Here is a 72089-nt window from a genome sequence, read left to right as displayed (position 1 = left end):
CAATCCTTTTCATTAAAAGAAATCAAAATGATATATTAATTATACAAATATATGTTGATGATATTATTTTTGGGTCTACTAATGAATCTCTTTGTCAAGACTTTGCTAAGCTCATGCAGGGGGAGTTCGAGATGAGCATGATGGGAGAACTTACATTCTTCCTCGGACTTCAAATCAAACAAACAAAGGAAGGAATCTCCATCACCCAAAGCAAGTACATCAAGGAATTACTCAAAAGATTTAGAATGGAGAACTCCAAAGCAATTAGCATACCCATGAGCCCTTCATGTAAGCTTGACAAGGATGAAGAAGGTAAATGTGTAGACTTAAAATATTATAGAGGTATGATTGGCTCTCTATTATATTTGACTGCAAGTAGGCCTGATATCATGTTTAGTGTTTGTCTGTGTGCTAGATTTCAATCTAATCCTAAAGAGTCTCACTTGAATGCTGTTAAAAGAATCCTTAGATATTTAAATGGTACTCAAACTCTAGGATTATGGTACTCTAAGGACTCATTAATTGACTTAATAGGATATTCAGATGCTGATTTTGCTGGATGTAGATTAGATAGAAAAAGTACTAGTGAAATTTGCCAATTTCTTGGAGTTAACTTAATCTCCTGATTTAGCAAGAAACAAAATTCGGTAGCACTGTCTACGGCTGAGGCCGAATACATTGCAGCTGGAAGTTGTTGTGCTTAAATCTTGTGGATTAAGCAACAACTCGAAGGCTTTAGTATCAAACTTAATGAAACACCCATAAGATATGATAACACTAGTGTCATAAATCTTACTAAAAATCCAATTCAACATTCTAGGTCTAAACATATTGAAATCAGACATCATTTTATAAGAGAACATGTTCAAAACAAAGATATAATTCTTGACTATGTTTGCACTGAAAATCAATTAGCTGATATCTTTACAAAGGCTCTAAGTGAAGATAGATTCTGTGAAATTAGGAGAGATCTAGGAATTCTTGATCCATTTGCTTAAATATCTCTCTAATTCCAAGGAATCGATGTCAAAATTTCTTTGAGCTCAATTTTCATCATCTCTCTTGGACCTAAAAGCTCAAGATTATCCTTCTCACAACTTGTCATTGAGCAAAAACTCTTCTTCCAAAATTCTAAATTTTTTCAAAATTTATTCATAATTTTTCTGAAATTTTGTGAATCATGAGTCGACCCCTAGGGTCGACCCAATGGCATACTTGCAATTTTCGGCCAACATCCCACGGGTTCATCTCTTTTTAATTAAAAACCAGTTCATGAGCCGACCCTCTCCATCTTCATCTTCCTCCCTCCAAAACCCATAGTCCTCATCTTCTTTCTCTCCAAATCCAAGGTCTAAGCCCAAGATCCTTCTCCCATCACCTCTCCACCTCAAATCGCCCCTTGGAAAAGGAGCTATTCCTATTTTTCTCCCTTGATTGGAGCGGTTGGAGCGTGCCCTAGCTTCCACCATTCTCCTCCAAATCGGGGTTTCTCTCCTCCAAAAAAAATCCCTTTCCATCCCCTAATAACCCTCTTTCTCCTCACCCATTTGATCTTCCAAGTCTCCTTGCTTGCTCTTGTGGTGAGAATGGCTCCAAAAATGAAACTCTCTCAAAGAAAAAAATCAGTCCGTGAGTTGGAAGAGGGCGTGCGCAGGAAAAGACAAGCTTCTCAGACTTCTTCTGCTCCCATTCCTGCTTCAGCATCTGCTCCAGGTTCCTCTCAGTCTCCTCTCAGCCCTAGTAAAATTTCTCTCTCCGTCAGAAAAGTAGAAACCGGCAAAAATGTTGACTTCAAATTTTTTGAAAAAGAGGGGTTCTCCATTGGTGCAAAGATCAAAAACTAAGGTTGGAGATTTTACTGTTCTCTTAAAGAAGTTACATATGTAGATTTGGTTAGAGAGTTTTATCTGAATTTACGCTATGGCAATGGAACAGTAACATCTACTGTGAAGGGAATTGATATCTGCTTAGATCCTGTTATTTTGGGAGAGATTCTTCATTTGCCCTGTGAGGGATATTCAAACATGAAACTCCCAGTGAAGGAAGAAGGGATTAATGTGATCTTAGGAGAAACCTATTCGGAAAGTCTAAATAAATTAGAAGCCAAGATCCTGTCCATTGAAATGAGAATTCTACATCAATTGGTAACAAAGCTTTTCTTCTCAAGAAGTGGTAGACATGACCTCCTATCAGGCCGAGACATATGCATCATGTTTCATGTGATCACCCAAACCCCCCTAAACCTCCCAGCTTTAATGATTGAGGCCATGAGGGAAACCCTGAATAGATCCAAGGCACATCTGCCTTTTGGAATGGCCCTCACACTGGTATTCAGGAGGTTTGGAGTTAGTTTTGAAGGGGAGGCATCAGCTAGGCTCTCTCACTCTGACACCATCAACCAACACACTTTGCACCGCATGAGATTCACTAGGACTGATGGTGGTTGGATTAAGGGTGCAGAAGAGAGAGTTGAGGACAGAGCTGAGGACAGAGCTGAGGAAGAAGGTCCTTCATCATCCCTCCATGACATCAGGGCAGCATCTCCAGACATCCAGTTTGTTTCAGATCCAGAGGCTAGCCCTTCAGAGTCCACCAGGAGGCACACTCCAGTTCAGCAGCCAGACAGCAGAGCACCTCCCTTAGAGATCAGATTGGCTGATGATCAGATTGAGATGATTTCTCAGCATGTGGCTTCCTTGCTTTCTCGACAGTGGGGCACTTCAGCTTTTGCATCGGGATCCACATCATTAGATGCATCTGATCAGACTTTGATCCTCCATATCTCCACTGTATTTCAGATGATCTCAGATCAGTCAGTTCGGATTCAGCAGCTCGAGGGTTGCATTTTGAGACTGATTGGGAGGGTATTTGACTTGCAGGGGCAAGTGTTAGCTCTGGCACATCCACAGCCACAGGAGTGCACTACTAAGGTCTCAGACCTATCTATGGAGGCAGCCAGACTTAGAGGAGTATTGGAGAGTGGATTTGATTTCCTGAGGAGAGAGATCAGAGGCTCTAGTGAGCATGCATCCACACAGTTCACTGCACTGCTTCAGTCTATTTTGAGAGCTCTGAACCTTCTTGACACCATCAGGCTCTCTCTTGCAGTTCAGTCTGTTGCTTCTCAGCCTTCAGGATCATCTCGTCCACCTACTCATGCCAGCACCTTCACTCATGGCAGAGGCAGACGGGGTAGAGGACGAGTCCTTGATCGTGATCCATCATCTCCCCACCCCATCTCCGATACATCTGATTCTGATCCATCCAGTTATGAGCTCTACTAGATCCTTGTTGTTAGTCTTGATTTTTTTTCTAGGATCTATCTTCTGGGCCATGTAATGATATTAACTGATTGACTTTTATATTATGGAATATGTATTGGACCAACTATGGTATCAATCACTTTTTGATTATATATCTACTCTTTGACTTTTAATGTATGTCTTTTAAATTGAGTTCCTTTCAATTATGTGCGTGCCTAAAATACTATGAATTGCTATTTCATATCTATGATACTCAATGGTATATTTTTTGATTGCTGTATTCAGGGGGAGTAAACATTAATGTTAGTAAAATTAATGATTAGTACAAGAAGCTCAAGAAACAAAAAGAGAAAATGTATTCAAAAGAAAAGGGGAGTAAACAATGTTTGATGATGTCAAAAAGGGAGAGAAATTAAAGAATCAAAAGCAAGATTAATAAAAGACTTAAAAATAAAATGAGTAAATTGCTAAGCAAAAACAAATGAGCAAACTGTAAAATTAATTCTTAGACATACTCTAATACACCTTAAAATTAATTCTTAAACATGCTCTGATACACCTTAAAATTAATTCTTAGATATGCTCTGATAGACCTTAAAATTAATTCTTAGACATGCTTTGATATACTTAATTTTTAAACATGCTCTGATACCAAAATTAGATAATCAAATGAGAATGAGCAAATTTTCAAGATGCTAAGAAATCTGAAAAACAAGCAAATGAGATATTTTCAAATATGCAATTTTCAAATTCTTAGGCAAATTCTGCTTTGCTCTAATAGTAAAAATAAATTTTGCTCCGATACCAAAACCGCATAATCAAATGAGAAAATTTTTAAATCATTAAGCAATAGGCAAATTATTTATGCAAATGAGCAACACAAGCAAATGGGCACATGTATCACATGCCAAAAGAATCAATCTTCTTTTCAAGCAAATGCACTTGTAAGTAATTTTCAAGTTGGCAATAAATTTTTTATTTATCTTCAAACTACCTATAATGAAATTCATGCTCATTGATTTATATATATGCTTTCATTCATGTGTTTTGTCATCATCAAAAAGGGGGAGATTGTTGCTCCTTGGATTGATTTTGATGATTACAAAGCATTCGAAGGGGTACTAATGATTTTCGCTTTAAAAAGACTTATTGTTCTTCAGGAGCAAAATCGTAATTTTATCAAACCCTGATTTGAAAGCATCAAGTGATAGAACAAAAGATTTATGACCCATGGGTAAAAATTTTATTATTTTTGGACTTGTATTTTGAAAGATTTGCATGTTTGAAAAACATGAGTCGACCCATGAGTCGACTCATGGCATATGAGATGTTTGGCACGCTGAAATTCTTGACCGGCACAAACTTGGCACACCCTGTGAGTCGACCCCCAAGGCATGAGTCGACTCAAGAGTCGACCTCTGCGGGTTTTGAGCCAATTTTACAGAACCTTGCTTCCCGTTTGATTCTCTGATGTTCTTCCACAGAGGTCGACCCATGAGTCGACCTCCAGGCATGAGTCGACCCATGAGTCGACCCCTATGACGGAATTTTTCTGCAACGGCTAGTTTTTAACCCATTTTAAATATTTTTAATGCTCATTTAATGTGGTCTAATGGCTCTATTTCAGCCTAGAATATTTTTCACTATTTCTTGAAGCTATAAAAGGGACAAAAAGGTGGGAATCAAAGAAGAAAAAAAGAAGAGAGATTTTGAAAAAGGGATTTCAAGCAAATTTTTTAGTCCTAAGCAAGAGCTCACTCAAAGCATTCAAGAAGCCTTTAATCCAAGCTCACCAACTCCTCAAGTGCACATTCAAGTCTCCAACCACCTTGAGGAAATCAAAAAGAGTCTTCTTCCCTTTGAGTAAAGTGTATTTAAAGCATCATACACTCATTAAAGGAGCTTTCTTTGTACTTACTTGTGCTATTCATTGTTATACTTTGTTTGAGTTATTATTTTTATTTTGGAAGGGTTCCAAAATAAGGGAAGGTTGATCCGAACCTTGAATCGGAGTGTATTGGGTTGGCTTGTATTCGAAAAACAAGTGGACTGGCTTGGGATAGCTAGAGTCGGAGTTTCTGACGTTTGTATTCAGGTCGAATACAAGTTAGTAGATTGAAATTCTCAAGTAGGAGCTTGGGGAGTGGATGTAGGTGCAAGGTTGGCACAGAACCACTATAAATCCTTTTGTTTGTGGTGTGCCTAATTGCTCTTCTTTAACTCTTCATTATTCTCTTGTATTCTTGCTTTTAGCCATTAGCCTTGAATTAATTTTACTCTCCCTATTTATTTAGCTATTGTCAAACATTTTTCATAAGTCACAAGTTAAGCTTAAAATTTTTAGAAACCCAATTCACCCCCCCTCTTGGGTTGCATAGCTGGGCAACAGATACAATACTATTCTCGGAGCCATTCAACATTGGGCTTGGACAAAGAAGAGACTTCCATCTCCAAATTCGAAGGAGAATCGTCGGTCGAATTCTCTGATCGATTATCCCGAGAAGATGAAGCTTTTGTTTCCCTACTTGCTATTGAAAAAAAAAACTAGAAGAAGAAAAAGAACAAAAACCTAAGAGGGAGGAATGAAAACTCAACCTGAAACTAGGGATGACGTGAAGAATAAAGAAACTTGAAAAGCTCCTAACACTAAGGCAAAACCTTCTATTGCAGAGAAGAATGATGAATTTAAAAGCAAAAAATTCAAATGAAAGCGATTTTATATATATAGAACTCCTCAACAGTCCAGATAAAGTCATTCAAATCAGGATTTTCTCAGATGTTGATACGTGGCTACATCAAGACTGACCATCGATTGAATGGCTCGACGTACCTACCTCTAAATCATGCCACCTCACTATTATCCATTTGAACGGCATAAAGCCAATGACATCTGGACACATGGCCAAAATCTACTAATCAGAATCAAATCATCCAAATTCTCCAAACGTCAAATTATCCTCTCGAAACAACATCCCAATGATGATCTCACATTTATCGAAACAACAAAATGACTGGAGACCTTTCATATTTTAAAAAATTATTAATGCCTACAGCCGAATCGAGGCTCGAGACAATACGTGGCAACTCCTTTCATCCAACGTGACAGATCATGCGACAATACGCATGTCAGACTACCTTGGACTTGGGAGTGGAGGGGTAACTATTGGGATGATTTAGCCGACTCCCCGATTCTGACTTGTCATCGGTCTAATAAGCACGACTGTCAATCGGTTGGCCGACTGTTAGTCGGCTAATCTCAGCCATCAACAAACTTAACCATGATAACTCGACTGATCTCAGATCAATGACTATCGGTATATCAGAGTTACCAATCGATGTTCATTCGAATTTTCATGACTACCGACATACGATCGACGTACTAAGATTATCGACATATAGTCAGCTTATCTAAAACTACCAACGCAAAAAGTATATAATGGTCAGAACATGATCAGTGATGGGTATAACCAACCATCCCATGATCATATAATGCTAGAATAAGTGTGACCCATATGTTTAACCATTACAGACGGTTATCAACTACTCATTTATAAAAGGAGATAAATGAACAGCATTTGGCAATGACAATTCTGGGCTGATACTCTGCCATTCTAAATACTTATTTACTGTTCACCACTCTTCACTAATTTAAGCATCAGAGGATCTCTGTCAGATATAATTTCGGTTAGTGTGGACTTCATTTTGCAGGTGCTCTTCACCGACAACAGGAGCAACAAGAGATTGATCACAACAGTATTATATTAGTATAATATTCTTTTATAATAAGGTAGTATTATATTATCATAGTGTAACATTTCTTTATTATAGTATTACTTTACAACTATATATTGTTGCTTGATAATAGTGCAATATAACTTTATAATAATATAGTATTACTTTATAATAGTGTAGTGTTGCTTTTATTATAATGTAGTATTGTATTATAATAGTATAGTATTATTTTATAATAGTATAGTGTTGCTTTATAATTGTAAGGATAATTGGACTATTTTATCCTATCTGGGTAGCTATTTTTAAGTTATATTTCAAATGAAGAAAATTTTTTACTTGAAACATAAGTGAGTAGCTACTTTTAAGTTTAAACTCAATTAGATATTTTTTATTAATTATATATATATATATATTAAATTTATTATGGTACATAAAAATGCCCCTTGGCATGACATTCTGCATCATGCCAGTTATTAAATGCATGGCATGATTTTTTATTTTTTCATACTATTTTATAGGTTAACTATACATAAAGATTTTTCAAACATAAAAACTATTTACAAATATTTACTTTTTATAAATTTGCAGATCAAGATTTTTTATTACTTAAATTTTCCAAGAAAATAGTAAGCTAATTATCATTGGCCAAAAAAATAAATTTTTTCCCTATCTTTGTCATTCACTCTGAATCATCCTAGAAAATCAAGAAATAGATCTCTAAGGGTTGGCAATCCAAGTTTACTTATCCAAACTTATTCAAACAAAACTTGAGTAATTATCAACCCTAGATATTTGAGTGTGGGTATGCATGTGTGTATATATATACACATGTATATATACATGTATGTATGTATGCATGCATGAATATATATTCTTAATGGTTCTTATAACATTTTACACGCACCCTATGAGTGATAGCTTCTATGATTTAAACTCATTTGCTAGTAGACAAATGCAAACCATCAATCCACCTCACGGAAGCTGAGGCTTTTTCAGGGATACCCAAGCTCCACGTCCCATAAAATCATTCAACTTTTCCAACAGCGGCTGTGAAACCGCACAACTTTGCACAGAAAATGACAGCATTTTGGCCTTCAAATTGCCACGGTCGAGTTGGTCTGGTTGGGTGGTCAATTTAAACAGTGACATGGACGACATTTTCCTTGGGTTGGAATAGATTCGTTGAAGGGAATTGTTTGTCCATTTTCACCACCAACGTCCATGCGTCTCCCTCCGTCCCGTTCAATCAAGCCCTTTGTGAGCAAAGCTACATGCATCGGATGCGACAACTTCGCCAGGCCGGATGTCAGGTTTGCTGCAAATGAAGCAAGTTAGATTAAGTCTCAATCTAGCTTGAGTTTAATTTGATATTATTTGTGTCAATACCCTACCCGCTTGTACTCCGAGCGCTTGAAATGGCAATGGATTCGGTCCTGTGCCAAGGTAGGCTTACTTTTGAAGATTTTTATTTGTTAATCTAGTTTAAATGACTACCAAGAGTAACACACACACACACACGCACGCACGCACACATGTATGTCTGTATATACGCACGCGCGCATATATATATATATATATATATATATATATATATATATATATATATATATATATATGTGTGTGTGTGTGTGTGTGTGTGTGTGTGTGTATGTGTGTGTGTATACATACATACACATACATACATATATAAATATATATACATACATACATATATATATATACACACACACATACACATATATATTATAGATTTTTATTAAAATACATGTACATAGCTTTACCATCTTAACCAATAAAGCATTGTTATTATTTATTTTTATATTGATTGATAACATGTTTATAACCTTTAAACTCTTATATACAACTACCAACACAAAACCCTAGCAATTGTCTAAATGTCCCCATTCGGCTGCTCCAAGCCTCCCATGCAATTGTGATTGCTGAGAATAGAAAAGATAGAGGAAATACTGAGGGAAAAGATAGGAAAAATCAACGAAAACAAATGAAAGATGGAAAATTAAAAGGCAAAACCTTTTCCATTGTAGATTGATCTTCCTTTTTTTTTTTCTTTTTGCTTCCTTTTGTTTTTATTTTTGTTGGAATTTGGCTACTTATCTCCCGTAGTGCCGAGAATCCAAACCTAGCTTGTGATTACTGGTTTCCAATCAAAATGACGAATGCAGATCAATTAACTCGACACCCTAAATCCTTCCTTATGTTTTACAAAAAATTGAATGATTGAGAAAGAGGATTAAGGAGGGAGAGTCATGTTTCTATACATATTTTTTCTTCTCTTTTTATCAGTTTTTGACTTGGGAAGCTATATCCCATTTTTGAAAACCAAATGTGAGTAATTGCTAGGTGCAGTTATTCTCCACAATCTAACTTTTCCTCCCATGTTGGGTACTAGACCACCCATTATGGGTGTATCAGGATCTACAACCCAACATCTCCCACTCACACATAATGGGTTCTTTAATCTTATAATCATTCTAAGAGAATGTAGTCTCTTTTCTCTGTATAAGTTCATACAAGAAAATAGGTGGTGCGACCAGCATACTTTATCATTTTGAGAGCTTATTGCTATACAACTGTTAGGTATATATAGCAATTCAAACATTAAGTAGAGTAAGTATGTAGTACCCTAGATTTATTTAGTCACATTTCAAACTCTCTTAATCTCTTTTATAACAGTAGCTTTGTATTCACAATTATGCACAAAGCTTAATTGGTCGATCGATGAATATAATTAGATGTGACACCAAAATGATCTTCTCTTTTTCTAGAGTCTTTCCATTTCTAATCCAACTGTTCTCCAGATATGTCTCATTAGATCGAATCATTCACGATCATTGGTAACAATCCAAAATAACTAACATTAAATCAGAACTTCAAGAAATAGTCAAAAGTCAAGGGTACCAAGTTGAGATTCCTTGTAATCTCAAGGGTCTCATACAACTAAGAAGCAGAGCTGTTGTCTTCTGTTACCCTTTTTGGTCAAATAATGCATATGTGGTATGAAACACATGTTACGGTATTATTCTCTTTTTTCTATAGAGCATATGTTTATATTATAAAAGTAATACCGTACAGATGATAGTTTAGATATACTTAATATTTAACTTGAGTCCTCAACTCTACTTTTTTCTTTTAGGAATATTTCAACAGGGCTTCCATCTGGCATATAAAGACAGGTAAGGTAAATTATAGGTTTATTCACCTTAGTCACAAAAAAAAATTATATTATCATAGTGACCTCATCTTGACCCATCATCAGGCGATTTTGTTTTGAGTTTGAGCTCTCTAGATTTATAAAGGATACTCAAAACTAATCTTACCTCTATAATAACACTAAAATTATAGAGATGATTGCCTGTGTGAGAAGACAATCTTCTGTCCAACATACCATTTCAATATATGTACAAAACATAAAAAAAAAATATTAAACTTGTGAGTATGCTTTATCTGACAAAATTTTCTAATTGATATTAATTTGGGAAAGAAACATCATCCATTACTCATAAAACTAAGAAAAATCATTATAAATTTTTATAAAGCCAGTTTATGCAATTACATTAGCATCTACGCAATCCTAGAGACCTAACATGGCCATTATATACATCTCTAGGTATGGACTTTGTAAATAGATCTGCAACCATCTTGTGTGTAGAAATATATTGCATATTGACTACTTTATGTGCAACCATGTCTCTCACGAAGTTGTACTTGGTGTCAATGTGTTTGGTCTTTGTATGATATTTAGGATCCTTGGTGAATGTAATTGCTGCTTGACTATTGCAATTCACTAACACAGAGTTTGATTCATCTTCATTAAATCCCAGGTGAGTCAGGAATCTCTTAAGCCAAATCGCTTCTTGCACCACTGTGGAAAATACCATAAATTTTGCTTCTATTATGGACAAAGCTATACATGTCTGTTTTCTGCTACTCCATGAGATTGCTCCACTATTTAGCCAGAAAACATAACCAGAGATGGACTTTCTTTCGTCCAAATCACCTCCTCAATCTGTATTTGTATAACCCACAAAGCACAAATCATATCCTTGGTAACATAATAAATAATTCATAGTGCCTTTGACATACCTTAATATCCTCTTCACTGCCTTCTAGTGAGATTGTCCTGAATTTGATTGATACCTGCTTACTATGCCAACTGCAAAACAAATATCTGATTTTGTACACATCATTGCATATATTAGGATTCCTACAACACTAAAGTAAGGAACCTTTGCCATTTGTTCTTTTTTTTTTGTGGAGTCTTAGGATACATTTTTAGGCTTAGACCCTCATCTTTTGCGATAGGAGTATCAATAGGCTTGCAATCTTGCATATGAAATCATTCAAGAATTTTCTTAATATATTGCTCTTATAAAAGAGCTACCAATCTTTTAGAACGATCTCTAGATATCTTAACTCCTAGAATGTAAGCTACTTCACCCATATCCTTCATCTTAAAATTGGAGGATAACCATTCTTTTATGGTTATGATATACTTCTCATCATTTCCAACCAATAGTATGCCATCTACATAAAGTGAAAGAATCACAAATTTATCTTTAGATCTCTTGACATACACGCAATGGTCTTCATCGATCATGATAAAATCATATGAGATTATTGCTTGATAAAATTTAATATACCATTTCCTGAAAGATTGCTTAAAACTATAAATTGATCTTAAAAGTCTACGCACTTTGTGTTCTTGACCTTCACTTACGAAACCTACAAGTTGTTTCATGTAGATTTCTTCTTTCAGTTCTCTATTTAAAAAAGCAGTGGTTACATCCATTTGATATAACTCTAAGTCTAAACTTGCCACTATAGTCAGAATTAGACATATAGAGGTAAATCTCACAACAGAAGAGAAAGTCTCTTGATAGTCAATTTCTTCTTATTGAGTATACCCCTTTTCTACAAGACGAGCCTTATACCTTTCAATTGTTCCATCCGCCTTATGCTTGATTTTGAGAATCCATTTATTTTCAATTGCTTTATGTCCTTTAGGAAGATCAACCAATTTTCAAATATTATTTGATCTCATTGACTCCATTTTGTCTTCCATTGCTTTCAACCATTTATCTTTCGTAGGGCAAGAAAGAGCTTCATGAACTGTTTTAGCTCATCTTTATCTTATGGCATAACTATGAAGGCTTCACCTTCAATCTCAAAACATCATCGAGGAATGTTTCGATGATTACTACTCCTGATTTGTGATTTTGATGAACTAATTTTATTACCTTTAGTTTTGCTCCTATTTGGATGAGATACTATTGTTGGGATGTGCAAGGATTTCATGCATGTATTTCAAAAATTTTTCAGCAAAAGAACATTAGATTAAACTATTCAATCTATAAATACATATATAAGATCTAATCTTAAAACTCTTACAAATGGATCGATGATATGAATTTATATGCATAAAAAATCTAAATCTAAAATGACAAGCATGTGAACCAAAAATAGCATTTAATAATAGATCTAATCTACTACTTCTAAGATTTTGAACCCAGTACCTAAGCGTGGATAGTCAAACTTCACAATCAAAAATATAGATCTGGAAGTCTCTTTGGTCGCTCGCAACCGTACAAGCGTTCGACCTCTACGGATGGTTCACACGAAGTCTTCGGACTGATCAGCCATCTACGGGAGTGCTAGCTCATGCAGTAGACTTCTGATGGCAGATCTGATTTGATCTCTTTCTTCGATTGTCTCGAATATTTTCAATGTCGAAGATGGATCAGAGGGGATACTGGATAGTAGAGAAAAATATGATGAAGAGTCTCTTCTCTTTGGTTTTTCTCTTATCCAAAATCTTAGAACAGTTTTAGGTCGCTCATCCGAGAGAAGAACGGTCTCCTCTTTTGTTCACACCAAGGAAGAAGGAAATCCACCCAAACCTCACATCTCAAAGAAGAATTTGGCCCCTCTTTTTCTCTGGTATCTCACGGTAAAAGGCTCTCTATCTTTGGCACACAAAATTATGGTCCTTTTATGGTTGTCGCATAAACCAGGTAAGACGGGATAAGGGCTGAAGTTTGTTGCAATTCAAACTATTTCGAATTTCAATTTGACTCTAACTTTTTTTTACCATTATCTGACTTAAAGAGAGACTTACCAAAGAAAATTAGATATAAAAAACCATCAAAAAGACTTTCTTTTCTCACACACAATGGCACCTTCAAAAACTACCGACGTGTGGAAGGATATGGATAAGGTCATAAGTTGAAATTCAAACCAATTTGAATTCAAATCAAAACCAACTAATTTTTATCTATAATGAGCAACAAAAGAAAGATTATTTTCTAATTTTCTCATGCACAAACTGATTTTGTGCAGTGAGAAAAGGTATGAGACAATTTGGATGGTGCAAGGGAGAGAGTTTCACTCATTTGGGACTCTAAGGTTTAACCAATTAGATTTCTTTCAAATCCAATCCAAGTAGATCTAAATAAAATATGATGAACTTAATCTAATTAGACTCTTACAACTTTAATTAAATTTGAACAAATCAATAAATTAATTGAGCCATAGATCTGATCAAATCAAGATCATTTCTTCCTTATCGATTAGGTCATCTCATAACCTAATCAGACTTGACCTGATTGAATCCAATTCGATCAAATTTGATTCAGACTTTAATGCTCAATCAAATTGAGCTAGTTAGTGATCTAATCACTAATTAATCCTTTATTAATGATAGAGTTCAAGTCTAGTGGGACTCTTCTCTAGAGTCTCCATCCAGTGGGACTCTTCAGTAGAGTCTCCATTCTGTGGGACTCTGCCGTCCAGTGAGACTCTTTACTAGAGTCTCCATCCATTAGGACTCTTCAGATTAGCTATATGATCGGAAAGAAACTTCTAATGTGTGTGACCCCATAGGTTTGTACCTAAGCCGGTAGCATAGGAACTGATTCCTGCACCAATCAAAGTAACCATCTAGCAATGGTACCTGACATTCAGATAGGTTGAATATATGCAAAGCAATACTCAAGAACCTATTTGGATATAGTTACCGTATAATTCATCCTTTTGACTTTTGATACTAGGATGACTTAGAGTTTAAACTGTCAACTCTTAACAGTACATCCATTATGTGTCTTAACTTGATAAATCCTGTGACTCCTCACAAGGATTGTCCTGGCCAAAGTCTTACTAAATTGAAATATAAAGCATTCTCTCTAATCTCTTGCAATGATCAATTCCATTTTGACTTACGCACCGACTTCACAAGTACTTGACTACACCCAGAAATCTTTCGATCTTGAATTAGAAATTCAGGTAGTTTGACATCAAAATATTGTGAGTTGCTTATAAGTCACCGTGGTGATCTCAGATCAGAGGAACACTTATACCCATGTCCTTTCGGAGTGACTTTTGACAGCAGAGTACTCCGGAGTTGGTCACGTTTAGTGAAATATACTCTTACATTTCACCTGCATGACATATCAGCATCTTCACGCTCCTTGGTTAAAACAACCAACTTATATGGCACACAATGACCTATACTTGATATATCTATCGTTCTAGTAATAATATGTCATTTGGTCGTGAACTCATTTAAGGACTAGATGATAAATCTTCTTTTATCAATTTAAAATAGTCCTAAGGACTTTCATCATAACACAGAAGTTCGAAATAGAAGATGTATAAGCTTATGATGAAAATTATCAAATAAATATTTTATTAATTAATTTATGATATATAATTACATCAATTAGCACAATCGTCAACAGGCTGACAATTGACTTTGGGACATATTTCTTAACAACTATTGGCTAATTTTTATAGTCAATTCCCTCTTGTTGAGTATACCCCTTTACTACAAGATGAGCCTTATATCTTTCAATTGTTCCATCCATCTTATGCTTGATTTTGAGAACCCATTTGTTCCTAATTGCTTTACGTCCTTTAAAAAGATCAACCAATTTTCAAACATTGTTTAATCTCATTAACTCCATTTCATCTTTCATTGCTTTCAACCACTTATCTTTCGCAGGGCAAGAAAGAGCTTCACGAACTGTTTTAGACTCGTCTAAATCTTGTGGTGTAACTATGAAGGCTTCACCTTCAATCTCAAAATATCGTCGAAGAATGTTTCCATGATTACTATGCCTGATTTGTGATTTTAATGAACCAATTTCATCATTTTTAGTCTTGCTCCCATTTAGATGAGATATTGTTGGCTAATTTTCAAATATGTATATTAAGTGATTTGCAACAATCAAATCATCTTCGTCTTTAATCTTATAAAGAAACAGATCTAAATTTATCTCACCCTTATGTGAAAATTCATTTTCGAGAAAAGTGGCATCCCGAGATTCAAATTCAATTATACTCCCACTCTCTTGTTCACCAATGAACATCCACCCTTTTGAATGTTGGAAGTATCTTATAAATATACTCTTTTTACTTTCTGGATCCAATTTGTCATGTTGATGGCTGGCTCATGAACATAGGCAGCACAACCCCAAGGTTTGAGGTAATTAAGATCCAGTTTTCTTCCAGTCCATAATTCATAAAGGGTCGATACAACCGATTTGGAGGGTATTCGATTGAGTATGTATACAGCAATTAACAAGGCATCATCCCAAAAGGTGTTGGATAATTTAGCCTGAGCCATCATCGATCTAACCATCTCCAAAAGAGTCTTATTTCTTCTTTCAGCAACACCATTTTATTATGGAGTGCTTGGTATTGTTAACTATCTGTCTATTCCTTTTTCATAACATAATTTCTCAAATTTGTGAGACAAATACTTACATCTACGATCGGTCCTTAACACTTTAATTTTTTTGTCTGATTGATTTTTCACTAGGGTCATGTATTTTCTAAAGCATTCTAAAGCTTTAGACTTGTGGGACATCAAATAGACATAACTGAAATGTGTGTAATCACCTATGAATGTAATGAAATATACACCACCATGTCGAGCCCTAACATTCATTGGGCCACAAATATCGAAATGTATTAATTGCAATGGAGTATCTACTCTAGTTACTTTACCAAATGGCTTTCTTGCCATTTTTTCTGCTTGACAATTTTCACAAGTGGGTAGATTAACTTTTTCAATTGGACCTAATAATCCCTCTTTAGCTAATCTATTCATTCGGTATTGTCCTATATAGCCTAATCTAGCATGCCATACATCCATATCAATATCATTAGAAGATGTAATAAAAGAAGAACAAATACTATATATGTCTCTATGCGGAACGTAGTTAACATCCAACACAATCAAATTGTCCAACAAATAATCAGAACCATAATAACATGTATCCAAATATATATTTAAAATAGGATCATAGAAATTTAAGGCAAATCCAGACTTAAGAAGAACAATAACTAAAACAAGATTTCATCGGATGTCAGAAGCAGAAAGGACATCATGCAGGAGTAAAGTACATCTCGCATACATAATTGGCAGATGCCAATGCCCTTGACCTCAACACGAGCATTGTTTCCAACATAAAGCCATCTTGTTCCACGTTGAATCCGATGAAAGTCCACGAACACATCACGATCTTTTGTTACATGGTCGGTGGCCCCTGAGTCTACAGTCCACAAAGGATGAGATTCAATTAAATAAGTAGAATTAGCAACTAATGCTATACTTGCAATTATATATAAAATTGAAGCATTTCTATATTCTTCTAAAGTTTTCATACTAACAATCATATGAGAATATGAAACATATGTAAACTCATTTAAAGTTAATACCTTCTTTAGCTCGTTGCACTTACGAGTGTAATAGCCTTTCTTGTTGCAGTTGTAGTACTTAATCTTAATCTTGTTCTTCTTCTTGGGATGAACCATAGGACCTTTTTTCTTTCTCTGATATTTTTCAGGACCACCTTTTTGCTTCTTCGACTTTTTGCCTTTATAACCATACCCACCATATGACTTGCGCTTATGCCCAGAAGCTCCATATGAGCTTGAGCCAGTCATATACATGTTAGTATTAAGCCTTGATGCCTCAATAAAATCTTCCTCGAGCTCCAGATGACATGCAGCATCAACGAGAGTCTTTATACTCTCATTATGGGTAAGGTGCACCTTCATGTGCTCCCAGTTATGGGGCAAGGATCGAATAATAGCTTGAACTTGTTGCTATCGGTAAGCACGTGACCTGCATTCTTCAACTCACTAATCATATTGGACATCTCTCTTAGATGTTGTCTCGTGTTGTGATTTGGACGCTTCTTATAAGTATCAAATATAATAATGAGTTGTCTAAGTTTGATAACAGAGGTCCCACCAAACTTCACTTTCAAAGAATCCCAAATATCCTTAGCAGTATCAAACTTTCGGAATTCACGCATAACATTATCTTCCATACTGTTAAGTAAGGTAATGCGAGCTTTGGAATTCTTTTTCTTTCAGGCCTTATAAGCCTCTCAGTCCTTTCTATACTGGGTCATATTCTCTTCTTCAGGTTCATCCAGGACATAGATCAAAACATCAAGAGCCTCTTACTCTTTCAGGACATATTGGATTTTCATATGCGAAATTCATACTTTTCACCACTAAGTTTCATTCCACTATTCAATTCAGCAACTATATTCTTTATTGCAATAGCCATTTTCACAAATGATTCTACATAGAGAGACATATATGTATTAATTAATATCCAGCATAGCACACAATCATCTTTACATAATCCAATAAATTATCATAATTAATTATGTAACATGTAATCGAAAGATCACTAAGTTTCATAATCATCATTCATGTTTACATGTTTCATTACATTAATTTATTTTCTTATGCAAAGACTCCCACTTAAGTAACAAATACTTAAATTGAACATGGTTAAACATATTGATGCAATGGAAATAAATTAACATAACAGTAATAAAAAAATATATACATTAACCAGTTCACTAAAACAAGTAAAATAAGGAAAGCATAAAAGAAATAATAAACCAACAAATTATCCAACCACACAAAATTCAAATAAATATTTACAAAACACATAACTTTTTTGGAAAAACACCAAGGGACTCAGTCTAAGGAAACACCCTCCTAATAGGGATCGAGTCTAGGAACCTATCACGCAGGTCCATTGGAAGTGTGCAGTGCAAGTTCGATAGCCACGGGATTCCAAGGTAGGCACGCCTCCCACGATGAAGTGTCATCCCAGCAGATAGACAAACAGATCGTCAAGCTTCCCTCCTTAAATACTCGACTATGAACTTCTAAATCACAACTCGATAGCACTTATATCCTGGTTCGGTTTTTCAAATTTGGATGAGAAGGTCCTACAGACACGGGCTGCGCAAAGATCTATGCATTACCAGGTGCACTCCCAAGTTAGTTTTCATGCCACCTATCCATATGACATCCCGAATCCTGTGATGCAAGTAGATGATATGGTTCAGAAGTCGATCCATATCATCCTTACGGGTGTTGGGATTCAAGATAACATCCATCAGAGATGCAAGATTCATCTGAAGCCTTTATTTTTGTGCTTAAGTTCTAGCTACTATAGGTATTCTCATCAAGGTCATATTAATTTTTTTTCTATAACAAATACTGGAACTGTTAGTATACATAAAATATACAAACAATGATTAAAAACTTATTTTAATCAACCCAAAGTAGCATTTTCTGGATCCCAAAGGTGGCGGCAGTGTGTATTATCAAGTGGCCTACATTGAACCCTTATATCTCATTGGTTTCTAGTCCAGATTGCACAAATCAAATATCATTCTGAAGCTTTACATGTCTACTTTATAAAGACATAAGTTGCATAGGCCAAAACATGCTTTATCATAACAAATTTAAGCCTCAAAGACAGTAAATTAAAACTGGAAAATACTGTGTCCAGAAATGACAGATTTTATGGTTCAACTTTGGAGAGTCGTAACTCTCTCAATCCTTAACAAAAATAAGCATATGATCTGCCAAATCGAAGCTTAACATGCCATCTGTAAAATGGTATAAAAATTCGTCACATATGATAACATTTTCACAAAGAAAAGTAGACCCAATATAGGCTGCTTGTTAACTAAGCACATGCAGATTTCAGGTTTCCAGAATTAAGTACCTAACTTTGGAAGTTCATATTTTACACAATATGCATCCAAATAATGCAAATAAGGTGTCAAATTAAAGTTAATCATACCAACTACAAGATTGATACATAAAATTATGCATTGGAAAATATATGAATAGAGTAAAATAGTCTTAAATTAAGCACTTCAATAAGCACGAAAAAATTCAAAGACAATGGGTTTTCATGCCTCCAATCATCAATCAATTCCAAATTGCCACAAGACTCATGTTTAAACCAGAAAAACAAGCCTTCATGCTCTAATACCAATGTGAGAATTTAGCTACTTACCTCCTGTAGCGCCAAGAATCCAAACCTAACTTGTGATTACTGGTTCCCGATTGAAATGACGAATGCAAATCGATCAATTCCACACCCTAAATCCTTCCTTATATTTTACAGAAATTTGAATGATTGAGAGAGGAGATTAGGAGGGAGGGAGAGTCGTGTGTCTACATTTTTTTCTTCTCTTTTTATCAGTTTTTGACTTGGGAAGTTATATCCCATTTTTGAAAACCAAACATGAGTAGTAACTGCTACGTGCAGTTATTCTCCACAATCTCCATGTTGGGTACTGGACCACCCATTATGGGCATATCAGGATCTACAAAGATTTGTGGGTGGGGGCAATGGGGAGAGTAGGGAGGGGGTAGTGAGGAGAGCGGGAAGAAGCGACAAATCATCTTGAAGCATAGGAAGAAAGGAATAGTGGAGGTGAAGATGGAGGGCTCGAAGTCAGTGAAGTGAAGTCATGGGGGTGGAGGTGAGGAAAGGGGTAACGTGGCGAGTCTCGGCAGGGGAGATCGTGCGTTACATGGTGATGAAGCAGATATTGTAGTCCGATCAGAAAGAGTGATTGCGAGGCGATAGATAGGGATGGCAATGGGTAGGGTTTGGGTCGGATAGTATACTATCCATCTCCAAACCCGAATTTAATATCCTATACCCAAATCCTACCCGATACTCAATCAGATAAGAAAAGAGATACCCATCCCCATACCCAACGGATTCGGAGATACCCATGGGTAACCCATTTCCCCATACCCAATCCATACCCGCCCCATACCCGTCCATTCTATACCAAAAAAAAAAGTAAAATAATTTTATGCATATTATCAATCAAAAATAGAATTACCAATTATATATATACATACATACATACATACGCACATACACACTTCTAACACACACATACATACATGCATACATATATGCATGCATACATATACATACATACATATATATAATTATATGTATATATAGAGAGAGAGAGAAAGAGAGAGAGATCATATATATGTGTGTGTATATGTGTGTGTATATGTATATGTATATGTATATATATATTCGGATAGTATATATATACTCGGATATGTGTGTATATATATATATATATATATATATATTCGGATATGGGTTCGGGTATTATCCATACTCATAAGTTCGGGTCGGGTTCGGGTAGAAAATAGCACTACCCATATCCGTACTATAGTTTTCGGATTTTACCCAAACCCAGTCAAACCCTATTTTTCGGGTTTGACCGGATTCGGGTAAGGTGTATACCCATCGGGTCGGATTAATTTTGCTATCCCTAGCGACAGAAGGGGCGAGACGCCATCGGTGCCTCGTTTGTGATTTTCTCTCTCCACTGTCCGATGTGTTCCACATCAGTGAGCCCTACATCTGCAAGGGCTCGGGATCATGATCTTCTCTCTCCATCACATGATGTGCTTCATGTCGGTGACTTTGGCGTTACCCGGGCTTGGAAAGGATTGGAAGAAAAAAGTGCTGTCGTGCAGCTCCACATGCGGTGCATTGAAAGATACGTGGACTCTCCTTTAAGATCCCTTCTTTAGGGGGTAAATATGAAAAAAATGATCAATTTTTGCATGAACCAATTTATCCAAATCCTCATATTTTTTTAGATGCATAAATTATTTTTTAATAAATAACATCTACTCATAAAATAAAAAAAAATTTATCCATCTCGAAGGTAGATCAGTTATTTTCCGTCAATTAGAGAGATAATATTTTTATTTTATTCTTAATATATCCCAAACTCTATGATAATAATATAATGATATATAATATTATCTTATATATAATATAATAGTATTATTGAACAATGATTTTTATTTTTTAATATAATATATTTTTATAATAATATAATGTTATAGTATAATATTTTATTTTATTATAATAATATAATATTAAGATCTTATATTATTATAATAAAATATAATATAATAAAATATTATTTTAATATATATTAATATAGTATATGCAACATATATTATCCATATGTATGAATATGTATTATAATATATAAAATATAATATATTTATTATATTATTATATATAATAATATTTATATAATAAAGTGTATTGTAGGAAATATAGATAGATCTAAGTAATTTATCTAGAAAATTAGTAATGCAAAAGAATATAAGTAACAGATTTTTAAACTATTTTTTAATGTATGAAAGAATATGGTTAATTTTTTTTTTCTATCTAAATATTATCGAAAAAATACTTATCCATAAAATTATAAATTTTTAGATAAATTTTTTGTCTTAAAAAGAACAGGATTCAATGTAGTGTACAAATACAGATATAGATTTGTTTTATTTTTCCCACTGCTCACCCTGCTGACCAGCGAGTCAATTGTACTTAATGGCATTATCAGCATTAATTCAAGCTTTCTGTTGCTAGAATCAAGATCTTCATTCCATCTCAAATTCGGAAGCAACTCTACTAGCGAGCAATGTAATTCACTAGTCCTTCAAACAAACCAAGTCAGGGAATAAATGGGATTAAAGTCAATTAAAAATTCATCAGGGCCGGTGAAAAGGTAATTCTGGGTAAGAGAATTTTTGACATAAGAGTTATCTTAATTTGCAGGTTCTCGCATGCGGAGAAGGATTATATGTTTAATTTAAAAAAAAACCCTTTGACCACTAAGCCCATCCTCAGGAAGGTTGTGCCAGTCTTCAAAAGTCCACCTGTCATCATGCGAGCTTCAAATTCAAATCACACCACTGTTCGTTCGTGAGCAGAGCTGTTCACGGGCTAAATCTAGGGTCTAAAATTTATTTATTTTGCCAAATTTTTTATGTACAGTAGAAAATGCAGAATCGCATGCATCATCTGTGACGATTGATTTTCACATAAAAATAATAATTTTTTTCATACATCACATTCCGATCTCATATATGAATCACATTTTTTACCGTCTACGATGCATAAAAAAATTTTCATTTATTTTTTACTAAAATTCTTATTATACCGTATAAAAAAAAATTTTCTCCGACCCCCACCCCCTTCTCGATATGCTAGGGATGGTAATGGGTATGATTTGGATCGGATATTGTACTACCCATTCCCAAACCCAAACTTAATACTCTATACTCAAATCCTATTAGATACTCGATCGGATAAGAAAAGAGATATCCATCCCCATACCCAACGAATTCGGAAATACACACGGATAATCCATTTTTCCATATCCAACTCATACCCGTCCCATTCCTATCCCATATTTAAAAAAAATAAATAATTAAAATAATTTTATAGATATTATCAATCAAAATAAAATTATCAATTCAGCGTAGAACATAATTTATAAGCCTAGGTTGATAGAAATCAAACATAGAAACAGAATTATAATTCAACATAGAACATATAAATAATTAAAATAATTTTATACATATTATCAACTAAAATAGAATTATCAAAACAGAATTATAAACATATATATTCGAGTATGGGTTCGGGTATTATCATACCCATAGGTTCGGATCGGATTCGGATTCAAATTTGGGTAGAAAACAGTACTACCTATACATGTACTATAGTTTTCAGATTTTACCCAAATTCAAATCCAAATCTGGTCAAATTTTATTTTTCAGATTTGATCAGATTTGGATAGGATGCATATCCATCGAATCGAATCGATTTTACTATCCCTGCGGTGCTCAAAGAATCTCTCTTATATTTAACTGGATTTCGGATCAGGCATATAAAATTTAATTTTTTCTAAGCCCAAGCCCACTTATGATCGGTCCATTCATCAGCAGCCCATCGATCAACAGTCCAACAACAAGCCGTCAATCACCAAAACACCACGCGCTCGGAACAATTCAACCTTGGAGAATTCAAAGCATTGGAAGCTTCCCTCCGCCTCCTACCCCCACCGAACGCAGACGCGTGGGCGTGGTCAACGAACGTCTCAAACCAGCGCCCAACTTTCTATGCCGATATTAACCCTGCACCCCAGCGGCACTCCTCGGTCCGTCATCGGGGGTATTTCCGTCATTATGATTTCCCCTAGGCAAGGGGAGGGGTCGCTTATTTCTTTCTTTAAGCCCGTTTGCTGGTATCTCTCTCCCGTCTCTCAAGAAGAAGCGAACCAGAAGCGAAGGACGCTCCAAAGAAGAAAGAAAGCGAAGGCACAGGCATGGAGGATTGCAGGCCATTGGGGTTCTTGATAGGGTTGCCCTTCGCTGTGCTGGCATTGGCCTTGTCTCTCGTTGGTGCCGTCGTTTGGATCATTGGGTTAGTAGTGCTTTTTACGTCGTCCTTTTTTTGTCTAATATGATCATGTTTTTTTTTTTTTTTTTTAATTTTTGAATCAAGAAATAATAGTGAGTTTGTGGTTTACATGAGGGATTTTTTGGGTTTTTGGTTACTGGATTGCAGGACGATCTTCAGTTGCCTGTGCCCCTGCTGCGCGTGCTTCGCAGGGCTTGCGAATCTGGCTGTCGATCTGATAAAGCTGCCGGTCAAAGTCATCAGATGGTTCATTGACCAGATTCCTTGTTGATTTTTCCTGTTTATCGTCGATTTCTGTGGGTGTTCTTCATTTTTTTTCCCCGATCTTTTCGATCTGATTGATTACGGAGAGGATTAGGGAAACTTTGATTGATTTAGGTCTTGCGATTTGTTATAGTTGATCCAATTCGAGATTTTATGATGTAATCACAAACAAACACATATATTTGATCGATTTTACCTTTTATTTTGTAATTTTTCAAATCATGGGATGACTTCTTCCTTATTGGATTTTATGATGTAATGATGATTGAAACACAGGGTTTTGATTGAATTTTACGGTAGTATTTTTTATGGTAAACTAATAAAAAATCCTTAGTTTTAGTTTCAAATTAAAAGCAAAGTTTTATGTAAAAATAACTCCCCATTCTAAATATAAATTAAAAATAACTCTCCATTTTAGCATGAAATGGGTTTTCATTAGTTTATGGGATGAGTTCTTCCCTTGGTGGTTGATGGTGCTACAAAGTCTTTGACGACCATTTTGATAATTGTTGGTTTTTTGTCGGACTCTCACGATGAATCACTTCATATGGTGATCTTCCTGTACTAGTTGTGCCTGACTTGCATCCAGTTGTGCTTCGCTACTCTCTTTGGTCTGAATTGCATGAAATCATGCTCCTTCTGAATTGAACAATGACCAATTACCATGCCATGAGCATTGCTTCGTGACTTCAACATAGAATTTCCAACGACTGTCCTGGTTGTATTTGAGTTTTTTGGCTGGAGACCAGTATGATGTAGTCTTTCTGGGCCACTGGCGAAAATTTTTGGGACGTCAAGAAAAAAACTGTGATATCATCTTACTTCCAAAAATTTAGATAGGATATTAATGGTGTTGTGGGGTGGGCATCGGGAGCATCGAGCTCGAAAGTCCCATATCGAATACAATCAAGAGAGTTTACTGCTTATGTAGTGCGGGCTCTTTCTTGCCCACGTGAGGCGTCTTTTGCAGGATAAAATCGTGAGGGACAGCGATTGTGATTCCCAGTAACGAACACACGCTGTCTCAAAGCGAACAATACCTCACGTGTTTGGTAGAGAATGGGAAGGTCCGTACTGCTGGCATAAGAGTAATGAAAATACAACGACGCCATCACCAACAAATGAATGCAACATCCTTAATTTTTGCTTTATCTTGAAAAATAAAAGCATCAATTGGCATTATACGAATCGTAACTGAGATTTCTTGATGGCAAGTAAAAATCGTTTATCTTAAGCTTGATTTTTTACTCTGGAGATGTGGTTCAGAGGATCTGTGGAGTGGGTAAATATAGAATATTTGGATTGTTGTGAAGATGTGAAGATATGGCGTTTGAGGTAGTGAAAGGTTCATAATATGCTCCAATTTCTGCTTCAAATGGATGGGGTTGTTCATTTTCATAATCGTTTTTTTATTACTTCTATTTCTTGAAAGTAATCATATGATTGGCCATGGGTTGAGACTCAGTGCAAATAGGGTGGCAAGAAGATTGATAGCAGCCAAACGGGCCTAGGAATCTCGAGTTGGGTCCAGATAACAAGTTCAATTATTTAGTGGGCTGGATTTGGGCCAAGAATTAGTCCATGTGAGATGTTAAAGCATAATCAAGTTCAATTCTAGCCTACAACCTAAAAGAGAAATACTTTGTGCACATGGGTGGTGTAAAAAATCCGACGTGGAGTGCACTGTCTCATTCGATTGGTCCACATAATCATCACTTTCCAACATGCATTTAACGTCTGCAGGTCAGTATTTTCGTTTAAAAATTTTGTATGACGAAAATATTCCTGTCTTTGAAAAAAAATTATGACTCCTACAGCGTAATATAGCCCAGGATGTCATAATGTGGCTTAAGATATCATAATATAAGAGGAACATTTTTGTCCAACCACTTTCTAATACATATTTATTGCTTGTAGGTCGATTTTTTTATTTAAAAATTTTGAATGACGAAAATATCCCTATTATTTAGAAAAAATTATGATATCCTGTGTATATTATGGACGCAGGATGTCATAATATGGACATAGAATATCATAATTTTTTAAAAAAATAAGAATATTTTTGTCATAGACATTAAATACGCGTTGAAAAATGATAACTACATAGACCAATTGAACGAAATGGTGCACTCTATATCAAATTTTTTATACCAGTTGTAGTGCACAAAAAATTTTGCCAACCTAAAATATCATGTTATTGGTCCAATTCTATCTTTCTTGGCCATCAACTCCTCTATCTTGACCCAATTTCCATGGCTTTGCCCTCCTTCGCGAAAATTTCCTCCCTTCCCCTTTCCCTTAATCTCATCCGTCTATCTCTACACACACCTTCAACCTCTCCTATGCCGCTCATTCCCTAGCCTCCTTCAATCCTTCACCCTCCTGCCCACCTCCTTGCATCCTCCGTCCAGTTTGACTTTTGTCATCTCTTTATTACAGGACTACCTCTCATTCCTACGGTGATATACATTATTTAGTATCAAACATTAGAATATATTTAGTTAAGAAGAATTAAACTCCAAAATGAGAAGATAACGAGTAACTTCTATTCCAATCAATTAATTAGGAAAGTTTTGTTTCCATTCCGATTCCATTTCAATTCCACGACAATGAAAAAAAATACTCCAAACCTTTAAAATTAAATTAAAATTTTTCTTCAGTATTCAGATCTTATTCTCATTCCAATCTCGATTCTCTTTACGATCAAAATACATTGAGGAATGTTACTATTCTAATTTTTATTTCGATTAATTTTAATTTTTATTTTGATTCAAATTATGAACTAAATATGCCTTTAATATTTATAGATTAGTTAAGATAGGTCAAGTTCATTCCATAGACCGCATGATAATACCTACTTGCATTGAACTTTCTATCCCATCTCGGGCCATCTTCTCCTTCGCCGGTGTCAAGCAATGCGCATGTCCTACTAACTCGGGCTAACTCCCGCGCTGTATGGCTCGATTGGTCTATGCTCAACCCAAACCAAGTGACAACCCTCCCCATAGCGCACCCGGGCCTCCCCCTCCGAGCCTAAAAGCTGTCAAAAGCTGAAGAAATCTCCTTCTCGAACCTTCCAGAGCGTTCCAAGCCTGAGATCTCTCCCAGACGTTTCCGCCACTCCCCTCCCCCGTCCATCGTCCATCGTCCATCCTTTCCTCCCTTCATATCCCAGAAAGTAAAGGGAATCAAGGAAACAACAACCCTTCCCCGCCATCACTCACACAACACCAAGAAGAACGAGGAGGAGGAGGAGGAGGAGGAAAGAAGAGGAGAAAGCTGAGGGGGAATTGGGGAAATTATGGGTGCGGATTACTACAAGGTCCTCCAGGTGGACAGGAACGCCAAGGACGATGACCTCAAGAAGGCCTACCGCAAGCTCGCCATGAAATGGCACCCAGACAAGAACCCCAACAACAAGAAGGAGGCCGAGGCCAAGTTCAAACAGATCTCTGAAGCCTACGAGGTACCACCGGTCTCCCCCAGATCTCTATCGCAAAGATCACCCACCGAAGATTGGATTTTGATTCGTTCTCTCCCATGTTTTGTAGGTCCTGAGCGATCCACAGAAGCGGGCGATCTACGACCAGTACGGCGAGGAGGGGCTCAAGGGGCAGGTCCCGCCGCCGGGCGCCGGTGGGACCTCCTTCTCCGGCGGGGACGGCCCCAACGTGTTCCGGTTCAACCCTAGGAGTGCCGACGATATTTTCTCCGAGTTCTTTGGGTTCTCCAGCCCGTTTGGGGGCCCGTTTGGGGGCATGGGAGGTGGCGGCGGCATGAGGGGCGGATCGAGATTTGGCGGTGGGATGTTCGGAGATGACTTCTTCGGATCGCCGGCGATGCACTCCCAGCGGCCGCTGAAGGCAGCGCCTATTGAGAACCGGTTGCCGTGCAGTCTTGAGGATTTGTATAAGGGGACTACCAAGAAGATGAAGATCTCCAGGGAGATTGCGGATGCTAGCGGGTGAGTCTCTAATTTTATGCTCGGAAGAATTGCAATTATTTGATTGAAAAAGTTCGTTGCTTTTGAGTGTACCTGGTTCCTTTTCTTTTTCTTTTCCCTTTCTTTTTCTGGTTGATTAAAGTAGTGCATAATAGGTTTGTGATATAGCTCATGTAAATGCTGTATCTTATTTTAGAAACCCTGACTGTACCTTGATACTAGAATTAACTTGTTGTTGTAATTGTTACTATTTACTACGAAAGGATATTTTGATAATATAGTGACTGCTCTGTTGCTTCTCTATATCAAGTATGCTCCTTTAAGTGTTAGAAAGAATGATCTATTTAGAAACCATTTAACGCGTATTATCGTGATTATGATTATCATTATGACGATTATTATTATTATTATTGTTGCCGCAATGCTCCTGGTATGACCCCATAACAATTATAATTGTGATGATTATTACTATTATAATTATGATATGATTATGATTATCATGTTCTGTTCCATGCATCAGTTTTGTTGGTTAAGTATAGTGCTTTTGCGTCGGTTTATTTGTTTCTTGGTTGACAAAAGTACCGGATAGGGAACAGTATATATCTTATTGATTCTCTTCATAGAATGGGATGCGTCTAGTTCATATATAGTATATAGTCTTTTCTGCCTGGTGTTATGTTTTTGCTAAAAGGTTAGACTGTTTTCTTTTATTGGATGAAGGGCTTTAGTTTAAAATATTGATACACTTGATGCCATTTTCTTGATACATTCTTCATACCTTATAACAATGTGTTATTACTGACCATATGTTTGACTATCATCCTTTGGGGTGCAAAAGGTGATATTTTGATCCATTTATTTTTCACCTGCCAGCTTTTGTGGTCTTTTAGGCATTATTGGATTTTGGGTGTTTGAATGTTGTTTTGTGACATCTATATGATATATGCTACATGCTACTACCTTTTCATATATAGGTCATGTTTGGATTAGATGCTGGATATCTTATCAATCTGCTTTATGACTGGCGCGTTTATTGATTGGGTTATATGCAGTTACTTCGCAGCACATATGTTTTGTTATTTATTGATGCTCTTAGAGTTTAGGCCTAACTTCATGAATGTGCCGAAAGGACAAAAAGTGGTAACCATGTTTTCAAGAAATTAAGTTTTTCTCTACAAGGTTGACCATTAATGCTGTTTCCATTGCATAGGAATGTGATAAAAATATTAGAAGGAGGATCACTAGTATTGCTTTTGATTTGGAACTAACATGTTTTCAACTACAGAATGAAGTTATTTGGAGATAGAAAATATGTTGATTGCAGCTACTAGTAACTTTATCAAGCAGGTAGACTGGTGTTATTTACATGATAAAATTGACGAGGAACAAGTGTTCAATGGATGATGGTGATCAGACTAGCTGATGAGATGTTGAAGTCACGTGCTAGTTTTCTATGTAAAGTGACTTTGTATGGGAGTTGGTAGATATGTCCCCTTCAAAGCAGATTTACTTCTCTTGCTTGTGCCTTTCTGTGAAACACTGCTTGGACAAATTAAAGTTAAAAGGGATGTGTTTGTTGAATAAATAATGCATTTTTAGATATTTCATATTATGCATGCATGCATTTGTTCAAGGTACTTGGCTATCAGTATCAAGCCTTTAACCTCTTTGTTCTTTTTAGATTTTGACCACATACCACCCTTAATGTTGTTATACATCGTTATTTTATTGTAACAATAGACAATGATGAATGATAAATTGGAGTTTTGGAGGATGCCTCAAAACATAATTTTGACAAAATTGGTAGATGGAGTGCAGGTTGAGTAGGAATGGTGCTGAGATCATGGTTAGGATAAGGGTAAAAAGGCCCATTGCTTCATCACCTTGGTCCCCATTCTCAGATCAAAGGAAGTTACTGTAGAGTAGGCTTTGCATGTGCGATGGAGGTTCCAACAATAAGGAAGAAGACTGAGCATGCAAAACTTTGACTGATCAAATAAAATCATGTGTTATTGTCATATTAAAGGCCCACATCATTGCTTTTTCTTTCCGATAATGCAAGGACCAGGTGATAGATGAGATTTCTCTTATAAGACTATACCGATGTTTTTGAGGAGGACATGCATATCTGGAAAGTCATTTTTTGGTATACCAAGTGGAGAACTTCTCAATTGACTGTAGGGTTGGCTGTGGCTTTGATATATCATAGCAGAAATGAGGATGCTGAACTGGAAGGAAGAGTTGGAACTGAGTACATGCAAGCAGAAGCCTAAGGTATTACTATTAGACAGTGCCATAGAACCTTTTGAGATGGTTCAGCCTTATGCATTATTGGCTAAAGTCTTGTTGAGGTAAGAGGAATTTAAAGGCCAAATAATACATCAATGGAAGTATTGAGAAGAAAATTTTGAAGATCCTTTGCCTTGGATAAAACCAAAGACAATTTGGGAAATATATCTTGGTTTTAATATTATTTTTGTTGAGGTATTGCTCCTGAAGTTGTATAGTATTTTATGTGCAGAAAGAATCTCATTCAATGTGCAAAGATTTTGAAATTATGTTGCCTATGGCTGATGCAGGAGTGGTATTTATATGATAAAAGAAAAAAAATGATGATGTATAGAGGCTCTTTTGGCTGTGATTTTCATGGGATCTCCTTCATGTGGCATCTCACCCATATCTTTTATTTTAAGTGTAGAAACTCATATGAAAGTGCAACATTTTTTGCATGAACATTAATAGTGGAGAAGTATATCTTGGATAAAAACATGTTGTAGGTACGTAAGAATGCACTTGGAAGTTGGATTGTGGACTTTGCCTTAAAAACCCTCAAGTACGAAAGAGTTTTACTGATGCTTAGAATGAATTATCAATTGATGATATATTAGTTGGTACTGGTTGTGAGGAATTTTAAGGCAAAATTTGTGGCATAACGAATTCTCATGCCCTAATGTCACTTGGAAATTGGCATGCTTTTTTTTCTTTTGGTGATATCTAAGCTGACTTCCCTAGTATAAAATGACATGATAAAACAAGGGTTAAATTACTAGATATTTATCGTAGAAATACTTAGCATGTCATGATGACTCGGATAAAGAATCGAGGACAATTTATTTAAGCAAGGTTACTTGATCTCATATCTATCTAACTAGGCATAGCTATCAGAACCTTCTAATGCATTCTCAGCTCTACTCTCACATACACTTTTGCAACCTTTTAGCCTAATCTTGATAAAGTCAATGGTTAACCTGTTCGATCAAGAATCTATGTTGAAAACTTACGACACTTACACCAATGACTATTGGATCTATTATTACTTGTCTAGGTGCTTCCTAGGCACTATTGCATTAGGATATGAAAGTACTACTACTTTCATTTAGCTTTTGAATATACTTCTTCTCATGGCCTGAAGTGTAACATGGCCCATTTCACCTCATGTAGCCCAAAAGGTATGAGAAAAAAATAGGAGAATCTACTCCTAACATCTGTTCTTTGCTTGCGGGACCTAGATCTGTTTTGTGGAAAAGTTATATTTAGGAAAGTTGGGTGTTCTAGCAATTTTTTGATTTATTTTAGAATAGTGTGTCCTAGGAAGTTTACCCTCATGGCTTTACCTAATCTATGGGCTTATATTAATTGTTCATGGTAGCCATGGTCATAAGACTTTATCCTAACTACTTGACAAGTGCACTTCCTATGCTACCCTTTATGTGTTTTTCCTTCTAATTTATGGGCTTATATTCATTGTTCATGATAGCCATGGTCATAAGACTTTATCCTAACTACTTGACAAGTGTAATTCCTATGCTAACCTTTGTGTTTTTCCTTTCTCATGTCATACCTGTACTATGTATCTGCAATAATGTTGTCATGTTCGCCCCATCCCCCTCCATTTTTTTGGACTGGCTGGTTACTAATGCTTTGAAGGATATAATATTCGGGGCCATATCCCAACTAGCTAGCCAGTGACCTTCAAGATGCTTTGTGACATCCCATCTTTCGGGTAGACAAAAAGCTTACCAGCCCACTTGAAGTCATGCTTTTCAAAAGTAGTTTATATATATAGCAAACTACCTAAGTATGCTAAGCTTTTGTGTTTTGGCATGTATGGTAGTACCACCCTCTAGCAATTTTTGTTATTAAATAGATTAATGCAACCATCCTGGTACCTTTCCTAGGCCGAAGGAAGAGCCACAGGAGGAAAATGAGGAAAAGGAACAATAATGAGAGATAATAGGAGGAGGGAACTTACTGTGGCTGGGATTGCTAGAGTCCTTGCTTAAGGGGGAGGACAGCGGGTGTTTCCTCTATGCTGCCTGCAGAAGGCCCTTCATGATTGAGGCAAATTGCTTGGCTGGACTTTCAAACTGGGGCAAACACCTAGATTACCTAGGTGACTATTTTTTAAGACTATCATCTTAACATATCATTAATCCCATCCAATTTTTGTGTTTTGGCATGTATGGTAGTACCACCCTTTAGCAATTTTTGTCATTAAATAGATTAACGCAACCATCCTGGTACCTTTCCTAGGCCAAATGAAGAGCCACAGGAGGAAAATGAGGAAAAGGAACAATAATGAGAGATAATAGGAGGAGGGAACTTACTGTGGCTGGGATTGCTAGAGTCCTTGCTTAAGGGGGTTACAGGACAGCGGGTGTTTCCTCTATGCTGCCTGCAGAAGGCCCCTCATGATTGAGGCAAATTGCTTGGCTGGACTTTCAAACGGGGGCAAACACCTAGATTACCTAGGTGACCATTTTTTAAGACTATCATCTTAACATATCATTAATTCCATTTGGATGGGATTAGGTTGGGTCCCCCCCTCTCTCTCTCTCTCTCTCTCTCTCTGTGTGTGTGTGTGCATGCGTATCACTCTCACTGACTCATTGTTGGTGAGATTCAAGTCTTGAAAATCTTTAGTTGATGATAATTTAATTATTTGTGGTGATATACTCATTTTTTGTTTGATTTATTAGCTTTTGAAAATTTTGAGTTGATGATTATTTAAGTATTTATGGTGATAAAGATGAAGGCAAAATCCTTGTTTTGTTGTCTTGGTCAAAAAAATATCTGAAGCTTATAAAAGCCTTAAATTATGTGTTTCGTAAACTGACCTAGTTTTGAAGTTTGCTTCATGTCAAACTCACTATTTGATTTATAGTTAAAAAAGTGGAGCTTGATCAAACAGGGTCATTCGAGATAATTAAGAAGTAAGGGTGGGGTTTCAAAACCCACATTTTAGGTCTTTGTGATATCTCAGTGCTATTGGAAAGGTATGAGAGAAGTAGAGGTGAGAGAGAGAAGCGGATGGAATGGGGAGAGGCCCAATCCTGTAAATCCCAAAGTAATAGGGATACAAAAATCTTATTGCAAGCTGAATTGTACTGGAACATCTCGTGAATTTTGGGACTAATATCCTCCTTGCCCTTGCCAACTTCTTCTCCTCTTCCTTTGCTATCAGCCCTGTCCACCTGTTCAAAGATATTACAAGGGTAGGAGAGACAAGGATCAGGACAATCAATCTGTGGTGCACTCATGTATTACTAAACTGAATGAAGATTTAATGCCAAGTAATGTTGCATGCTGATCTTTTATAGGGCAATAAGTGCACTAACCTTCCATGAGTACGCTATGTCTTTATCATATGGGCATTATCACATAACGGATACTACATTGTATATTCTTTTACTTAAAGACCTTGAACTTACTATAAGAAACTTTTTGTTCTATTAGACAATCTAATTAGTTGCCTGTTGGAGCAATGAGCTCTTTTCTTGATTGATACAAAATTTTATGAACTGTTGGCAATTTCAAATTATTCTGGGATTTTTTATTTCTTTTGTATGAGTTTGTCTATAGTAAAAGTTTCCTCATTAATTTCATAAACATATTTATAAGAGCTTTTCTGTGAATTTTAGTATTGAATTGTGCATTCTGCAAACACACTTTTCTTGGCACTATCATGATGTTACCATGGCTTCTTTATTAATTTTAAAATGAGTTTGCTCTCTTATTAAAACCCTTTACCCTCTCTCTCTAAATTCTCTGCACTTCTCCTATGATATCCTGATTCATGAAACATGATCTCTTGTTTAATCTCCATTAAAAACTCCTCTGAGGCACTATGATGATGTGTAGCATGGGAATAAGAGTGATACTTTTTTAATTAAAAAAAAAAAAACAAGTATAGGCAATGCATCTTAATCTCTGTAGCAAGTCTTTTTTGCTAAATTACCATAATATTTTTCAGATCTCATTGTGAAATTGTCTTAGTGGATTTTCCATTATGATTTCTTTTCTTGAATTATTGTCGTTGGAGATTTGATGTCGCACTATTTGAACCTTCGTTACCGGCAAGACCTTGTTGGGTTGTCATTTGAGCCTTGAAGCAGAGTGCATGCAAACTGAGAATCCATCAATATTTTATTTTCTAAAAAAACGAAGAAATGCTTGTGCATGCATCTGCATGTGCGCACGCGCGCGCACACACACACAAGACAATGACCATATTTGATCCAGGATGCTTGCTTATCGGTTTTAACTTCCTTTATCTCTTTCTTTTCCACATGTTCGTCCAATGCATTGTTCATCAATATGCTTTAACAGGGTGCAGTTACTCTGATCTTCTTTTCTAAACAAGCTCTATATCGAAAAACCTCTTTCTCATTTTTGCGTATCATATGCTAGAACAACATCTCCAGCGGAGTTCTCATTGTTTTACCAAGAAAAGCAAATTTTAGTTTCACTAACTAATTCTGCATGCTCAGTTTCTGATTTCTCAGGTGATGGTTTATTATCAAAAGAGAGTCTCTATGTTTTTCAAATTTTATGTTGGCAAATATTTCTTGTTTCTGTGTTCCTGTTTTATCTTTCTTCTTATCCAGTGGTCTCATGCGTATCCATTAGTAAAATTTACCCCCAGGTAAAATAATCAATCTGGTAGTGGACAAATTGTTTGCTGTTGTTTCCCCAAATTACTAAGAGGGATTTTGTAAGGTGGCTCTGCCAGAAGGGATGGGTGTGCTCTCAAGTTCATATGCAGGCACCAACAAGATTGACAAGCATGTGCGTCTGTGTGTGAGTCCTAGTATTTATCAATCTTCTTTTTTCTTTTTTTCACCTTTGTATTTTGTTCATAAGAGTCGAGATTAGTACATCATGAGGTTCTGGGGGAAGATGATTTCTGCTTTTGCTAGTACCTGTATTTTCAGCCTTGGATTCTGTCATTTCAACAAGATGTTTACCAAAAAGTATGGTAAACATATATTTGAAGTCTAATTGTGGAAGACATCTCTTATGGTCCTACATTGGAAAGAATGGAGAAAAAAAAGGTCTTATTAGAATGCAATCATTTTGCATAATTTATTTTATTATTAGATTACGACACGACATTGGACTGTCTTAGTGTGTCTGAGATTTAAGCCGCTTGGTAGACAAACCTGTTTTAAAGAAATCACTAATTTTAATTTTATTTGACCAAAATTTTGCATTGCCTAAAAATATGCAAAAGTTGTGTTTAAATTTGAAAAAACAAGACTTTAGGAAATTGAAGGTATGAGAAAAGAGCAGCAAAAGTTGTCCACATACTCAAAAATCTGGCCTAATAACCTAGTATTGGTCAATGCTTTGCCAAGGCTGCAGGGAACTTAGAGAAGATTTGTAAATTTTGATCTAGTCTTCTGTTTGGCAGTTCTGTTTAGAATGCTGCAACTGATTTGGCAGATTATTGTTCTAGTCTTTACTATTGTTCTGCTTTATCTTATTAACATTTGGTTATTTGTTTCCTTGTTTACACACCTTTGATACATTTGAGCTTTCCACTTCACTGTTTGGAATTTCAGGTAGATAATCTCGTACAGTATGCAGTTGTTCTAATGAAAATAATGTTTTTTGGGTGCATCATGAAAATAATGTTCATATTAACAGTAAACAGTAATATTAACTGTTTACTGCAGATATTGGGAAATAATCTGATCAAATTTTCCCATTTATACCTTTGTTGTACTTTTATTCTTGTTTTAATATTGTTTTCTCCTTAACCATGCTAATTTGATCATGTTACAGGAAGATGATGCCAGTGGAGGAAATTTTAACAATTGATGTAAAGCGGGGTTGGAAAAAAGGAACAAAAATTACTTTCCCGGAGAAAGGAAATGAAGCTCCCAACATAATTCCTGCAGACATAGTATTTGTCATTGATGAGAAGCCACATGATGTATTCACACGGGAAGGAAATGATCTCGTAATGACACAGAAAATCTCTTTGGTTGAAGCTCTTACAGGTTACACCGTACATTTGACTACGCTTGATGGTCGGAGCCTTACAATACCAATAAACTCCATAATTCATCCTGGTTATGAGGAGGTGGTTCCTCGGGAGGGCATGCCGATACCGAAGGATCCTTCCAAGAGAGGAAACCTTCGAATCAAGTTTAATATCAAGTTTCCAACAAGGTTAACTTCTGAGCAGAAAGCTGGAATTAAAAGACTATTAGCTCCATGAATTCAATATGCTGCGGGGCATCTGATGCTGTGAATATTTGTGGTTGGTTGGGTGATGCTTCTTGGTTCAATGTGTTTGTAACGTAATTAAGATTTTGCAATAAGCTTGTCTATTAGGTTTTGATCTAGCATTTAGTCAGTCGAGGATGGGCATTCCATGAACATATGATTGTTTACTTATAGAAGAAATTGAAGAATTATCGATTTATTTCTAGATGAGTGCTCTGTGGTTTGCTAAAACTGACTGCTGCTTAGATGGTGACTTTTCAACTGGATATGGATTGCAGAGGTACTTAATTGTTGAAAATTGCGTAGATACATTATATCTGTTAATGAGGACACCGAGCAGTAATGTAAGTGTTTTTGACAGCCAAGAAGCAACTGAGTCCTCTTTGGGGTCATGAAGCTGACGTACTTCATCCGTTTGAATTGAATAGCATATGTATACTCCATTTTAAGTATACCGCTCTTGGAATCTGTAGCATGTGTTGTTTGTGAAAATTTATTTATTGCATGTGCTGTTTTTGCTGTCTTTACAAATGATGATTTCATCATCTTCTAGTGGTAGGTTGGCCGTTTGTGCTTTCGTAAGCGATTGCGGGGAAGAAAAAAAAAAAATTTAAATTTTTTTACAATTTAACAAAATATATATGTCTTGTCTTGTTCTTGTTGGTTAAGCATCAAAATCATTTTATCGATGTTTGTTTCGCAATCGAAATTAGAATGAGAATAAAAATTGAAATAGTTTGAAATTGAAATGATCAAATTTTTTGAAGCGTTTGATTCGTGATTGAAATCAGAATTGAAATTGAAATGAAAAATTGAATTCATTGGAGAGAATAAGAGTTGAGTTTTATATAAATTGAATTATTTTTATTATATTTTGAAATTAAAATCAGAATGAGATTTTTTTTTAATTAAATGATTAGAATAAAAATTATTTATTTCGATTTCAAAGCCTCACTTTTCTTAGTATCTCAATCTGTTTGGCTTCGGTCTGTATTTTCGTGTTTTCAACTTGATCTGTTTGGCTATGGTCTGTAATTTCGTGTTTTCAACTTGATCGGGACAGAATCTCAAGCCTGACGTAAGTGATGGCATGGTGCTGGTGTTTGGTGTCGTGGTGCTTGCGTGGCCTTGATCGACTTCATTCGGTGGTTGAAGAAGAGACAATAGAAGTAGACTACAAGATTGAAGTGTACGATGGCAGTGACCTCAAGATAGAGGTGCCCAATGGCATCATCTACAAGATTGAAGTGTACGATGGCCTTGACCTTAAGATAGAGGTGCCCAATGGCATCATCAGATTGCTTGCAACCGCCAACCATCCATATGTTTTCTTCCAAGAAACAGAGCATCGCCGAACAGAATAGATAACTTTCAATGGCTCAAGGGGAATAAATCTTTCTGTTAGTGCGTTGCTTTGTGCAACAAATGTGGTCCCTTTGCTTCCTTGAGGAGAGAGGTGCTAACCAGTTGAGATAACATTAGCTGGCGCATTAGTAGCTTGTATGCTATATCCAAAATTCACTGAAAGTTGCTTTCAATCTTACAATCCACTTCCCTCTCTAATTATTGCACACATTCTTTCTCAGATCATATGTGTGGTTGGTGGGAGAGAAATCACATAATGTATGGAAATAATTTTGATTTTTCAGAACCCAATCTGTATGAAGAAATTTAGTTTATGGTATTCAGATCCAGGTCCAACCCATGTTTTCAGGATGGTGGGTTAAGTTTTTCAGTTAGGTTTTCTAAATATCAATGGCCATGCGATTAACTTGAAATCAAAATTTTTCTGAAGACAGCAGTAAAATGGATATGAACATATAGTCAAATATTTATTTTGGACAGATTTTAAGAAATACTTAAAACGAGCTGCCTTATATAAAACCCATCAGTAAATTATGCATTATAAACTCTACATGGAAATAAATAAACAGTAAAAGCTTTATGTGGGAATATCATGGAAATGTCAACTGATATTGCCAGGCAACAAAGTTTTGAGAGTAGCATTTTTTACACTATCAAAGAAGTGAGCTCAAGTGATTCAAAGATTAAAAATGATAAACTAACTCCTCTTGCGAATTTCAAATTTTGAATTTTAAACCCAGTGGGTTGTGGGCTAGGCCTCTGTGTTGGTGGGTTTTATCTTCAGAGGTGTGATCTTTTTAGAAATTCTTTGTGCACCGCGAGCGGTGTAGAAAATCCGATGTAGAGCACACCACTTTATCCAATTAGTCCACAAAATTACCACTTTTCAATGTATATTTAATGTCTGTAGATCATTTTTTTCGTTTAAAAATTTTGTATAATGAAAATACCCCTGCCCTATGGTTATGACACCCCTTCACAAAAATTATAATATCCTTTCAAAATAATTATAATATCTTGATACTAAACAAAAAACTGAAGGCATTAACACCTTCTACCAATACTTCCTGTCATTCATGGTCTGAATTATGACTCTCAGAATATCATAATATGCCACGGAGGAAAAAAGATGATGAATATGTGCGGAAACAGAATTATGATACGCCTTCTTAAAAATTATGACATTTTTTCACAAAAATTGACACCCTGGTATTTAGTTATAATTTTTTTCAAAGGACAAGAGTGTCATAATTTTTGTGAAGGGATGTCATAACTAAAAAGTAGAGATATTTTCATTATATAAAATTTTTAAATGAAAAAACAATCTACAGGTATTAAATATGTATTGAAAAGTAGTAACTATGTGGACCAATCGGACAAGACGGTGCACTCTACATCAAATTTTCTACACTGCCCATTGTGCACAAAAAATTTTTCGTGATTTTTTGAGAGGCTTGGTTGCCTTATCTTGTAGGTGGGTCTCTTGTTATACCTGTTGTAGGCCGGTTTTCTTTGGAACTGGGCTCTGTTGTTGGGTTTGGTTGCTTCCCCTGCCTTCCCTTTATTGTTTTCTTTCCCCTTGCTCTTGTTAGTTCTTTTTCCCTTTCTATCTTTTGTACTCTCTTCTTTTCTCATGAAATATATGGTGAACTCTCCCACCGTTTTGCGTAAAGAAAGGAAAAGAAAAAGGATACATACCAATGAAATCAAAAATATCGATCAGTGCATTGTGTTTTAGGTTGTTTGGCCCCTATTAGCAAAATTTTCAGATTATAACCCTTATTTTCCAGGATGTTTGTTTGCATTTGTTGTTACATGCTCTTCAACAGCTTCCGCTGCTACATCAGTGCATAATAGGGAAGGAATGCAACTACATGGTGCGTATAGCATTACTCTTAGTGACAATAGACTTGAGCCAACCAAACCAGAGAAAAAGAAGATTGCTAGTATAAAAGAAACAGAGCATAGACAATAAATTTCCTTCTTTAAGAACAAACTAAAGATGTTTCCAGTAGATCTATGTCCTGATACCATTGTTCATTACAACAGCATGGTCTGCATCAAGCTTTTACAATCAAAATAAGGCATGAAATCCAACATAGCAACAAAAGCTCAGGTTATCTCATGCTCCTAGACCTGAGGCATCTGGCTCTTATTTTTACATACATAAAGAAGCTCTCTTTAAAGCTACTTGGCGCAACAAATTATTTTGGCTGTTTGTAAATTAACCATGGTTTCTAGTCTGAAAATAAGTAACAGAGGAAATGAGAAAAAGAAATGAGTATGTAACAGTAAGCGAGCTTCATATGGCAGTCGGCCTCACACCACCATTGTTTTCCCATCTTTTTCTTACTCGCACATACAACATCGAAACCTAGTACTGCATCCGGTCTTCGATATTCACAGCTCTGTTGCTTATGCAGTTTTCATTTGCTGCACAAAGTTATAAAAGCAAAAGAAAAATTGTTAGAGCTTTAAGTGAGCAAATAGTTTGAATGCCTGGTTTGATGCCAACTGAGGTCAGCCTGGCCTACTTACAACCCTGAAAAGCAATACTAGAACTTGATTTCATAGTCTTAAAAGTACTCATAAAACATTACACTTTGACCAAGCATGCATGCAGACAGTCCAATAATAAGCTAATAAATTTAATGAGCTGTCAGCTACCATCGAGTATAACCACAGAAAAGTTGGTTGCTAGAAAGTGTCTACATTAAGCAGATCAGATAGATTACATCATATGATTGTAATTGTAATGTTAATTAATCTTGAACATCAGTACTTACTCTTTTCTCCTCTTCCATCTTAGCCTTAATGTATGAGTAGATTGCAACTCCTCCAATTGCTATACAAGTTCCAATTCCTGTCTGCGTTGAGATCTTGTTTCCTGCTCAAAATTAAGATTAGAGGAGTTAAATCAAAAGCAAAGCAAAGCAAAGCAAAAGGGGGAAAAAACCGAAGTAGAACATATTGCCCCAACAAAATGGGGCATCCTTGCACATACCAAAGACTATGATTGAGAAACCGATTACAAATACACGTTTCAACACATTTCCAACCGCATGAGTGAGCGGAGCCACTCGCTCCAAGGTGTTTGTTGCCACCTGGGGGATCCATGGAAGTTATTAAATTTTGTAGATAAGAAAGAAAGGCAAAGCTAACGTAGAGGATGGAAATGAACAAAATAAATAGGAATTACACCATTTAAATGACCCATGACAACATTCTCAAAATTTGTAAAGGAAAGGTACCCTAGGATAAATCATGATCGGCATGAAGGGGACATCAACATTTAGACTTAGAAATATGTAGTTAGGTGGAGATAGGTGCCACTAGCTAATATTAAATAGCAGAACAGATAAGCTGATCACTGAATGTGGTAAAAAGTGTTTTATAAATAAAATTAATAGAAGAAAATTGGCCTTTGCAGACAATTTCAAATTATTATATTGTGAATATTTGAGAATTTACAATTGCCAAAAGATTATGATTAGTTTTCTATAGAATTTATGGGTATAAAACTGAGGCTTAGTCTACATGAACATGATTCTAACATGGACAACAAATAGTTCAGACAAGACCGAAAGTACTCAAGCATCACTAGAATAATAATAGGACCTACCTTAAACTGAGAGTACTAAATAACTGAAGTGTGAAAACCAATGCTAGCCTAAAAATTTCTTAAACATTATGCGCCAAGGTGAAAGTCAGTCCCAAATTTGATCCTTATTGAGTGTTCTTTTATCGAGTATTCTTTGTTATACATGCTACAGGCAGCAAAATGCAACCGGGAATTCAAATCACCATAGATGTCATATGAATGTAACTACATGCTTTTATTCATTGCTGTTTCTTTGGCTCCATGAAAGTTAGTGTGTGTATTGTCAAACAAATACCTGATTGTAGAGATGATAAAACATTCCCACCCAGAACAGATCTGAAATGAATTTTGTCCATCCTACTTTGGCAACTACATCCTTAAACCCATGTTGCAGCAGCTGAGGTCCCTCAATCTGTAAATTTAAACATGACCAGTCAGCAAAAAAGAGCAACTATCTAGTTAATTACATTTTACAAATTTATGTGGTTCAACAATTACCGAAAACACGAAAATTATGATGCATTGAATACACATGTTTTGTGCCAATATGATATCAAATCAAAAGTTCCACTGGATTGTCGAAGACAAAATTCCAAAAACACAGAAACTAGTGAATCCTAATTCATCATTCAAAGGTGCATGACACAGAGACAACACAGCAACCAAAACAACCAAGTTTTATTTTCAAAAATTAAGAAACTGACATAAGGAAGAAAAAATATTCCAGGAATTTAGCACCCTGAATTAAATTGTTATAAGAAAAGAGATTTAGAAAATATTCCATATGTAGCAGTATAGAATTGGATTTATGAATCTGAAATCAGAAGAAAACCATAAAATTAGTCAAAAATACTTGAAGGAGTGGTAGAACATGTCATTTTCCACAGGAAATACAAGTTTTCTAAATTTAAGTTCAAAGTGTTTCAAGCTATCTGTTGTAATAATAAATATAGAGCTCTACATCAACAAAACAAGCGAAGCATAGCACAAAGGTCACAAGTTTGTGCAATTGTTTCTTTTGTTACGCCTAGTATCTGTCTGCTTTGAGGCATGTCATCTCCTAGTGAGATTTCATATACCACAAAATGGCTTGCTCCTACACTATATGGTGTAGAAAAAATTTAACATTATCTTTTTCATTAACTAAATCAGACAATTTACTTACAATGACTGCAGGAGGAATACAAACAATGAGAGCAATGATCGAGATGTATGCATATACATTAGTACTGTCCATGTCAGTCTGCAAGAATCAGATAGCTTCAATAAGTGAACAAGAAATAAATAGGAAGAGGGGGTTGGGGGGCGGGAGGGAGGAAGGGAGACCATCGCTTTCTTGGAATAGATGCTCCTGTAAGTGAAAGAAATATTTGAAATCATGGCACTAATGAAGCCAGTCCAATTGAATGATAGTTCTGTGAGGGATGCCATTGAAACACCTGCAAGTTTCAAAGTTTATCATATTAAAAATAAATAATCCAAAAATGTCTTAACTTGATTTATACTTGTGACAGAAAGGAGAGTACGATCATTTCTTTAGCTATTAAGTACTAACCCCACACCGCTCCAGTCCCCATAGGCAAGGAAAATAAGAGAAAAATGAGAAAAACAATCTGACAAACACCCTATACAATAAAAAAAGAAAGAAAAGACACACCCTGAAAAGATAAGGAACATAATAGAAAAAAAAAAAAGCACACAAGATTATTTGTTCTTGGCTCCAAAAGCTCCACCTTCCCACAATGCTGCATGAACAGCATACCATGAACTAAATATTTGACAGTAGAAACTCTTAAAAGCCATGATTTTTTTCTCTTCTCCAGAACTAATGCTTGAAGATAACCAGTAGTATGCCAAATTATATTTGAGAACATCACAGAGGACATGTATATGACATTACATCTATTGTCGCCATGCAGAAAGTTATATAAGGAAATGTCATTCTAAATTATATATATATATATATATATATATAGCATTAAAGTTACTGGATGAGCATTTCTTACTCTAAGTTCTAAAGGCATTCTATAATAATAACAGAGAAAATTACCAATCACAACTGGAGCTAGAGATAACCAGAGTGTCAAGGGTATTTGCTGTCCAAGGATGAACTGAGAAGCAGCCGCATTAAAGAAGGGCTCCAGAGCTGACATGAAATCCATCGAGTAAGACCATGTAGAAGTAACAAAATGCCTTAGGAAGCTCCTGCAAGCAACTGGAGCAAATCCCCTGATTGGAAAGTTACCTTTGATTGTGTGGGTAAATGAGACGGCAACGGTGGCAAATGATACATTGCTGGTCACATGACCCACAGCATGGCATACTGCAACTGGGATGAGCAGCTTCAAGAGATTCGAGTCAATGGGCTGCAGAAAGACCAACTCTAGTTACACTGCATGACAAACCTCCTTAGCAAGTAGACATGTAACATTGACTATCTATTACCTTCAAAATATTGATTATATTCACTTATTCTGAAGCCTCAATATCTCAACTTATTCTGAAGCCCAAAAAATTATATTCACTAATTAACTTCTTTTTCCTTATTTTTTTGAAATTTATTCAAATTACTCTCGGTTTCTCCTTTGCACAAATGGACCATACATTAGTTTAGTCCTCAAAGTCGCATTTACATCTACCAAGCATTCAAAACTAAATCAAAGTTTTGCTATTATTATATCATTGTGCTTGATAAGTACACTAAGTGATCAAAAATACATCTATTTACGAAGTAACAGCCTCGCATGTATAGTATGCACCCCACTTAAAGACTTGGCGGAAAAATGAGAAAACTGTTAGGTCATCATTCAATTTTTCATGGGACTTTAGGTGACGATCATTTGAAGAGAATCCTGTTATTCATCATTATTTTCAAAAGAAATGTTGCAGGTGTATCATGAGCTCTATAAGTACCTCTGTCTAGAGGCATTGCAGAAGTTCCTTCAAGAAAGAAATTTCACTGGAGATATTAAAAACTTCAAATCAGAAAAGCAAGGGACGTTAAGAATATCAGGATAGGATTCCCTCGGTTGGCAGGGGAAGAATGTTGAGGGTGGGACACTCCCACATTGGAAAGGCAAGGGACCTTAGATGGTCTTAAATGCAAAAGGTCTCATTCACCTGTCAGCTTAAAAGTTCTTGGGTAGGATTGCTGACAAAGAATAGATAGGCAAGTCAGCTCACTGGGCAAAGTTAGCTCCAAGAGATTCATACATATCTATGCGGGTATTGAGATCTAGATTCCACTATTTCCAAGGTTGGAAAAATCCACTCTATAATACTATATCAGGACAAGGCTATCGTTTGCAGGTATGTGTAGAAAATTCTATGTTGGTTTGCGATCTGTCATCTTTAGTGGCCTAGTGAAACTAAATTTATCATGCTTCATGGGGTTTCACTGATTAACTTAAGTTACATAATTTACTCAAATATTATTTATTAACTTGCATGCATTTATTTCTGTTATAGAAAGGCTATATGTTTTTTTTTTTTTTTTTTTTTCTGATTTATTAACAAGGTAGTAAAAGGATTGTCATATATTTGGCTATTGTGAATGGAGTTAGCAATTTGTAGTATTGGAATTTAGAAAGTCAAAACTAAGACATAGATCATAGACAATATGTTTTGTACCTTTCTTATCTACTAGTTAAGATGCATACAAATTTTATTGGTTCTAAATTTTGACTGAAACTTCAAACCAAAACAAAGACCAAAGTGCTTCGATTTGGTGGGATTTGATCGAAAAAGTGTCAATGTAGGAGTTTGAGCCAAGGATGATTTAAGAAGACAATATGCATGGGAAATAAATGCAAGCACTTTGGCCATTTATTTATTTTATTAAATGTTAGGAGACACTTTCACCGTTAAACTTGAACCTTCCAAGTTCTAATTAATTTGGAAGCATTGTGATATGAGATTCAACCCAAACTTACATCACGTAAAACTTTAAGTTGTTATTGCTCAAGAAAAAGAAAAAGAAAAAAAAAAAAAAAAAAATTTTTAGATGTGATATATAAGACTGGCCTTCTCAGAATAAATTGTATATACATCTTGTTGGGATATACCGACCGGTCCCCCTCACGCTGACTCACCGTCGGGCCTACATGACCAGCGGCCGACTCTGCTGACCGACGGCTGCCGTCACCGACCGACCGAGTATACATCGGTCGGGCAGACCCTCTTCGCCCTCGATCGGCCGAACTATGAAGCCCGATACCCGACTCCCCCGACGCGCCCGACTGACCGACGGAGAGACCCTGGGTTTCCACCCGACGCCCCTCAACCAGCCGCCGACCTATAGTCGGTCGGCTCCTTTGAACGCCGTACGACTGCGGGAGATTGTCAAACCTGACAACAGCGTGCGGCACAGCCGCCTTGGGGCATTATCCCACTTAAGGTGTGGGTCAACCCTAGCGATTTGACAGCCCCACGGCGATTTGACAACCTCACGGTGACCCTGACAGTCCTCGGTGATTTGACAATTCTTCCATTGTCTGCACCATTAATGACGGCGTCATGCCGTGCTCCACTATAAATCGGGGAAGGCAACAGTGCTGAGGAAGTCTTTTCGAAACCCTTGAACTCTTCCTCTCTAACCCTCGCCCTCACCCTCTCTCGTTGAGCTCCTTGATTCTTTTCTACTGTTGCCTAGTCTCCTCTCTGACTTGACCGTCGGAGGATCTCCGCCGGAGTCACCTCCGGTCAGTGCAGACTTCTTTTGCAGGCGCTCGTTTCCGGCGACCAGGCGACGAGGGGATTGGCCGCAACAGGTTCTGGTGCGCCAGGTAGGGGAAGACAGCACCAGGGATTACAACCCCCGCGGAACTCGAAACATCTATCAAGATGATAAGAACAAGAGCTCAGCGGTCGAGGGTCACCGGATCGACGAGGCGCTCTTCCCGCCCGGAAGAGGCCTCTCCTCCACCCTCCATTGCGGAACCTAACTCTTCGCATCCCGCGGTGACCACGGAGGCACAGATCGCGGTGATCGTGCGGCAGATGACCGTGTTGACGGACGCGGTCAAGGGCCTTCAACAACAACCGATCCGGTTGCCGCCCTCGCCGGCGGGGCAACCGACAGTACACCTGATGCCCTCCAGGAGCAGCCACCAGCGCCCGCGTCGGTCTCCGTCACCTCCTCGGGAGCACCTGTCACAGCGCTCCCACCGAGAAGAGGAGAGGCGGCCACGGCATGATGCCTGTCAATCCCGACGACCGTCTCCTTCCCAGCTGAAACGAGCAAGGAAGGAGAAGCGGCCGCGAACACCGTCTGCCTCCCTTTCGGATTCATCAGGAGACTCCACCTCCGGGGTTTCTCAGCACCGACGGGTCGACGACTACGAACGCAGGTTCGAAGAAATCGACCGTCAGCTTGTCCAACTGCAAGTGGACGGACAGAAGTCCTCGAACGACATTGACTTCCAGACCGCCCAATCTCTCTCCCGACTCATCCTCGACGAACCGATCCCCAGTCAGTTCAAGATGCCACATGTGGAGCCTTACGACGGCTCCACCGACCCAGTCGACCACTTGGAGAGCTACAAGGCTCTCATGACGATCCAAGGGGCGACCGATGCTCTTCTTTGCATCAACTTTTCCGCCACGCTTCGCAAAGCTACCAGGGCCTGGTACTCCGGTCTTCGATCAGGAAGTATCCACTCCTTTGGGCAGCTCGAGCACTCTTTCGTGGCCCCACTTCAGCACCAACCGGAAGCCACCGCGAACCTCGGACAGCCTTTTCTCCCTCAAACAGGGAGAAAATGAGACGCTCCGACACTTCGTGGCGCTATTTAACGCGGCCACGCTTGAGGTCCGGGATCTCAATGAAGACATGGCCATCTCGGCCATGAAGCAGGAGTTGAGGGCATCCCGATTCACATACTTCTTGGACAAGACCCTCCCTCGGACGTATACCGAACTGCTGGAGCGTACGTACAAGTACATGCGCACGGACGAAGGAGCTTCCGACCGACGCCTGACCGAGTCCAAGGGCCCGAAGGAGAAGCGAAGGAAGGGTCGGGCCCCTGTCGAGCCTAGCAGGCTCCCGACCAACAGTCGGGTCTCACCCCCACGACGGAACCAGAGGTCGCCCCGACGACGGAGTCCGAGACCGATGCACCCCAGGTATGACTCCTATACTCCTCTCTCTGCTCCTCGTGCGCAGATTTTGATGAAGATCGAAGGGGAAGAATATCTGCGACGGCCTCCGCCTCTGAAGGCAAAGGGCCTTGACCGGCGAAAGTACTGCCGATTTCATCGGGGCCACGGCCACAACACCGAGCAGTGCATCCAACTCAAGGATGAGATCGAGGCCCTCATACGTCGGGGATATCTCGGCAAATTTCGGAGGAACCCGCCGACCCGGCCCGTCACCGACCGACGACCCCAGCCGACTGAAGAAGCAACGACTAACCAACTTACGGCCGGGGTCATCAATATGATCTCCAAACGACTGGGCCCGGGGACGTCTACTGGAGGGGAGTCGACGAAGAAGCTGCGCCCAGATGACGAAATTACTTTTACAGATGAAGATGTTCGAGGTATACAAACTTTCCATGACGATGTTGTTGTTGTCTCGGCAACAATAGCAAATTATGATGTAAAAAGAATCTTTGTAGATAATGGAAGTTCAACGAACGTTTTGTTTTACTCGACTTTCTCCCGGATGCGACTGTCGGCCGATCAGCTCAAAAGAGTCTCTACACCCTTGATAGGCTTTGCTGAAGATGCTGTCACGGTGGAAGGGGAAGTTACTTTGCCCGTAACGGCTGGAACCGAACCCCGACAGAGCACAGTCCACTTGACCTTTACGGTCGTCCAAGTGCCCTCGGCCTACAATGCCATACTTGGAAGACCCGGACTAAACACCCTCAGGGCGATAGTTTCGACGTATCATCTCCTGGTTCAGTTCCCGACCAAAAACGGAGTTGGGAAGATGCGCGGGGATCAACAGCTCGCTCGGCGATGCTTCCAGATCTCCGCTCAAAGCAACGAGTTGAAGGGCTCTCTGACGGTCAACAAGTTGGACCAACGAAAGGAGGAAGAACGAGGTGAACCGACCGAACAGTTTGTTTCCATCCCGATAACGGGGAATCCAGAACGAATGGTATGGGTCGGATCTCAATTACCCGACCCCGAGCGACGATAGTTGGTGGAGCTGCTGAAGGCCAATGTCGATGTATTCGCTTGGTCGGCAGTGGATATGCCGGGCATCCCCCCGGAGACAATAACACACCGACTCAACATCGACCCAGCGAGGAGGTCGGTGAGGCAGAAAAAACGATCTTTTGCTCCTGAAAGACAGAAGGCCATCGACGAAGAAGTGGACAAGCTACTCGAGGCAGGCTTCATCAGAGAAACTACATATCCCGATTGGCTCGCCAATGTCGTCATGGTGAAAAAGGCCAACGGAAGTTGGAGGATTTGCATCGACTATACCGACCTAAACCGCGCCTGCCCGAAGGACAGCTTCCCACTCACAAAAATCGACCAGCTGGTAGACGCGACGTCCGGCCACCGACTGCTCAGCTTCATGGACGCTTTTGCCGGATATAATCAGATCCGGATGGCGCCCGAGGACGAGGAGCACACCGCCTTCGTGATTGCCAAGGGCCTCTACTGCTACAGAGTAATGCCCTTCGGACTGAAGAACGTCGGAGCCACCTACCAGCGACTCGTCAATAAGGTCTTTAAAGACCAAATTGGGTGCAATATGAAAGTGTATGTGGACGACATGCTGGTAAAGAGTGCGCAGACTACAGATCACGTTCGAGATCTCGAAGAAGCTTTTCGCACTCTACGACAACACCGGATGAAGCTGAATCCGACTAAGTGCACCTTCGGAGTGACTTTGGGGAAGTTCTTCGGGTTCCTCGTTTCTCAACGTGGAATCGAGGCCAATCCTGAGAAAATAAAGGCAATCATCGACATGCGGCATCCGAACACCAAGAAGGAGATCCAGCAGCTGAATAAAAAAATCATCGCCCTCAGCCGATTCATCTCTTGGTCGGCTGAAAGATGCCTCCCGTTCTTCAAAACCCTGAGGCAGGTGAGGGGTTTCTCTTGGTCGGATGAGTGCCAACGGGCCTTCGAGGACCTGAAAAAGTACCTAGCTTCCCCACCGCTGCTTGTGAAGTCGGAAGTCGGAGAGACGCTGTATCTCTATTTGGCCACTTACCCCGAGGCGGTTAGCTCGGTGCTCGTCCGAGAAAACGAGAGCCGAATTCATCAACCTATATACTACACCAGCAAAGTGCTCCGCGGCGCTGAAGCTCGGTACACGAAGACGGAGAAGATGATATTCGCCCTGACCGTGTCCGCACAACGACTCCGTCCATACTTTCAAGTGCATGCCATTGTGGTCCTCACCAACCAGCCCCTGAGGGCAATATTGCACCGACCCGACACATCGGGACGACTGGCGAAATGGGCGATGAAGCTCAGCGAGTTCGACATACAGTACCGACCACGACCCGTCCTGAAGGCCCAGGTCTTGGCCGACTTTATTGCGGAGTGCCCGACAACCGACCAAGGGTCGGAAGGCGGGAACCCAGGAGGAGCTGCGATCTCCGAGCCTGACCCGAGGTCCACTTGGGTACTGCATATTGACGGAGCTTCAAATGCTCGGGGGAGCGGGGCCGGACTCCTGCTCACCAACTCGGAAGAGATGGTCACTGAGTACGCCCTCCGATTCGACTTTAAAGCTTCCAACAATCAAGCTGAGTATGAAGCGCTCCTCGCTGGCTTAAGGATGGCGAAGGAGCTTGGGATCGACAGCTTCCGGGTCTTCTCCGATTCTCAGCTGATCGTGGGCCAGGTCAAGGGTGAATTCGAGATGCGAGACCCGGCTATGGCAAAATATCTCCAGAAGGTGAAAGATCTTGTGACACACCTCGGATATTTTGAGATCTCCCATATCCCTAGGTCGGAGAACGCTCGGGCCGACGCACTCTCCAGATTAGCGACTTCAGCCTACGACGCTTTGGGCCGGACATTCATGGAGAATCTCGAGCAGCCGAGCATCGACAAGGCCGAGGAGGTGCTACAACTGGCGGTCGAACCAAGCTGGATGGATCTGATTGTTCGGTACCTGACTGACAGGACTAGTCCCTAAGATCCCGCGGAGGCCAGATGGCTCCGATGGTCGGCCTCCCAATACGTGACAATGGATGGCCGACTCTACAAAAGGTCGTTCTCCCTTCCCTTGCTCAGATGCTTGGGACCGACCGATGCGGACTACGTGCTCAGAGAAGTACACGAAGGGATCTGCGAAAATCACTTGGAGGGCAAATCCTTGGCCTACAAAGTCCTGCGGCAAGGTTACTACTGGCCCACTATGAGGAAGGATGCAGCTGAGTTGGTTCGGAAGTGTGAGCCATGTCAGAGGTACGCCAACATACAACACCGACCAGCCAGCCAAATTACCCCTATTGTCGCCCCGTGGCCCTTCGCCCAGTGGGGGGTCGACATACTCGGTCCCTTCCCACCGGCGTCTGGCCAAAGGAAGTTCATAGTCGTCGCCATCGACTACTTCACTAAATGGGTGGAAGCCGAGCCCCTAGCGCAAATTACCGAGCGAAAGATGGAAGACTTCGTTCAGAAGTCCATCATCTTCAGGTTCGGATTGCCGCACACCATTATCACCGACAACGGATGACAATTCGACAACCAAGACTTCAGAGACTTCTGTGCGAGGTTTCACATCACGCACCGACTGACCTCGATCGGACATCCACAATCCAATGGTGAGGTCGAGGTGACCAACCGGACCATTCCGCATGGACTAAAAACCCGACTGAATGAAGCCAAAGCCTCTGGGTCGAGGAGTTGAACTCCATCCTGTGGGCGTACCGGACGACACCCCGTGTCCCCACCGGAGAGTCACCTTTCAGTTTGGCCTATGGGACGGAAGCGATGATACCGCTCAAGATCGGACTACCGTCGACTAAAGTCGAGCAGTATCGAGAGCCGGACAACTCTGAGTGTCGGAGGGCCGACCTAGACCTCCTCTCCGAGCTTCGGAGCGAGGCCCAGCTCCACATGGCTTCTTACCGATAAAAAATAGCTCGATATTACAATGCCAAGGTCAAACCAAAACTTTTCAGGCCTGGGGACCTGGTCCTAAGAAAGGCAGAAGTCTTGAAGCCTCTAAACCAGGGGAAGTTGGTTTCTAACTGGGAATGACCCTACAAGGTAGCGGATACCTACGGGCCGAAAGCTTACCGACTAGAGACTCTAGAGGAAAATGCCATTCCCCGGACCTGGAATGCCGACAACCTAAAGTTGTACTACCAATAAACTTTGTATCCCCTCACTCGGAATACGAATTCGGTTTCAAACTTCGGAGTCTGGAATCTCGACTCTTCGACTGTGGATCGACGCTCGCCAAGAAGTACGAGCCCCGATATCCCGACTTGAACCTAACGATTCCACTGGGGACCAACGGCCCGATCGCCGATGATGCATCGGATGCTTAAAAGGACCGATATATCCACGACGACGGGAGTTACACTCCTTCTACAGTCAAACTCCCAGGCAAAATGATCGGCTGACTCGCCGACTCTGCCCCGGCCAAGAAAGGCAAAACGCCGACGCGACCAATGTCGCGTTCATGACTTACCGATCAGGTCACGACCGATCGAAGGATATTCGACTTACCACCGTTTATCACACGGTGCGATGTAAGTACCCGGCCCAGGTCTGGGTAATGGAAATTCGACTTATCATCGTTTTTTCGACTAAACGCGTCGGACGCCATTCGACTGAACGCATCGAACGACATGTGACTATCATACCCTATGAAATGATCCAGCCATCGGGTTATGCCCGGAGGTCGGTCGACTTTCGACTCGACGAACACGTCCGACTCACGACCGGGCGACAGATGTTCGACTTAAGCTCTCGATCGTCGGGTTATACGACAATCGGGAGGCTGATCCAAAGTCGGGATTCGCTCTGCCTTTGCAGCGGCGCGCGTTACCGACTACCTCGGATCATTATCTGGAATCCTACCGAACGTCCTAAGTAGTGCACTGGGTCTACGACCTATGCGTTCAAAAAGTACTTCGGCGAATCATACGAGACATATCACAAAAAAAAAAAGAGAGAAAGAAAACATACAAAGGAAGAGAGTCAAAGTTAAAAGGGCTTTAGCTTTCATTGACGTTCGAGCCAAGTTTACAAAATTAGGCCGGAGCCTGATTACAAGTATGATGAATGAAAGAAAAACAAAAGACCGACTAGTCTTCAGAATCGGCTTCTTCCACAGGGCGAAGATTGGGGACGGTCGGTGAATCTACTCGGGCTTCGGGAGTCGGAGCCGCTTGACCTTCGGTGGCCTGCTCCACGTCTGCTTCGGCTTCCGCTATAGTGGTGCGACCTCCCGGTGATGGATCAGTCATCTCCTCCACAGCTGGGGCCTCCGACTCTGGCGGAACGATGCCGCCGAGGTCGAGCTTCGGGTACAAGCTCCAGACGGTTTCTCGAGCATCCTCGTACCCCACTCGGTACGAGAGGAAGCCGCTCTCCAGAAGTTCCTCCCGGTACTCTTCAGAATCCCGGAAGTCTTCTACAGTCCGACCCATGGCTTCCTTCGCCGACTCCGCTTCCGCCCTTGCGATGTCTGCGTCGGCCTGAGCGATGGACAGATTCTCTTCGGCCTTAGTGAGGTTCCCGAGGCTTACTTGGAGTTGCTCGCGTTCAGCCTTGAGCTCCTTGGCGAAGCTGTCCCTCTCGTGACGCAGCCGACGGACGGTGCGGGACTTCCGCTTGGCGTCGTCCCGGGCCGACTGCAGCTCGGTCCCCGAAGTCGCCAAGGCGCCTGTGAGTCGGGAAACCTCCTCGTTGAGACGAGAGATCTCCCCCTCAAGCCGGGCCTCCCGGTCGACCGACTGCTGCAGCTGGTCGACCAGTATGACCTTATCGACTTCGACGACCGTGGCCTTGTCCTTCCAGGCCGCGCGCATGTCGCCGAATCTTCGATATTCGGCCTCCAGCTCGGATATGTTATAAATCAGCTGCACAAAACGAAGCCGACCGTCAGAAGACCGAACTTACAACAAACGGTAGTGAGAACGGAAAGAAAGAAAACTTACCCGGATCATAGTCGGGTAGAACGAAGACAGCATGTCGGAGACATGCTGATTCTTCATGGCCTCGACATCGGCTGGGAGAAGGAGCGCCTGGCATAGCCTCCTGGCCAAGTCGTGGTTGGCCAGGGCCGACGCTCTGTCGGACAGTGGAGAGTCGGTCGACGCCCCACCACCGGCCGACCTTCCTTCGTCGTCGGGCACCATCGGGGCCTTCCCCCGTACGGATACCCAGGCCCTGATATTGGAGAAGGACGGCACGCTTGAGCCCGACCGAGTCCCTCCCGAAGGCACGGCAGTAGCAGACGCGGGTTGCTCGGGCTCGCGCGCCTCCTCCCGAACCTCCTCTGCTGGCTGAGCAGCCGGCACGTCCTCGATCGATTCCTCGGTCGCCCGTCCCTCGGGCGAGGCTGCTCCCTCGGCCGATGGTCCCTCGGACGGGACTTCGACAGGCACCGTCGGCGCCGACAGTGCGATGACAGGCTCCGCCTCCGCCCCAGCCGGCTCGCTCGGTGGAGCTACTTGAGGCCTCTTGGGAGGCCACGATGGTCCGGCCTCTTCCGCGCAGCGTACTGCCGGACGTCGGCCGCCGTCAATCTCGCCCTCGATGGCATATCTGCAAACAGCGACAGATGATCAGCACCAAAAAAGAAAGAAAAGAAAGGAGGAAGACGGAAAACGAACCTAAGCGAGGGACCGGGCTGAGACCGGCGTCGTACAGGGCCTGCTCGGTGACGAGCTCCCTTTGCTTCGGCATTGAGATATCTTTCAAGCGGTGGAAGTCTTCCCGATCCCCGGCTTCCACCCGACTGTTCTCGTTCGGTTGGGTTCGGGGGTCTCCCCAACGGGTAGGGAACCCCCAAGGAATAGAAGAAGAGACAAAAAAGAACTGGTTCTTCCATCCATGAATCGACGATGGAAGATCGGTAATGAAAGAGAGCCCCTTCCGAGGATTGAAGTACCACCACCCTCGGACTTTAGGGTGGGGTCGGAGGACAAAAAAGGCTCGGAAGAGTGAAATCCGAGGGATAGTCGGCAAAAACTGACACAACAGGGCAAAACTGACTATTAGCCGAACCGAGTTCGGCGCAAGTTGTGCCGGACATAGCCCGTAATAGTCTAACACGTTCCGGACGAACTCCGGTACTGAGAATCGAAGATCGGGCCGGAGGTCCTCGACGTAAAAGGCCACTTGGCCCTCAGGCGGGTCGTTGACCCGACCGTTGGCCCCAGGAGCGAACAGCCGAAATTGCTCTGGGATGCAATACTGCTTCCGGAGCCGATCGACGTTCGGCCCCGAAAGTGAAGAGACCTCCACCTCCGGAGTCGACCGAGAGTCGTCCGTCGGGTTCCCCGACCGACCTCCTCTTGGAGATGTTCTAGCCATGAACCAGAACAGAAGACAGAAGATAAGGAGAAGAGGGAAGAGAACCGTGAGGAAGCAAGGAGGGAGACGGCCAACGGTGAAGGCTTATAGAGGGAAAGAAATACTCCTAAGAAGAGGAAAAACGGAGACAATTACCTGGGACAGGGGACCACACGGGCAGAGTTTCGACAGCAAATGGGGAAAGTGAAAATCCGGATGCAGGTGACCCTGTATATATAGCGCCTCCCGACGGCCGAGATGGAAGCGCGACCAACAAGGATCTCCCAGATCGCGGCACGTGGAGACATCTGGGCCCTTCTCCGGCCCGACGGTTCGGCGCACCTGCCCTCAGATTGGGCCACGTCACCTCTATCCGCTTGGGCTAGTTCGGCCCAATGACTCCTCGCCACGCGGCGGAAAAGTCGTGACGATTCGCGTTCCCGAAGAGAAGGCGGGAGCGGCGGTTTTTATTCCCGATGGGACGTCTGACGCCGATGGGATGTTTGACGTCGATGGGACGTCTAACGCCGACGGATCGCCTGACACTCATGAGGTACCTGACACCAGATCAGCCAGCGGTACAGTCATCAGAATCGGGACTTAATGCGATGGGAATCCACTCCTTTCGCCCGACGCTGCCGCCCATGTAAAGACATTAGCCAGCGCACCATCCGACTCAGGAGTGGAGGGGGCAACTGTTGGGATATACCGACCGGTCCCCCTCACGCCGACTCACCGTCGGGCCTACATGACCAGCGGCCGACTCTGCTGACCGACGGCTGCCGTCACCGACTGACCGAGTATACGTCGGTCGGGCAGACCCTCTTCGCCCTCGATCGGCCGAACTATGGAGCCCGATACCTGACTCCCCCAATGCGCCCGACTGACCGACGGAGAAACCCCGGGTTTCCACCTGACGCCCCTCAACCAGCCGCCGACCTATAGTCGGTCGGCTCCTTTGAACACCGTACGACTGCGGGAGACTGTCAAACCTGACAACAGCGTGCGACACAGCCGCCTTGGGGCATTATTCCACTTAAGGCGTGGGTCAACCCTAGCGATTTGACAACCCACGGTGATTTGACAACTTCACGGTGACCCTGACAGTCCTCGACGATTTGACAATTCTTCCATTGTCTGCACCATTAATGACGGCGCCATGCCGCGCTCCACTATATATCGGGGAAGGCAACAGTGCTGAGGAAGTCTTTTCGAAACCCTTGAACTCTTCCTCTCTAACCCTCGCCCTCATCCTTTCTCGTTGAGCTCCTTGATTCTTTTCTACTGTTGCCTAGTCTCCTCTCTGACTTGACCGTCGAAGGATCTCCGTCGGAGTCACCTCCGGTCAGTGCGGACTTCTTTTGCAGGTGCTCGTTCCCGACGATCAAGTGACGAGGAGATTGGCCGCAACACATCTCATCATGTAAAATTTAATAATTATTTTCAAAAAAATCATAATATTTTATCAACGATAAATGACACTCACATTCAATAACCAACTCGATCCAATTAAGTAGAAAGAATACTTTGTACCACCAAAAAAAAAAGAAAAAAAAAGAAAAAAGACTACTGCTACGCGTCCCAATCGAATAACCAAACTTCGCCCAGTCCCACATTTGGGCCATTAATCAGGCCCCGTGTTGGATTGGTTTGGTTAGTGCGTTGGGGCGTGCAGCGACGCCCGGCTTCGGAAGGGTCGCTATTTTCAGGTCGGCTGGCGGGATCCACAACGGAAAGCAGGTTCGTGACGACGTGGCCGGTGCTGGTGCACACGTTTCCTTTCGCCGTATACGGGTGGCAAAACACAACCGTTCAAATAAACAATGTTTAAAACTTCATAAAGCACCATTTGAAAGGGTTGATCGCGCGGTTGGGTGATATCGAGATCTTCAACCAACCAAAGTGCACCACGTGGCACCTAACGGATAAGCACAATATTATCTCAAGACGAGAAAATAAATAAAAGGTCGTCAGCGGGCATTCGAGCGATGAGGGTCGGACGGAAGAACTTACAGCGCGCTTGGGGAGGCCGACAGCCCAGCTCACTAAACAATACACCACCCCCACGAACAGATGAATCACGGACACGAAGCTGCGAAACAAAACGACGGTCAGCTAACCGCAATACTCCTGACCTCATATTGGTTGAGGAATATATGGGACCCGCAGAGAATACACGCCAACTTACTACGGATAAGGGAAATAATTGTAGATCTTTTTGTTGATGATGTTGAATATCACGTTTAAGAAGTACCTGCGATACGATAACAATGGCATCAACCTTTATTCCATCCAAATTTCCGGGGTAAATCCGTAATTTTAGAACAGAAGAACGACAACAACCAGCCTTAGAGTAACGGTAATCGTACCACATGAAGAAGAAGAAGCCGGTGACCAGAGCCGGGTACTTGGCTGCGAAGCCCACCGGCGCGACCTTGGCCTCCCTAAAAATGGGGGAAAAAAAAAATCCCAAATCGGAAACTTTAGCGTAGAGTTTTTAGTTTACAATTTCTTTGTTTTCCAGCATAAAGGAAGAGGGGGAAGGAGGAGAAGAAGGCGGATAGTTGGAGGCGACGTGAATCGACCCAGAGTGGCCGAGTTGCCACGGAGGAAACGGACCTCACCCGGCGGAATCGCTCCCTTCGGCCGGAGAGGACGCGGCAGCGGCGACCGGCCCGAGGAGGTCCCGCCTCCCAGCAGGGATTCTAGATGGAACAGCGGACCTCTCGAGGGGGATCGCTGGCTGGAGCTGCCAGCCCCAGATGAGGTTGCCGCCGTCGGTGACGGAGCCGGCAGGCCGGGTGGTGGCGAGGGCCGCGAAGGTCGGGTCCTTGGCCGTGCGGCGGAGGCGGAGGAGGCCGGAGATGCCGCTGTTGCTGCCGGAGAGAGACCCGATCGACTTCATCTAGAAGGTGGGGGGAGTTGGGGAGTGGGGACTGGAGAGGGTTAGGGAGGGGACGTGTTTGATACGCTTTTCGGTGCCCGGGGGGGTGGGGAAGGAACGATAAATGATCTGTGAGGACAGCGAGTTATCGTGCGCCAGCGAAGGTATCGTGCGCCCACTGGCGGGGAGGGGCGTGGCGTGGCGACTGGTGGAGGGATGTCTCTGATCATTCTTCCACATGTCCGTGCAGAGTTTCTATGCGATCGTAGGGATATCCCATATCCGTGGTATCGTTACAGAGCCATCTCGTCTAAGGTTCAAGGTTGTCTTCCACGTCCCCTTTTCCTTTTTTTTTTTTTTTTTTTTTGGGAGGTTGAAAGGAGGCCGAGAGAACCAGCTACCTGTGTTTATTAAGGAGGTCTAAGGTTCCAGGTATTGCAACGATAGTATGATACGCCGCGTCCAACCGACGTTTCTGAGTTTTAATGGTTTGGTTACACCCCATGCCTCCAGATTTATGAGATACATGGGACAGAGAACGTCTCATATACCTGCTATCTCTGCGGAATCTAATGTAACTCAAAAGCTTGATGAGTTGTTAATCATTCTGACTGATAAGTCGAGCACTTCCTAATTAGCTCAAGCTTTTTAGAGAAATTGGTTAGTTAATATAGGGTCTGGGGTGTATCTTTCGTACGAAAGAAGGATTCTCCTTCCTTTATGCGAATCGACCATTGGATCATCATCCGGTTGCTTTGGGAGCTGTGTAGGTTGATGGATGATGGAGGTCGGGTGATTTGAGAGCTGTGCAATAGATGATCCAATGGTGGAAGGAAGGTGAATCCTTCTTTCATGCAGAACATACAAGCCCGATTTGTTAATGTAATATTTGAGTTTAGAATTGTTAGTGGTAATTTCAGATTCCCATTTCTTGCCTTTCTAATTAAATCAGGCGCTACTGTTCGCCTGCTAATGAATTGTTGGCAATTGTAGAAATGGTTGAATCAATCTTAGTTCTTGTTTGCTCTTGCTAGATCACCTGGCTTTAACCAGAAGGAGACATGCCTGACAAATGATAGATGATTCGTTCGAAAGTACGAGAGAGAAGATGGAGTTCAGGGAATCTAAACATCATTTAAGATCAATAATATTCCAATTTAAGAAGTGCTCAACTTTGGTCTGCTTTATTTGCAATCACATAGGATACAGATGGCTGCATGTAGACACTTTGGATAAACAAGGACTTCACCCAAAAGCAGCATGCTTTGAATGGCAATAACCGCGTCCGCATAAAGTTTGTGTAATGGCACGTTTAGTAACTCAGTTTTTCGGATTCCACCATTCTTTTAGATATTTCCCTTTGTTTACGTATATTTATATTCTAATATTAGCCATTAGGTGACGAATCAAACTTCTCAACTTTTTTTTTAAGATAAAGATGAGGCTTAAATTTAATCAACTTCTCAATATATGTGCAATCTTCTCAGCACGGCTGAAACAAGAAACTAAGGAACGGCTTTGCTAGTATCCTTTCATTTAGAATAGTCTTCTTTGATATTTATTGTCACATAGGATTTGAATTTATGAGCAGGGCACTTACTTTTTCTCACATATTTTAAAAAAATAAAATTTGGATTTATGGGCGCGGGCAACATCTTTCCTTTTTCTCTTATCTGCATGAAAATGAGAGTACGTTTGGAAGCGCGCCAATCTTGTCCAATGGATATTTTTCTCATCACCCCCCTTGCCTATTCCCTAATCCTCTTGAGATTGCGGGCATTTCTTGAGACCATCAGAAGGACAAGGGCTTTAAACTAGTGGAAAGGGCCTCATCAATCGCCTTCAACGAATGATTCTATTCCTCATATTAGGGTCAGGCAAAAGGCACAGAAGATTCCAAGCGACTTTATTGGTTTGGAGCACCGACTACACTAAAAAAAGTTAGAGATGTGTGCCGCATTTTAGAGTACTTCATGGAGCATTGTCTATCACAAGAAGCATCAAAGAAGACTAGTGGCTGCAGAATAATCTACATTTTTCCTCAGTTAGTAAATTCTTTTAGTTTGTAGGTGATTCCACTCCTTCTGTGGGTGACTTTTCGGAGTGGTTAGCAATGTTGTTGAACGGCGACCTCATGGCTTGTTCCTTTTTCAGTCGAGATCATGCATGGTTATGTCATTAAGAATTTTTCTGAAGTGTCTCTTTTAAAGCTAATTATGGGTAATTTATGCCTTTGAAGGCAATACTGTACCAAACTATGTATGAAGCATGTGGAGCCGTGCGGAAAACGTATTTATTCCCATCAATCAAAATTCAACTCACATCATATAATGGCTACATGGATGTCTACTTGCATTACAATTACTATTACTAATATTATTATTATTGTTGGTGTTATTATTATTATTATTATTATTATTATTATTATTATTATTATTATTATTATTATTATTATTATTATTATTATTATTATTATTATTTATTTTTGATGAGAAGGAGACTAATGGGAAGGTTATAATTTAAAATTTTTGAAGGTTCGAAACTGCCATTAATCAAAATTTATCACTTATATTCTCTCCCTGTTGCTCGGCATCCAAACCAGGCCTAAGTTGTACTTCTGTTTGTGTTTTTGACCGATTAAACATTATTTACACTTACAGAGAGACAGAAATAAAACCAGCAACTATTAGAAAGGTTTTAACAGTCATCTCATAAAGTGATCATGAAAATCCTATCCTTTTAATACTTGTATGACAATAATCATTTATGTCCTTTGTGTACGATTTGCTGATTTAATTGCATGATGGTTGTTTGAAAAGGAATCGACCGATCTCAACCTTTTGGAGCTGGCAAAATCATCTTCGGTAGAAAATACCGGTTAATGGACATTCGATCCAAGTTCAGATGTGTCAACCAAACACTCAGGTTTCCTTGCTCGCTATTACTACGCATTCTCACATTATGTACCGGTTTCGAAGCTCATTCAATCTGGATTGTTTTCGATGGACTCTTTCTACAAGTTCCGTAGCTTTGGTGGAATCACTTGTCCTTTCGTCCATACACCGTGGTGCATCTCTGCTCCAGAAAAAGTTAAGGTGTTTCTGTGTTTGGCTGCCTGGAGTAGGATCCATAGTGGAGAGTTGCTTGCTAAGAAAGATTGGACGGTTAGTGCTGGTTGCATATTATGTGGGGGTGCTACTTAGTTGGTCAACTACCTATTTTTCAGATGTAGCTTTACTAGAAGCCAATGGACTATTATCAAACTGCAACTAAAGCTTTCGAGGAGGCTGACTTTTTTTGCTTATTTTTTGTGGATCATTTGTGTTAGGTTTGGTGATATCAAATTCATCAATTAATCTATTGGACTTAGTTTGGGTTTGATTCAAAACTCATATAATGGGTTAGTTGGATTTGGACTTAAGTGTTTCTAAAAGAGTTTTTATCGTATTACTCTCTAAAGTATTCTTTTTTCTTAGGGTAGAGAAGAGGTGAGGAGAGATTTTTGATGGTGGTAAGTTCTCTTATTCTTCTTGCTTGTCCAAGCTTTCAAAGTTGATTGGAGAGATTTTTAGAGCATTCCAAAGTGGGCTTCACATGATTGGAAGAGTACTTAGGAAGTGTAGCAAGAAGAGAATTCTTCATTGAAAAATAGTAAGCCCATTGTTGTAGAGTGGTAATCTCTTCTCAAACTTTGTAATCTCTCAAGTTGATAGTAGATTTTGATCTTCTCCATGCCTGTGGATGTAGCCCAGTAGTAGGTGAACCATGTAACCTCTTGTATTGTGTTATTGTGCTTGTAGCCTTCTCTTTGATTTTCTCATTTCTTCATGTTCCTGCATATCTTGGTCATGGGTGGTTTGGTCCAATTCATTGGATCATTAGTGAGTTGTGATCTTATTGTTTGGGTTCTACCATTGTCATTCCCTACAATTGGTATTAGAGCTTCAAATTGTGAGTGCAAGGTGTTCTACGAATTGTCTCAAAGGCTATAAGTCGGTTTGAAGTGGAGATATTTGATGGGAAGAGACACTTTGAGTTTTGAAAGTTGAAAGTTCATGATTTGCTAAAACAACAAGCATTTCACAAGACTCTACTTGGTTAGGATAAGAAGCCGAAGTTGATGTCAAATGATGATTGGAAGGAGATGGACTTAAAAGCCTAAGCTACTATTCACATGTATTTGACGGATGAAGTTCTCTTTAGTATTGTTAGAGAGAAGACGGCTTTAGGCTTATGGATGAAGTTGGAGAGCTTGTACCAAATAAAATCAATCACCAACCAAATTTTTTTGAAGAGAAGGTTGTACTCTTTGAGAATGAAAGAAGGTACCAAAATCTTCGAACATTTGAATATTTTCAACAACATCATTTGTAAGAAGAAGATAAAAGATGAGGATGAGGCCATACTTTTGCTATGTATATTACCGAATTCTTATAACACATTAATTACAAGTCTCAGTTGTACCAAAGAGGATTCTCTTGATATGAATATCATTTCTAGTGCTTTGTTAGTCGATGGACTCCGAAAAAAACTTACTTTGGGGAGTTCAGAAAGTGAAACAAATACTCTTTTGGTGAAAGGTCATCAAAGAGAATATAAAAGTACATCAAGAAATTTTTCAAGAAGCAAGTCTAAGTACAGATCAAAATCTAAAGGCCAAAATGGCAAAAGGGTTTGTTGGTTGTGTGGTAAAACCAGACACTTTAAGAAGAATTATAGAAATTGGAAAGATTCAAATTCTAAAGAAAATATTGGTAAGTAATGGAAAGAATGACTCCGAGTTGAACAATAAAGTACATCAAGTAGAAAAATCAATATCAGATATTATCAATGATGAGGTCTTGATGGTGAATTCAAGTTTGATATTTCATCGAAATTGGATTCTTGATAGTGGTGCAAGCTATCATAAGTGTCCACATTGTTCATGGTTTAGCACATATGAGGCTTGTGAAGGTGGAACAATTTTAATAGAAAATAACTCAAGTAGCAAGATAGTTGGAGTTGGTACAGTGTACTTACGGATGTTTGATGGAATGATTCAGATGCTTGAAGATGTATGCCATGTTTCAGATTTGAAGAAAAGCTTGCTTTTTCTTACCGAATTAGACAAAAAAAGATACAAATTCATCGGACAAGATGGAGCTATTAGAGTTTCCAAAGGTGCAATGGTTGTCATGAAGGATATCTGAGTTGAGAATTTGTACAAACTATTGGAGAGCACGATGACGGATGAAGCTTATGCGATAGAAAATGATGATCTTCCTCTTCGATTATATCATAGGAGGTTGGGTTACATGAGTGAGAAGGATATGAAGATTTTAGTAGAGAAGAAGCTCATTCCAAGTATTAGTTTTGGTGATTTCGAATTTTGCAAATATTGTGTTTATGGGAAGCATCGTAAATGGAGCTACAAAGTCGGGTCTCACATAAGTAAAGATATATTTGATTATATTCATACAGATATATGGAGTTTTCCTACTACTTCATATGGTGGTTCTAACTATTTCATATCATTTATTGATGACTTCTCATGGAAAGTTTGGGTTAAGTTTCTCAAGTCGAAGGGTGAGGCATTTGAAGCATTTAAGCATATCATGGTCGAAATAGAGAATCTTATCAAGCGTCGCATTAAAGTTCTCTGATCAGATAATGGTTTGAACTCTCTTGAGGCACTACACTAATCCCTATGATCCACAACAAAATGGAGTTGTGGAAAGGATGAACCATACATTGATGGAGTGGGCTCGTAGTATGTTGAGCAATGCCAGTTTGGAGCACGAGTTATGGGATGGAGGTCGAGTACATGGTACTAACGGAAGCAAGCAAGAAAGTAGTGTCGCTTCAAGGCCTAATGAAAGAGCTTCGTATGAAGATGGTTCCCATGATGTTACTATGTGATAGTATGAGTACTATATATTTGGTAAAAAATTCGATTTATCACAAAAAGATCAAAAATATTGATGTGCAATACCATTACATCCGAAAGATCATTGAAAATGACAAGACGGGAGTGTTGAAGGTGGGCACTTATGAGAATGTAGCCGATATGCTTACGATGCCGGTGACATGGAGGCACATGATTAGTATAGAGATGTGGAGAATGATGACTTTACTATCAAGATGGAGCTTGTTAGGTTTGGTGATATCAAATTCATCAATTAACCTATTGCGCTTATTTTATTTTTTGTTCAAAACTTATGTAATGGGTTAGTTGGGTTTGGATTTACTTAAGTTTTCCTAAAAGAGCTTCTATGGCATTACTCTCTAAAGTGTTCTCTTTTCTTGGGATAGAGAAGAGAGGTGAGGAGAGATTTTTGGTGGTGGTGAATTCTCTTATTCTTCTTACTTATTCAAATTTGCAAGGTTGATTGGAGGGATTCCTAGAGCATTCAGAGCGAACTTTACGGGATCGAAAGGGTGCTCAGGAGGTGTAGCAAGAAGAGGATTCTTCGTTAAACAGTAGTAAATCCATTGTTGTAGAGTGGTAATCTCTTCTCAAACTTTGTAATCTCCTAAGTTGATAGTAGATTTTGATCTTATCCGTGCTCGTGGATGTAGTCTGATAGTGGGTGAACCACGTAACTTCTTTTGTTGTATTATTGTGCTTGTGGCATTCTCTTTGATTTTTTCATTTCTCTATATTCTCACATATCTTGGTCGTGGGTGGTTTGATTTAATTCATTGGTTCATTAGTGAGTTGTGATCTTGTTATTTGGGTTCCGCCATTGCCATCCTCTACAATTTGAAGGAAAAAAAAAAAAGTTAACTAGTCGGATGGGCTGGAGATTTGCTTTTAGTGCCGGTGTGTTGGGAGGTTTGGCACCAGAGGAATTCCCATTTATTCCTCAACAAACGGAGGTCTGTTTAGCTGGTCCTCATGAAAGTCCTTCACTTGTTCTAAGACTGGAAGGTGCTGTGCTCCAAAAAACGTGTTGCTGACAATGAGTTGTTGTGGACTCGAGTCGTTGACAAGCTCTGCTTTTACTTAGGACTTTGTTTTCCTTCTTTTGCTTCCATGGTGGTGCTTGTGGCCGTGTTGTTTGGGGCCTTGGTGACATTGGTTTGGCCAGGCTCGTGGAGGGCGTTGCTTCCTCCCCATTTCAGTCAAAAAAAAAAAAAAAAGAATAAAGATAAAAAACCCACCCCACTTTGGAAAACAAAACCCTACGTTCAAGAATGGAACCATAAGCTGGATGTCAAATGAGCAAAATTACAAGAATGACTTGGTAGGGAAAAATAGGTTCTAAGAGGTCGGTTTGGCCCCTGAGTAAGAAATCAAAACCAAATGTAAACAAATTGATCAAGTTCGGTTTCTGCATCCAAATCCATTTTAATTTGGGTCCAAAATTTACATTCTAACCAACGCGTTGACATAAACATGTTTTACATGTAATTTCGTTTAGCTTGTAATATTTGCTTAGATTTTTTTTTTTTTTTCAATCTCAATTTATGGTTTAAGTGGAAGGTCATGGACTGGGATCAAATGTTTTATTACTGCATCTGCCTAGGTAAAACCGTATCCCCGTTCTTACCAAAAAAAAAAGAAAACGTATCCCTGTAGTCATATGAAAGAGAATATCATATCATATCATATCATATTTTTTTGTATAAATAATTAATATGCGTATGTTCCAGATCCAACTTAATGCCAAATTTTTGAGATAGCAATAACACTATGTTAGAATTGCACGCACCTGATTCGAAGCCCAAGAGCCTAAACGTCATTTCATCCCAATGTAAATTAAAATTCCAGTCTTCATATTATGAGAAGAACTTACCAGCATCGGACTACGTTAATTTCGTCGATCATTTGAACAAAAGGAAATTGTGGGCATTCGATGGTGGGCGTTTGGCAAAACAACGAGGCCACAGCAGTAAAGACCAACCCAAACTTGGAGGAGGTTGGTGCAGGTGGGGGACAGGAATGGACTCGAGTCGTGACGCTTCGCGATATGTGCGGTGGGTGATCTAACGGTGGATTCGCGTGAAGGAACGTGAATCCTTTTCGTGCGAAAGATGCAACCCGAGCCCGACAAGAATTGGCAGGCGAGACTGTGCACGTGGGCAGCTGCGTTCTACTTTTTCTTCCACGTGAAGCATTAACTAAAGGAAGATTAGTATAGTGGTTGGGGAATAATTCCTATATATTTCCTTGGTACAAGATTCTTAAAGCATGCACTAAAAGGGAAGTCTATAGGAATTTTATATAAAAATAAAAAAATTATGGCATACATAACTACAAAATATATCAGGGATGAATATGCAATAAAATATAATAATTTTATATTTTTGAGAAATCATGCTGGTAAGGCGGTGACCACAATAAGCCATCACAACAAGCCTTAGAAAAAAAAAAATTTTTCAATTTGAATATTTTTTTTAATGATGTAGTATTTCACCTTAGTAGCATGATATTAGATAACATCTGATAGCAAAGAATTGTTAGCCTATCAATCTGGTAAAGGTAGTTAGAGAAAATTATTGTAAAGTTTGTCGTAGCATATTGTTTGGACAAGAATATATATATTTTTTTTTTGGTGGGGGGATCTTTATATCTTCTTATCATCTTGACAAGGATCTTTCACCTACAAGGACTTAAGGTTGCGCTTGGTGCATCGTCACATAATCTTGAAAGTAATGTGGATTGCCTTCAGGATATATTACCATCATTAAAATATCAGTAATGTTGATTATCATGATTAGTATGCATAGATAATATTGTAATAAAATTATTGAAAATTTTGATTAACATATTTGGTATGTCAATCGAATTATCAGTAATGTAAAATTAAATTTTCAAAATATTCCTACAAAATTTTATGAATTTTGAATTGCCGAAGTAGAGTTTAATTTTATTTTCTAAATTTAAATCAAAATTTTTAATATATACTTAGCGAGAATAGGGGGCAACAACTGGGTCGTCAAAAGAGAGGGTGACAGTGATGGAGGCAAGGAAGGAGAGATTGATGCTGGCGTACAAGTGGGGGCCATGGCCGAAGATGATGAGGCCATGAGTGGAGGGGAGGCGGTCGAGGGTAGCGAGAGCATTGGAAAGTTCGGAGAAGAAGGGGAGGGTGAGAGCCGCAAGGGAAGAGGGTGAAAGAATGGATTTTGTATGATTTTTTTTAAGGATAATTTTATCCAAAAATTATTTTACAATATTATCAAATAAATAGTAATCTGGATAGCTACTTCTCTCCAAGATAATTTGGATTGAGGCAATCTGGATTGCGATCCAAAAAGTATATCAAATACAGTTAGATTGTGACTCAAAAAGCATATCAAACACAGTAATCTGATGGGCTCACTAAAAAGTATACCAAATACAATAATTTGATGGTTTACTCTAAATTATTAGCAATTTGGATAGATTGCTGTGCAACCTAAGTATTGTACGGATGAACATTATGAAATGACTGCGTCAAAGGCACATATGCCAACATCCCTTGTGTATGATGTGGCGGCATTGTTTGTTTGTCCAAGCTGATTAACATATTTGCAATTTGCGTTTTAGCGATAGTTATTGAATCGACAGCCTAAGCAGTAGTTAGACCAATCAACATCATATCACAGGCAATTCTCCGTTGGATCCTGTGTTATAGTTAGTGGAATAGGTGATTGATGATCTTTCTTATTACTGCTTTAGGTCACTGACATCTCCTGCTACAAGCTCACGACCTAGAGATATCCCGTTCTCAGCCTTATATAATGGCAGAGAATAACTCACAGAGAGGGAAGGAATTATTCCCCTCGATATCCTTACCTTGTTTCTTACCAAAGATGATATTCCTCCTCAGTTATGTCTCCCCATAAGTCCTGATCAGTTCTGTTTCTTAACGTGTTTTTTTCTCTCTCTTCCAGCAGATCAATTCTGAACACTTCAAAGGAACACGACAATCACTGTCTATATTTACCCAATTATAAAAACAATCACATCACTTTTCAGTCGAGCATTGGAGGATGATTTCTATGTACTCAAGAAAAGAATGCGTTGAAGGCAACTTGCTTGTTTCCACAGGAAAAGATTATGTTTCTCATCTCTTGCAACATCCACGAAGGCGCCAAAGCATCTAAATGCAAGGATTTATATTTTTTTATTAAAAAAATATATATATCAAGAGTACAGCAGGGGCACTGGGATCAGGGCTCTTTATTTTTGGCTATTGGTCGCTGGTGTTCTTTTAATGCTTGCTTGGAAAGGTAGTGCTTTTGGTTCTGCAATGGGATGCAATGCTTCTTTCTAGCTCTGTGATTGATGGCAGGCCTTTTGTACCACTTTTTCTCGCAAAAACTTGAGTGAGTGGGTGTTGAGAGACTTGGTGGAGTTTGAAAGATTTTAAAAGTTGGATTAGTAGATGGGGCTCTGGGTCCTTTCTCACGAGATTTAGGCTCCTAGTCACGAGACAAGTGTTGAGGACTGTTCATATTCCCAAGTGTATGACAATGACTGTTGTAGGCTAGTTTATTGAGCAGTAGAGCCTTCTTCTTTTGTGTGTTTGGGGAGTAGTTTTATGGATTTTGGGGATTCTGTTGAAGAGAGGGAGCAGAAGTTCAGAAATGCAAGGATTTATATCATGGATAAACAACTGCCAATTTAAAAACATTTAATTTTTCAAGATGAAGACTATATTGACTGTTTCAATAGAACAACACAGAGAAAACAAGGATTCACACACGCAGATGGAATCATCAACGAAGGGAAACTGGGAAGCCAATTCCTTGGCGAGTGGTAGGGAAAGCAACAAACACTGAACTTCCAAACACTCCGATCGCAACCGGCAATGCAGTGAGCACCTGCTCCACATCCTCGGACGGCACCGGGTAGAAGCACGACACTACGTTCTTATCAAACAAGGCCACCGCCGCGAAGATCAACACCGACATGAAGGCATGGACAAAGTCTATGAACTTTATTCTATACCTGGCCGCCGGTATCTCTGGAGGGAGAGGTCCGGTGCCGTCGATGATCCAGATGCCCCTGAAGGTGGCGAGGCCGTACCTTATTTTCCCAGCCGCGTCGTGGAAGGTGTCGGTGAAGCATAGGATGAAGCATGAGAGCCCGCAGAGGGCCACGAGGCACGCGGTCATGATTCGGTTGGCATCGGTGCAGCGGCCTAAGTTGGTGAGGATGGGTGAGAGGACTTGGAAGGCGAGGACCGTGCCGGTTGGGAGGAGGTTGGCGAGATGGGCGGCGCTCTTAAACGTCTGGCTTATGGCCTGCTGCACCATGGTCATCCTGTCCTCATCCGATGGCTCGGATACCAGGAGAGGCTGCTGCTCTTCTTCATGATGATGGGCTTCCATATCTTTCTTCTCTGCTGCCATGATACTGGTTTCTTCTTTCTGTTTCTTGTTTTGCCTCTTCCTCTAATTGGGAGTTGATCACGACGATCAAGTGGTCGACTGGTGAATTTATAGAGAAGGGGTCTGTGGGAGTTGAGGGAAGACGCGTGGGTGAAGGAATGGCTTGCAAGGAACATCACTGGAATTGCGGAGATGTCTTTGCTTTGCTTTTATTTTCGAAGGACAACTCGTTAACAAAAGGAAAGACTCAACCCCGAAGACGGCGTCTTCGTTTATTTTCTAGTTCTCATGGATATATATACACACACACTCACCTTAACTAATTGAGTCATCCGTTTTATTTTTTTTTTTTAAGAAAAAAGACGGCGTATTTGAGTTTCCTTTGGTTTCTTTACCTAGACGGCGGGATCTGGTGGCCGTTATATAACAGAGTTCCATAAAAAAAGCCGGAAGTGACGGCAGGCAAGCTTATCGGAGATGTTTGCGCTCACGTCTGGGCTTTTTTTCTTACGTGCGGTGCACAGCGGAGAATACTGGATAAAAGAGGAGGGAGCGTTAATGTGTAGGTGTGGGTCCGAGACACGGGGATCAAAGTATCCCGGTTGCGAGAATACTTGCTACAAAAGCCTTGTGGCATCGGCTCCATCTTTTGTTGATGCCGGTATCCATTCTTTTTTACATGACTGTTTATGGATGATGTAGATTTTGCTTTCTATTGAAGTTTCAAATATTTATCAGAAAAACTAATGGTATTATAGATTGGATGATGAGTTATGTGGCTAATTAAATTAGACCTATGTTTTCAGATTCTTCAACACATCTACCACATTAATTTTTGGATATTCTATTTTTTGATTTTCGTGAATGCATACATACTTTTTTTAATTAATTATTCATCCATTTAATCAAAAAAAAAAAAAAAGAATTGTGATATCACAGGATGATAGGAACCGATACCTCAGTATTATTCTCGTTAAAAATTTTCAAAATACTTCACCCCACCTCAACTATTGAGGATCGATGCCAACACTTGGCTATTGCCACATTAGCATAGAAGGTAACCTAGCAAAATCCTCAAGCATTAGAAGGCTGCTATGCTAAAATGTCATGTTAGGCTCTTTGGCTGGGTGGTTGTATAGTATATGCATATGAAATACATATAAGTCTTTGATGTATGTATCTACCTTTTTTTATCTACAGACCGGTTCATTTGACTTGGCTTGCCAACGTGATATTGAGGTTGATTCCATGCGCCAACGACTGTGGTGTTGATGAGTTCAATTAGTTGTTTTTTGTCATGCTTACTTCCATTTAAAATGGAAACGTTTCTTTAAAACTCAGTCATCAATTGCTCAAATTGGCATGTCATTGGAAGAGCAGACACCACATAACAAGAGACACTCGCATTTGTTAATGGGCTAAACGTGATAGAGCAACAGACCTGGATCTAGCCAGTAAAGGTTTTGGGTGTTGGGTTTGACATTTGGACCGAAGGCATGAAAACAAATTTCAAGGGTTTCTACAGAACTCTTATAATCTTTTTGGTACTGAATAAATATTTATGATCGTAAACATATAATCCCATATTCCGAATACTTCTATTCCATATAATCTCAGGCACACCTGCTACAAGAGAGGTAGTCTCAGGACCATAGCCAAGGGAGATGACATAACAGAATGAGAGGTTTTCTCAGCGATATCATCACAGGACCGAGGAGGAATTGGAATCAGGATCACCTCTTGAGAAGTTTGCCGGCCTATCCAGCAAAACCATTGTTCATGGAATAAACGCCTTAGGTAGCAGAAAGTGAGGGGCGGGGCAGCACTGTAGGAAATGAATCTCAGATGATCGGAGAAGTATTCAATCCAGCAATGCCCAAAAAAAAATGCATTTCCTTTCAAGAATTATTAATCTTACAGAAACTGCTACTATTTTTTTCTTTTAAGGTTATAATTTAAAATTTTTAAAGGTTAGAAACTGCTATTAATCAAAATTTGTCATTGATACTCTCTTGCGATTGCTCGGCGTGCAAACCGGGCCTAGTTGTTTGTGTTTTTGATCAATTAAACATCATGTAAACTTACAGAGGGAGAAATGAATGGAACCACCAACTATTAAAAGATTTTATCAAGTCACCATCCCATAAAGTGCTCATGAAAATCGTATCCCTTCAACACTTGTATGACACTAATTGTTTCTTTTTCAAGCCACCCCTCTTTATAAAGCAAAACTCTACGTTCATGAACCATGAGCTGGATATTAAATGAGTGAATACAAGAATGACTTGGCAGGGAAAAATAGGTTCGAAAAGTTCGGTTTGGGCCAGATTCGGAAATTAAACCCAATGCAAACAAATTGGTCAAGTTCGGTTTAGAACGATCCGATCTGGATCCACTTTTATTTTAATTTGGGTCCAAGGTTTACATTCTACCCGACACGTTGATGTAGACGGATTTACATGTAACTTTGGTTAGCGCTTAGATTTTCTTTTCCAATCTCAATTTATGGTTTAAGTGGAAGGTCACGGACTGGTCAGATGTATCACTATTGCATCTCCCTAGGTAAAAACGTATGCCTGGAGTCACATAACAGAGAATATCTCATCATATTGGCTCAGATAGAGTGGAGTTTGTATAAATTAATATGTGCATGAGCCAGATCCAACTTACTGCGAAATTTTTGAGATAGAAATAACATTAATACGTTTAGAGTTGCACGCACCTGATCCAAAGCCCACAAGCCTAAACGTCATTTCATCATGTAAATTAAAATTCCAGTCTTAATATTATAAAAAGGACTTGACAGCATCGGACTACATCAATTTCTTCGATCATTTGAACAGAGGATATTATGGTAGTTCGATGGTGGATGTTTGGCAAAACAACAAACAGCGCACTTCCCAGCACTCGAATGGCAACCGGCCACGTTCTCCATCGCCGTGACGACCAACGCAAACATGGAGGGAAGGGGGACAAGAACATACTCGAGTTGCATCTTTGGTGCCAAACAAGGATACATCTTCCTTCATGCGAATCCACCCTTGGATCCTCCACTGCTTACTTTTAGATCTGTGCAGCTGGATGAATGATGGAGTTTGAGATGCTTTGAGATTTATATAATGGGTGATCTAATGGTGGATTCTGTG

General features: G+C 39.8%; 4 protein-coding genes across 5 annotated transcripts; 2 read left to right on the top strand and 2 right to left on the bottom strand.

Annotated features, from left to right (window-relative positions):
* Positions 1–23417: 23417 nt before the first annotated feature.
* Positions 23418–24102, top strand: LOC109504891 (signaling peptide TAXIMIN 2). Its single transcript, XM_019846221.3, has 2 exons — positions 23418–23619; positions 23764–24102. Exons 1-2 carry the CDS (start codon positions 23522–23524, stop codon positions 23885–23887), a joined length of 222 nt encoding a protein of 73 aa, XP_019701780.1. The 5' UTR covers positions 23418–23521; the 3' UTR covers positions 23888–24102.
* A 2744-nt stretch (positions 24103–26846) lies between these two features.
* LOC105032219 (uncharacterized) lies at positions 26847–36542 on the top strand. Its single transcript, XM_010906598.3, has 3 exons — positions 26847–27346; positions 27432–27844; positions 35891–36542. Exons 1-3 carry the CDS (start codon positions 27182–27184, stop codon positions 36327–36329), a joined length of 1017 nt encoding a protein of 338 aa, XP_010904900.3. The 5' UTR covers positions 26847–27181; the 3' UTR covers positions 36330–36542.
* A 3127-nt stretch (positions 36543–39669) lies between these two features.
* LOC105032235 (triose phosphate/phosphate translocator, chloroplastic) lies at positions 39670–57984 on the bottom strand. 2 transcript variants are annotated; one of them, XM_073260258.1, is made up of 12 exons: positions 57380–57984; positions 57125–57199; positions 56944–57009; positions 56769–56847; positions 43549–43669; positions 43354–43449; positions 42630–42742; positions 42469–42546; positions 41599–41715; positions 40707–40806; positions 40489–40589; positions 39670–40135 (listed from the first exon to the last, which is right to left on the bottom strand). In XM_073260258.1, the coding sequence occupies exons 1-12, from the start codon at positions 57658–57660 to the stop codon at positions 40118–40120; spliced, it is 1245 nt and encodes a 414-aa protein (XP_073116359.1). In that variant the 5' UTR covers positions 57661–57984; the 3' UTR covers positions 39670–40117. The 2 variants fall into 2 exon arrangements, with proteins under 2 accessions (XP_073116359.1, XP_073116360.1); XM_073260259.1 differs by having other exon boundaries at positions 57375–57434.
* Positions 57985–67785: 9801 nt separating this feature from the next.
* On the bottom strand, positions 67786–69186 carry LOC105032218 (protein DMP6). Its single transcript, XM_010906597.4, has one exon. It carries the CDS (start codon positions 68962–68964, stop codon positions 68329–68331), a length of 636 nt encoding a protein of 211 aa, XP_010904899.1. The 5' UTR covers positions 68965–69186; the 3' UTR covers positions 67786–68328.
* Positions 69187–72089: the final 2903 nt, after the last annotated feature.

This window comes from Elaeis guineensis, chromosome 7 (assembly GCF_000442705.2).
Source record: "Elaeis guineensis isolate ETL-2024a chromosome 7, EG11, whole genome shotgun sequence".
In the NCBI taxonomy this organism is placed as follows: Eukaryota; Viridiplantae; Streptophyta; class Magnoliopsida; order Arecales; family Arecaceae; genus Elaeis; species Elaeis guineensis.
Note: the sequence above shows the minus strand (reverse complement) of the source record. Positions and strands in the feature narration are given on the sequence as shown.

What these genes read in the sequence shown, in the direction of transcription:
- LOC109504891 (XM_019846221.3), top strand. Translation starts at nt 23,522, where the DNA reads ATGGAGGATTGCAGGCCATTGGGGTTCTTGATAGGGTTGCCCTTCGCT. An exon ending in GCCGTCGTTTGGATCATTGG is followed by an intron (nt 23,620 to 23,763) that starts GTTAGTAGTGCT and finishes ACTGGATTGCAG; the next exon opens with GACGATCTTCAGTTGCCTGT.
- LOC105032219 (XM_010906598.3), top strand. Translation starts at nt 27,182, where the DNA reads ATGGGTGCGGATTACTACAAGGTCCTCCAGGTGGACAGGAACGCCAAG. An exon ending in AGATCTCTGAAGCCTACGAG is followed by an intron (nt 27,347 to 27,431) that starts GTACCACCGGTC and finishes CATGTTTTGTAG; the next exon opens with GTCCTGAGCGATCCACAGAA. An exon ending in GAGATTGCGGATGCTAGCGG is followed by an intron (nt 27,845 to 35,890) that starts GTGAGTCTCTAA and finishes ATCATGTTACAG; the next exon opens with GAAGATGATGCCAGTGGAGG.
- LOC105032235 (XM_073260258.1), bottom strand. Translation starts at nt 57,660, where the DNA reads ATGAAGTCGATCGGGTCTCTCTCCGGCAGCAACAGCGGCATCTCCGGC. An exon ending in ATTTACCCACACAATCAAAG is followed by an intron (nt 43,450 to 43,548) that starts GTAACTTTCCAA and finishes ATTTCATGTCAG; the next exon opens with CTCTGGAGCCCTTCTTTAAT. An exon ending in TCTAGCTCCAGTTGTGATTG is followed by an intron (nt 42,743 to 43,353) that starts GTAATTTTCTCT and finishes TGAAACTTGCAG; the next exon opens with GTGTTTCAATGGCATCCCTC.
- LOC105032218 (XM_010906597.4), bottom strand. Translation starts at nt 68,964, where the DNA reads ATGGCAGCAGAGAAGAAAGATATGGAAGCCCATCATCATGAAGAAGAG.